The 72,089-nt window shown below is 41.3% G+C and overlaps 1 long non-coding RNA gene across 1 annotated transcript; it reads right to left on the bottom strand.

Annotated features, from left to right (window-relative positions):
* Window positions 1–19,706: 19,706 nt before the first annotated feature.
* LOC146967801 (uncharacterized) lies at window positions 19,707–56,284 on the bottom strand. Its single transcript, XR_015034440.1, has 3 exons — window positions 56,184–56,284; window positions 53,199–53,343; window positions 19,707–19,793 (listed from the first exon to the last, which is right to left on the bottom strand). It is a non-coding gene; the product is annotated as an uncharacterized LOC146967801 (long non-coding RNA).
* Between the last annotated feature and the right edge of the window lie 15,805 nt (window positions 56,285–72,089).

Below are 72,089 nucleotides of genomic sequence, written 5' to 3'. Positions count from 1 at the left end.
TTCCCTTCCATTAATCATTGGACTAATTTGTTTTCACAGTGCTGCGCTGACAGCAAGAGGTTCTAGTTACAGCACAGAGGCTCATGGAGACTACCTGTATGTATTGTGTTTGTGTGTGCCTATGCCTGTGCACGCACACACGCATGCACATGTGAGCATGTGTTTGTTTCGCATGGGGAAAAAATCTGTTATTCTCACCATCTCTGCCGTGCCTGCTTTGCCATGTATAGTGGATAGTTTGAATTTACTTACATCACAGATACAAGCCACATGACTTGATTTGACTTTTGTAAAGAAAAAAAAAAAAACAATTTGGGAAATTGAGTTAAATACCACTGACAATTAAAACCTTGTACATATATCGTATTTGAAATATAGGAACTAGAACAGACATTTAAATGTATTATGTTCCAATAACCTTACAGTTTTGTTTTTGTTTGTTTCGTTGTTGTTGTTTTTTTTGGGGGGGGACTCGAAGATGAGAGATGAAACAAGGTGTTGCAAACTTGACATAACAGAAGACTGATGCTGTGCATTACTTTATATGAGACTGAGAAAGATACCAACAGTGTCATCCATATGAGTGTATACATTGAACTTGGGTTCTGCAGAAATGTCAGTATTGCTGTTCTATGTCTTGATTATCACAAATCTGTAGAATGTCAGTTCTTTTCTGCATAATCATCTGTTTTCATCACACAACAGCAGCAATTATATGTTTAAAAGCAAAAGTGAAAACCAAAGTATTTTCTTTTCTGTCATGTAAGAAATATTATTACACTGTGTTTTCTATGTTACCACTGGCACTTGTATTTGCAGTTGTGGCTTTTATCCATATAATCAGTAACACCACAAAATGATCCATCCTTTGTGCTGTGAGCATAAAACATGTCCCTGACAAAATTACTCAAACAAACCACAAATGTTGTATTTATCCTCAGAAAATATTCCTGCTCAGGTCTAGCTTGCAAACCTCTTTTCCTTGCAGCTCAACCTGGACACACCTGTTACCTGAAGCCATCTCTTAATACATTTAAATATATATTTCATTCAAATATTGCAATATGAATTGTAAATATAAAATTTGTGCACCATTCTTTAAACCTGATTGTTTACACAACTTTAACAAGCCTTGCTGCATCAAAATACAATAACTTCCCATTAATCTACCAATGATGACATATGAAGTATAAAACCTCAGGTTGTAAATGTTCAATGGGCTACTTTTAGACAGTACTTTTTAATCTTATTTACCACTCAAAGGCCTACACTAAGCCACAATGACTAATTTATACAGTGCATTTTGATGCATAGAGCTCTTTTCTATCACATGAACAGACACACACTAGGGAAATCAAGGGTTTTGTATCTTGCCGAAGGACATTTTGACAAGCTACTGACTAGGGAAGTCAAGAATCAAACCACCGACCTTCCAATTAGTGGACAGCCCACTGTACCTCACCACAGCGGCTGAAAATGTTCACAGACATTAACTTCTGCTGACAGACCTGAATCCCATCTCTCCATCATCCACCCATTGCAGAGGATAAGAGGAACTAATGTGATTGGTCATTACTGGAAGTTGCATTTCTGGTTCTTGGTTTGCTGTTCCAGGGCTGTGGTCACCAGCATTGCACAAAAAGTTGCTTGTCATGCTCAGGGAACTAGAACCTTTAGCTCAGGGAGCGGACTCATGCACAACATCCGATTCTCCTCAGCTCCAAAACATGGACAACGCCAAGAACATATGTTCTGCATGTTTCTAAATCAAAGTGGTGGTTTAAATATATCACAAAGACATACAATTTTGCATTCAAATTAGGAGCAGGGAAGTAAATCAACTGCCTTTTACCTGCAAATCACACTAAACCGGTTGTGTCCATTCTAAAAGAACTATGTGAGTATCTTTTACGCTTACTGCATTTTAAGTCATCTCTATAAAGCCCCAGCAGCAGAGGAGACAACAAGCTTTCCCAGGAAACCTCATGCCGGACCACCCAGACGGCCTCGGCATTGGGCAAACAGCATCAGCGCTCTCCTTGAGGAGCTACAAACCACTAAGCCGATGCATTTCTGTGTCCAGTGGTGACAGTGTGTACTTACAGTGTGATAAAAATGGTTATTTTGTCATGCTCTGTAAAAACAGTACAAAAGAAATGAGTGAGGCTGTTATTTCCTGAGCTAACTATACTGACGTTAATTGGTACTGTGGTGCTTCTGGAGGAGAAAATGCACAGCAGTGACAACGGACTCTGGTCAGACAGTCGGCCTGGATGTGCAGGCTGATTCAGCCTCAGGCATACCTTTCCACCACATTCCTTGTTGTGTCAGCATTATGAATTTACTAAAACACAAATGCTCAGCAGGAGCCTCTTCCATCTGATGCACTGCCCCCTTGCCGGTGTTAGTGCTCCCATGATATTAAGTGTTGTCAGGGTGGACGATGCATTGGTGATACCCAAAAGGTATTGCTCACAAATCTGGCTACATTCCAAATTTCTATACTGTACATGTTGACTTATTTAGCTTTCCCCATTTCAGTGAATACAGTACTGCGCAACACCTTTAGGCACTGAAACTATGTTTTTCTTTGCAAGTCGTTGGAAAGGATGGTTACACCAAATGTTGATTTGAGTTGTTTTTGAGGTAAATTCATGCAAAACCGCTGATCCGCGTTCCCCTCGGGGGCAGTTTTTCAGCATGCAGTGTTTGCATTTGCCTCGAATACAACTCTGTCTCATAACATCCGTTATTATCTCATAGCGTGGTGAATGTGCAGGTCACAACTTGTCCACGAGAGCATTTTGGAGTTGCTGGATGGGAAAACCAAGAAATCCCATTAGCCTCCGTAGCGTAGCTCTGAACAGCTCGCGGCTCTGCTCCGCCGTTATAAATAGCTTGCACCAACAACTAAAGGTAACGAACCTACTCCTAAAACTATAGGGATTATGGCAATGGGCCAATTTGCCAAAATGTTGAACTATCCCCTTAAAGAGCCATCAAAAAGTGTTATCTCCATAATATGTCCCCTTTAAAACTTTACTAGTTCTCCTCTGTATGCTATAGGTTGCTTCATGTGTCACTGGTGGAACTTTTCACAGCTCCTGTGTAGATTTGGACTGCCTCTGGTTGTGTCTTAAGTCTCTTTGTGCCATCTCAGATTGCCTCCATGATGTTGAGATCAATGCTCTGTGGAGGCTAGACCATCTGCTGCAGGACTCCTTGTTCTTCTCGTCTCTGAAAATAGTTTTTCATGACTCTGTGTTTGGGCTTGTTGATTATAGCGGCCATCCTTGACGCCTACTTGATGGTGCTGTGTGATGAATACGAATCCAAGTATCGAAAGTGCCTGAAACTTTTGCACAATATGTTTTGTTTAGAAGATAAAACCACAGAGTCATCATGGAGTATTCTCCACTGATTTTCACCAACCCCTAACCTGGGGCTGTGGACATTTTAGAATACATAATGGGTCACAAGACGATGCCCAAAATTGGAAATAAGAATAAATATTTCTTCCCAACAAACTATATTTAAATAAACAACATTTCTGTGCTGAAGTAATGGATATCTTCAACAACTAAGGTCTTTAAAAACAACTGAATTAATGTACCAGTACAAAGTAAGACTTTCATGTCGTCTTGATAATAAAGCAGGTCTAGGTTTCTCTTTGAGATGCACTAAAAACGGGAAATTAGTTTAGCTTAGCTAGTTTATTTATGTAGTTTGTTAGTGTTGTTGTTTCTTCTTACTGCCACCTGGGGACGCTAAAGTGCAAAATTCCTTAATGTAGCGTCCATCTTAGCCGGATCTCCCGAATGTGTTTTTCCATTGTGCAGCATGTGCACTGAGCAGGGTCATGCAGGCGTCTTTTCCTCCAGGTTCGTTTGATTATGTCTTTGTCCGTCATCAGGGGGCTTTTAAGTGCAGGAGCAGAACCCTGATCCCATGGTGACATAATGTTAAGATCCAAACTCTGCAGGTAATGTATGAGGCTGTGCGGCTTTTAAATAAGCAAGACTTAGATGGGAGCAGAACCAAAGAAAACATCATATATCTATAGGCCAGCACTATAAATTTGTTAATGTGGTGGTGCAGAAAGAGAGAATGGGACTGCGGACAAAGTATTAATTTATAGATCACTAACAAAAAATATAAAAAAGAAAAGAAAAAAAAACCTGTATCGCTGAATTGAAATGAATGTCATTCTGTGTACTAATTTTCAAGGTACCCTTCTCCTTAATAATTACAACTCCTCCCCAGTGCTGATTATTATATGATTCAGCTGGTGTTACACTAAAGTCTTTACCAACCTGTTTGTTATTTCTGCCTGTGACGCCATTAGCAATTAACTCCAATCAATAAGAACTCTTAAGCCTTTGCTCATTTGTTTTGTTGATTTTCTTTCCTCTCTCAGAGGGAGCACAGGGCTTATCCAAAGTACACAAACAGGCCACAGCACACAGAGGCATACAACCTGAATCTGCGTCCTACTGACGTTTTTAATATCCTGCAATGAAAGCTGCCTTACTCAGATCATTTGCAAACTTCAGACCGCCTATGTATGTGTGTGATAACATTAATAACAAGTTACTTTGTCTGACCAGTGCCAGCCACCACCCTAGCAACACAACTAGCTGCAGGGTATGGAGCTGATGTGCAGTTGTGGAGCTCATCCTCAGGATCAATAGCCTAGTTTATATTCATTTATAGTAATGAGCCACTAAGGAAATATACAGCAGAACTCTGTATATTTCAGCTGGCCGTTTGGTTTTATAGCCCACGGCTATATTTTTCGGTTCACTCTCACAGCTCCAACCAACCTCATAACATACGGCAAAGCGGTTATGTTTTCAGCTACTTGATTGCTGGTTTGCAGAGATGCAGATTACACAGAAAGCACTGAAGCTGTTTGTGCCATGCTGGGTGGAGGGATGTCTTGTTCATGTTGGTAGGGAAGATGATGTTAACCCTATGAATGTACGCACAATAGTGAAATGTGACTTGCACTACAGAGCACTGATAGAATATTCACAAAATCAGGTAGCAATTATATTTATCTAAAAGATTTTTACATTTTGATGATTGGTAATAAGATTTTAACTTAATCCTGCAGGGAAAATGATCAATACCAGTTATTATAATTGAAACAAGCACCAAGTCTCAATCAGTGACTGTATTTGTCTTACAAAGCCTTGCCTACTTGATCTGTTTTCAGCTTGAATACGATTGAGTTGAGCGTGTGTCAGCTAGTTATCATGTTCCAACCATGGATCCATACTGTATGTTCAGCCAACTCACCTACAAAGTCTTGTCTATACACGTCATGAACCTGGTACCCTTCATTAGTGGATGAAATATCAAAACCTAGATGCTATAATAAGGTGTGTGACCACATGCTTGACAACTGATCAACGCACAATTGAGGCAGAGGTATGAGTAGGAGGAAATACAACGTCCATCTTTTCATAAAAATTACTGGTTTTATGTAGTTCGACAATCAGTCAAGACGGCAAGGAGACTAAATTCTCAGGAGTTACAACCATGAGTTAGACCAGAAAAAAACAGAAAAAGTTATTGATCCATACAGCAGTGTAGTTCATGTGATTTTGTGAATCTGTTCTCCTACTATACAGGATTGTAAGGGGTGCACACTGGACCTGCTCCACAAGGTGGAAGCCCTCTTTGGTTACAAACCAAAACCACCCAGCCCACAAATGCCACAATATTGAAACCAGTGAAGCAGTGGCCATTAAAGTCAATAAGAATCACCTGGAAATTGTGCACCAGGTAATAGAGGAAATTGCAATGCTCAAGTGGCTGTGGCGTCTGGATCCAGACACCTGTAATATAGTGAGGTGAAATGGCTTTTTCTTGGACCAATATCTACCTCAACTTGGAGCTCTTGGACAAAAGCCTTATGTGGAGTACAGAACACCCATGGTCTTCCCATCACAGACCTGAGGCTGATTACATATCAGCTGGTTACAGCCCTGTCTCACCTGAGGTCAGCAGATGCAGATCTCAAATCCTGTAAATGTTCAGGATGTGGACTGTGAGCCGCAGCCATTCAAAGTCAAAGGCGTTCACTTTGTCCTGACATCCACAGTTGTCACCTGTGTGTGCAGATCACCTGGTGCAGGGCACCAGAGGTGATGCTGAATATCCTCTTAATACAACACTTGTATTGTGTTTTGGTCTGGTAACTGCTGGGCTAACCACAGAGAACCCACTCTACCCTGGGCAAATTAACTAGTTTAACTGAACCTCCAACCACCTATTGGACAAAAGGATGGGTACCGACTATCATTTCAGGAGATAAAGCAACATCAGACAGAAGCCTATGCCGTGCATGGACACCTGGTGTACTAAACTAAGATACATCAAGCCTAAGTGTCTTGATGACCTGAATGAAATGAGATCTTAATAGCTGCATTTTCTTTGATAAGTCTGCTTACACCTCTGTGCTCTGTGTATGGTGAGAAAACCTCAAAGGAGGTTAAATCGAAAGCAACTGGACTTGGTTATTTGTCTGGGAAGACGTTTCACCTCTCATCCAAGAGGCTTCATCAGTTAAATACCTAGGTCTCCACACCAGATAGTTGGACCAGTCCCAGCCTGGTCAGATGCATACATGAACTGATGAAGCCTCTTGGATGAGAGGTGAAATGTCTTCCCAGACAAATAACCAAGTCCAGTTGCTTTCGATTTAACCTCCTTTGAGATACTATGACCTGGACAAATGAGAATGTGCACAGGCTTATGGTGAGAAAAAAAACTAGGCATCTGAAAACCATAAAATAAATAAAACAAACATGATTCTGTGCTTCACCACAGAACATGAACATTTTGAAATATAAAGCTCATTAATCCTTCTCAATTTTGTAAGTGGTATTAGCTCTGGTTACTCTCTTGATTAGCTACAAATATTGTTCCACACACACACATCGGCTTTTAATGACTTGTTACCAGTGTTGTGGGTAACGCGTTACAAAGTAACGCGTTAGAGTACTTTAATTACTTTTTTCGAGTAACGTGTAACGTAACGCGTTAGTTTCGTGAGTTGAGCAATCAGTAACTTAGTTATTTTTTTAAAAAAGTAATCCGTTACTTTTCGCCGGATAAGGAAATGAAAATCCCGACTGCAGCCTGCTTTCTGTCAGACAGACTACTGTGCAACCTGCGGATGTGTCAGCCGAGGCGCAGCGCTGTGATGCGTCTGTGTCCTGCCGACCTACGTTGCCTGTGTGTGTGCGTTTCAATTCGCCGGCGAAAAGGACAAGAACATAACGGTAAAAACACTCTGCGTTGGTGATAAGCTTCTATCGACCGCAAAAAAAAATCCACATCCAATTTAAGGGCCCATTTACATGAATCAGCTGTACGGACCTGCTTCTCCAGCAGCAACAAGCAGCCCGGGCCGGCTCTCAGTGCTTGCTGCTTTCAGCAGCTCCCTCTTGGCGAGCGGCAGCTCAGTTCTCCCCCGGTCCAGCCCGGATCTCTACTCCATAGCTGCCGTAGCAGCAGTGTGATAGCAGTACATTTAACCGCATTTTTAAAAAACTTTTATTACACACAAGGCAGGACGTTCACGTCTCGCCAGCCTCCCTCCTCTCCACACGTGAGACAGATCGAGCAGTGAAGCCGCTGAAAGGGATTCACGGCAACTCCTGAATTTTGATCAGTTCTGCGATCAAAAAAAAAAAAAAAAAACACGCTATGTTGCATATTTCTGACTGTCTTTCCTGTTATTGTTATCCTGTAGAGTTAATTTGGTTGGATGACTATTCGTCAGGACTCAGTGCATTTAAAAGAGGCTGTGTGTCTGTCTGTTAAGTTGCAGCATGTGCGAGGCGCTGCAAAAGGCTTTTAATTTTTGGTAACGCATGAGTACTCTAACGCGTTACTTTCATTCATAGGTAACGCAGTAACGTAACTGATTACTTTTAACTGATGGTAACGTTGTAACTTAATTAACTACTTTCAAAAGTAACTATACCCAACACTGCTTGTTACTCAGGACATCTGGCTTATGTATTACATTGCATTTATCAGTGTTAGTATCACAAGTTTTTTGTTTGCCTTTGGCTTCATGAAATTGATTTAAATATTGCCTTTTGAGAATTGAAAACTTGAATTTTCCATTCATGCTCAAATTGAATTAGTCAGATTTAGACTCTAAAATTGAAATTTAATTTTAAAAAATTAGGATTTGAATTTGTTGAATTCCAAATGAAAAGATCAAACTTAAAAGTCCTGTTCACTCAATTTTTCTTCTAGTAAAACAAGGTCTTACAGCAACATCTAATCTGACTAAGTATTCTTAGTAGCCTGCTTGTTCAAGTTAATCTTTACCAAATCATTGTTACTGCTAGTAGAAGAGGAAGATCATTAAGAAAACCAATGAGACAGAGTTATTGATTATTGATGCTTAACTCTTTGAGTGCCAGCCCTTTTATAAAATGGTCAGTGCCATGTGCCAGTGTTTCGGGGCATTTTGAGTAATATTTTAAGACCAAGAGAATATTTTGTATTATGACTCTGAAAACACAATAAAGGAAAGAGAAGACTCTCTATTTAACTAGGGAAAAAAACATTTGTTTGTACCTTGTTCCATTCTTAATTTATCTTAAGTTGAATAGAGCCTGGTTGCACCAAAAAGACCACTTTTTTTCTAGAAAGCTGAGAAAAATGCATTTTTGTGAAAGAGAGTCTCTCAAGAAAAACAGTGATTTATCCGTTTTAATTTTGGCTTCAAAAACATGTAAGACATCTGAAAATTTCATTTCACATGTTTTTTCATTGTACAAAAAAACAAAAAACTAAAATACAACAAGTAGGAGTCTTACTCTGCAGAGTGATGCCTGCTCTCCTACTCCTCCTGCAGTTGCTGCCCCCTCACCCTCTCCTAACCCCCTCCTCCCCCCTCCCCTCCTTCTCCTCCTGCTGCTTCCTCTCGTCTCTGAAGTAGGGAGGGAGACGTCATGGCGTCTTCAGCATCTTTGTTGGACGCGGCCGCGGCAGCGACGCACCGCGCTGATCTCTCGGTTCGTCGTCACGACGTCGGTTTACAGCAACTGGTGAAACTGACTCCGCGATCCGCTTTCGCTTCGGCATTTCGGTGCTGATCATCTAGATCAGTTTACCTTTCCTGCCTCCTCCGATCACTTCATGCTGGAGCTATGCTAATAGCATCCGTGGCTAAGCTTTCCTCCAGCTCCACGTTACACTTGTTCCAGGCTCTGCCCGTCGTTTTCCTCTAGAAATAGAAACTTTTCCCAACTTTTTTATCTCTGTACCGATCGCACTCGTCTTCTCCTTCCTCTTCACTTCTTGCTCTGATCTACAGTCTTCTTCGTTCTACACATCCAAGAATCCCCAAAATTACTCACAGTGGCCCTCATTTATCAAACTTGCGCAGGATCTGGTGTAGATTCTGGTGTAAATATCAGTGTACGCCAAGTGTCACGTGTGATTTACTAAAAGTGTGTACGCTGCTGATTTCGTCGTAGAACCGGCGTGGAGGTGATAAATCCGGCGACTGAAAACGAGCGTCATTTAAATGTCACGCCCCGATATATTCCTGCTTTAGAGGCGTCGCCCTGCCCCTTTTACGACATGGAGACACGGAAGACGGCCAAGAAGAGGGACTTTACCGGCATTACTGCGTTGAACAGGGAGAGGGCGGCAACATTAAATATCTAGACATTGATAGATTGATGGATGGAGGCTGCAGACGCACGTGTCACCGACCACGTCAGGAAACCCAGCGATCTCATGAAATGCTCCTGCAGTTTACTAAACACAAGTGATTGAGGAGAAATCATAAGCATATTACTGCTGCGAACGCGACTTTATGACCATCAGCACCGATGATATGGTTCGGCTGATGGAGGGATGTGAAACACCGGCCCGATCTCCCGCTGACAGGTCCCGGTGACGGGAAAAAAAAAGAAAAGAAAAACACTCCGCCGAGATCAGCTGCACCTGGACAGGTAGCGGAGCCCCCCCCCCCCGCCGGCAGAGAGAGAGACTGAGGAGCCGTCCGGTCATGCTCTGGTGCTGCAGATGTTGGAAGTTTGTGTGTGTGATCTAGGTCTGTCTGTCATTGACTGTTTCTGTTTCCAGCTGATTAACGAGCATCTGTCACATCATGGTTTTTAATTCATCTCAGTTGCCCAAAATAAAACTCGAGTTATATTTTCAACACGGACTTGGTTTTATCGTTTCTTTTTTTTTTTTTGGCTACTTTTTATATTTTTATCAATATAAACAACAACAACATGTGGTCCACATGGCTGCGTTATTAGACTATGGTTTAATAATCGTTCTGACACAGCAGCACTCCTTCCTGCATGTTCTACGCTGGTTCCAAATGTGCGTACACCTGGTCAGAGCTGGCGTGAGATTTGTGCGTACCGTACGCTCACACTCAGATTAATAAATGCCGATCCTTGCGGTGAATTTGGTGTACACCCATTTTTTTGGTGTACGCAAGTTTAATAAATGAGGGCCAGTGTGCGCAACAGCGTCCCCATTTACCAGCCGCAGAAAACTGCATTTGACGTATATGTACGTCAATGGCACTCAAGCGTTGGATTTTGATTGACGTATATATACGTCAATGGCACTCAATGAGTTAAGCATAAAATATGTTAATATTTCACTGTGATACTGCTCTCAGCTTTAAAAATTATAACGGGCATCTACCACTGCTCCATTTTGTTTGACTATGTTTAGGTCTGATGGATGTTTCTACACTAAAGACAAATGTAAACATACAGGTCGTACCTAGGAGACTCATATCTCGAGTCCAGAGGTAATACTTGAAAAATGTACATGAAATAGTCTTAATCCTATATTGGCTGGAGCAATAACCTCCATAAAAAGGGGTGGGGTGGAGAGGGTGAGAAGAAAACTTCTGGCCGTTAGATTTATAGACAGAAAACAGGCCCTGTGTGACAAGAACCTGAGGCTAAGACCAAGCAAATTCACAATCTTTAATCACCAAATTGGGAGTTATAAATTCACTGGGTTTTTAATAGGCTGTCGCCACAGTAGAGTTTACCAGTGCAGTACATGTATATAATGCCATCTCATGTGGAGCCTCACATTTGTGTATGTGAGAGAGTGTTTATGTCTGCGTCTGCATGTGTCTTTTTTATGCATGTGTGCCTTACATCCCACCCTGTACTCTTCATGCCTCCATGTGTGTCTTTATATCTCTATATATGTTGCTGTTTGGGTCTTTTTTCATGTGTCCATGTGAGCGGGTGCATGCGCTCATGCGTGTGTGGCCCTGCAGTCAATGGCCCGTTGCATTTTCCCCCGATAGCTGTGAAGGAGGGAAATGACCTTTAATATGCCCAGCCTTCTCCCCCAGTCCATATTAATGTTAATCTATCAGACTTGGAGTCTCCCTCGCCATACAACGCTGCCAATGTTCCCAGGGCCTTGGGGTGCAATCAGTGGTGTTGAACCAAGCAATGCTCACTGTAAGGGTGGGAATAAAAAAAATAAAAAAAAACATAGGTACAATCACTTGCTGAGTTTTTCAGGCCAACAAGCCGATACAAACACCAAAGCGGCCGCAGAAGTGAAGGACAACAAAAAGGACCCGTCATGAGCAGCGGGAGGTTGCAGATTGACATTTGACTGAACTTTCATGGGAAAGGTCAATCCCAAAAAGACTACATAGTATAGTAGTGAGGTTGGGACAGCAAGAAAATGTGTGGAATAACTGGACAACACCTCATTCTCCCTAAACAACTTCAAAAACTCATAGCTGCCCTAGTAGCTACACAATGGGTGCTTGACTTCAAACATCAGCCGTCTGAAATGAACACTGTTGCTAGCAGATTGTATCTATTGAGCTAATAGGCAAACATTAACTCTGTGGTTAATCTAATATACTTTCATTTTTAAACAGTATGTTTTCAGCATAAGGAGCTGATTTGTTTGACAAATGTAACACTTTTATGGGTAATACTGAGAGACTGGAGTGTAAGCTTCCACAATTCCAACTGCTAACACTGCCCTGTCATTGGTTGAATGCGCCAGTCGTGAACTGTTATTCAATGACAGGTTGATGCAGTTGCCCAGGATTACTCCTCTTTTTACACATTTAATTTTGGATCTTTCGTGTTGTAAAAAGAAAAAAATGCCCAAAGAGCAGTGCATCATTCCTACTGGACCTATGATAGTGCCAGTTGCTAAGCTATGACTGTTGAATTTCTGTCTAATGCAGGGTTTTAGTGTTCCAATGAAGCTGTGGTAGTGCACTGAGGTTGCATTGGTCAGATTCCATGGAAAATGTGTTTACCTATGCGAATATTTATCCCAGCATTGGTTCGTTGAAGAAAATATATCTAATTAGAAACATGCAGGAATCTCCAAAAGCTTCCGGCCAAAATACACATGTAAATAAACATGAATTCATCATTGATGAAGAGCGAACAAGTACAGCTCGTTCCATTTTGAAGGTCTGAGGCTTGTGGTCTCCAGTGACCATTTAATTTGATTTGAGTAATCAGTTTAGAAATGTGCGCAATCTAACTTCTCCATCTCTAACTGGACTCATTCACTATGGATTTCTGCCCCACTGTTCACCGCTAGACACAAACAGGATTTATGAGATAGAGTTGATGCAATTTAAAGGTTTGAGGTAATATTTAAGGTTGTCTTTGCACTTGTAAATGAAGCAAATGCTAAGAGAAGTGGTGATGAGTTAAATGAGTTACAAAACTATTACTGGCAGAGAAAGAAAAAGAAAATATTCCCACATATGTACAGTATGTTTGAACACATTGCCATTTGTCCAAATGTATCTAAAGTTCTAGCAGAGAAGAAAAATAAAGAGAGAGAAAAGCATTGAGAGGAATCTGAAAACGAAAGGAACAACTTATGGAGACCAAAAAATAAACTCTCAGGCCATTACAATTTGGATGAGATATGAATGAAGGGAAGAAAGGGAAGAAAAACATCACTTGGGAGGTCATTAGGTGCCATTCAGTCAGTGCTGCAAGTCCAGAGGTGGATTAACACTGGAGAGGGAAAGAGGTGGTCGAAGAGATGAAGAGAAAGGCTTCGGTCATTTGGGTAATCTCTGTGCAGATCTGGCCACTTACTTGGAAAAGTCTATGCTAAGTGCAAGCAGGGAGTAGCAGTTTCGAGGGAGGTTTGTGGAAACAAACTGCTAATGTGCTTTTTATTTGTGGCAGTGAGATCTTATCAGGATGCATGGCATAAACAGTTTGGACTGTTTAGAAATCTCACTACATTTCACCCCACGCCTGCAATACGGTCGCCCCTCCCCAGTAGTCATGATTCTTGTAACCTTCGTTTAAAATTCAAAGACTTATCTACAACCACTAATTTGTTTCTGTGTTTCCATTTTGCAGTCATATTCTTCTCTCCACTACAAGAGTTGTTGGACAACTCAAGGTGGATATATGATGGCAGAGTTGGTCACGGGTCAAAAACAACGCATGTTGATAACACAGCATTGTAGCCACTGAATTACAGTTGACATGAGGCATGTATATAGCTGTTAGACACTGTATTATTAAATTGGATGTATGAATGAACCCAATCTCATACAGGTACCAATTTTATATCAGATAAGTTAAAATGAAGTAAACTCCCCTACCCTAAATATGACACTAGACTAGATGCATTTTGCCTTGCATTTCTTTATATGAGAACTTCACAGAAACCACTGTTAATTTAATTTGTGATCTACAGAGATGCTATGTGGTCATTTTCAAACTTGGTTCCAGGTTTGCATTCAATATAATTTTCTTCCCTGTCCCCTCAAAAGCAGCTACCTCATCTCAGTGACAGCTTAAACACATTAATCCATCACATTTTCAACAGCCTTGTCAATCTCTAGGCCCATGTAACAATTCCTCTCAATGCAGCTGATGTATTTGACTTGACTCAGCCTTGAGACTATTAATACTGCACACACCTCTGCCTGCAGCCCATCATAACACTTTCCCCCCATCTTTTGTCTTTTTTTTATTACATTCCTGCTCTGTTCAATATTTGCCTTCCATGTTATTTTTCAGACCCAAACAGACGTTCCCCTTTCCGTTTTCACCGCTCCGATTCCATCTCGCACACGTCAAACCGTCTGACCAGGTGTTTCAATACATCAGCTCCCATCTGCTGTCACTCCGCACCTCACCGCATCTAATGTTGCTGTCTGGTTGCCATGAAAACCGGTACGGCAGGTCCCGTTTGGCCCCCGCTCGCTGCGGCGGGGGCCCTATGCAGTGTGTTCCTGCCATGACCAGGAGCCGGCGGTTTGTTATGGCGTGTCGCCACCCTCGGCGAACCACATAGCCTCCTATTTGTTTGAACAAGGCCCCCGATGCCCGGCTGTTCTCTCGCTGTGGCAAAGAAAAATGAAATGTAAAAAGCTGTCGAGGCTCAGCTGTCACTGAGAGCAAATGGTAGGAGAGAAAAGGTACAGGGGAAAAAAAGCTAAGAGCCGATGAGAAAGTACAGGAGGCTGGGAAGGTAGAGAGGGGGAAAAGGAAAACAATATTAAAACTGAAAAAAAAAAAAAACAGACGGATGACAGAGGGTGACAGGAGTAAACAGGGATGGAAGAGAACATGTAGCTGTAGCGCAGAGTAGTATTGTGAATGTATGTCAGGAGGACAAGTGAGGTCTGTCACTACTGCAGCAGGGTGGGCCACTCCTGTTTCCATGACTAATTGAAATCTTCCACTCGGCTGTTGAGGCCTCGCTTCTTTCCGACGCCACCCGTCTCTCTCTTTTTCTGCTTCTCTGTTATTTTCTCCCTCCCTCCCTCCCCTCAATCACAACTTGTCTCCTTAAACATGTCTGTATAGCGTACAAGATGGAAATATGTGCATTTTTAGGTCTTTCCAGTAATTTAGGGAGTGTGTATGCTGTGTCCAAATTATATGACATTTCATAGCCGATATATATTTTCAGCTTAATTTTCTATTTGATTTAAATATGTCACATTATGTGAAATCACAATCAATCATTTCAGTAGAATGAGTTTACATGAACCTGCTTGATGATTGTATGTGATCTCTGCCACAAACTAGAGACAGAGAAGGCCCATACAATTCTGCAAACATTCACGTTTATATACCATGGTGGCCTTAAATGGACTTAAGATGATAGCATTGTAGTGTCATGGAGAATTGCATATGTGAGAGTCATATCAGATGGATCAATAATGCACCATGGAAACAAGGGTGGTCCGGGGGGTGACGTCACAGATGCTGATGAATGATTTTCTTCCCCAACCAGGACCCAGTCTCCAAAACATCATCAGTCATATTGTCAGAAAAAATCACCCACAAATCCCTCCTAACTCAGAAGAATGGGCAGTTTGGCAATATCCAGAACAGAACCGTATAGATCTGTCAGAGACTTCTCAAAGTTATCTGTACTGAGGAAGTGAGTGTTTAAATGTCCACAATTATAAGGCCAGTGAGGAAAATGTTACAATACATCAAATTACACTGTTGGATTTAGATTTTTATAGTATTTGATGCACTGGATTAGTCAAAAAGCACAATTCTTGTGTGTTTACGTTAGCTATAAGTGGTTTTCAGTTAAAATTCCATTCATCATAATGTCAAAACACACATAAATATGCACATACATCGTAAACAAATTGAGTTGCAGTGGGATCCTAAATGGGGAAGTGATGGGAAAACGCTCTCAGACTTTGAATTTTTTTTCTTACATCATCCATCTCTGTTAAATGTCTGAGCAGCTTCGCTTCGTGGGAATCAAATATGTCTCCTCTGAGTAGCCATGTAAAGGAAACTACTAGCCTCTCTTTAACATTCAGTTCAGTACTTGCCCTGCTCAGCTTCAAAGAGATAGTTTGTGGAAATTCCTTACTGAGAATCAGATAATTAGATTTATGTCACTCTCATGTCTGTATGATAAATTTGAAGGTCAGTAGTCCGAGTCAGCAGCAGATTAGCTTAGTTTATCTGGAAGCATAGCTGAAGAAAATATTTTCTTTTCTTCACCCATGCTTTCCAGATTCCCTCAAAAGCGATATCATGAACATTTTCGTTATATTCATAGTATTTTAAAAAATATGAAAAATTGAATAAATCTACTGTGGAAGGTATAGACCTGGCAGAGGCAGGGGGCTCCCAATCAGCAGCAAGACAAATAAAATCCATGCTGATATCTCTTTCCATCTAAAATTAAACCATAAACTTTAACAAGATGTTCTGTGTCAGCAAGGGGCCACTCATACGTGTGTTTGCAAACTGTAGAATGTGTGCGTCTGTGTGCGCGTGTCAACCCCACAGCACCCTGGTGCTACATGCTAGCAGGCGGTGGAGCAGGGGTCCAGTAACGGGTCAGTAGCCTATACAGAGACCGAGGGCTCTATGTAACACACACCCAGCAGAACATAAGTCCACAGGGGCACAGCTTGATCCTCAGACTGCCTGCTTGACTGACTAAGCCACATATTTATCGCTCACCCCGGTGTGACCATAGCTGTTGCACACAACATGTCAACCCTTGATTCATATCAACTGTGGATGTTTTGTCCAAAAATCAGTGATTAATCACACTTTAATCAGGCTATTAAAAGCCCCGTCAAAGCTACAGGAGCAGTCCCCCCCCTTTACTAAATTGAATGTGTGTGTATTAAAGACCACTAACTGGATCGGGTCGAGTTTCTCCCCACTTTTCTCGCGTTCGGTGAAGTGCTCCGAGGTTGAAACCCAAACACTGATGATTTGAGAGAAGGCACAAGAGCATGAAACACGATTAGGTTTCAACGGGCTATGAGCAAAAGCTACTATTTTATTACATTGCCTGATCAAATTTATAAATTGAATTAGGTGTCTTTTATCAATCCAGACAGCTATTGATTTCATCTCAGAGGGGGAATGTGTGGTGGTTTATGTATGTGGGTGTGAGATGATGGAAAAATATGAAAAATAGTTAGGTTTATGGGATTTTCTGCTGTAATAGTTTACAGTGCTTCCATGTGGATTTTACAGTTGTTTTTGCTGTGCGGGTGTGATGGAGCAGATATTCTTTACAGGCTGTGTCAGATTCAGGCAACCACAACTTCTATCAAATCAGAACATCCCACACTTTTTCTGAGATCCTGTCACAGGATCATGGAAATTTACATTGTTTCCCCTCATTAAATCACACCAACTCTTTTTCCTTTTTTTTTTCTACAGTGTTTCAAGAAAAGAAAGTGACGGGACAAAGATTTGTCACAATGTGCCATGAGTTCAGCATGTTCTAATAATAGGCAGGTTGTAGCTTCATCCCACCTTAGTCATTTATTTATCTGCATGTAGTTGATACCACACACTGATTTATGTCATGTGTGTCAGTTTAGCCCATGACATCATGGTACCAGCATGTTTTCAATGATGTCATGGATTAGTTAAGTGCAGTAGCTTCTGCAATTGTTGCATTATGTTTTGTGTACACTGCATCTGTGTTAAATTAGTGTAGATGCTATTTTTATGTTTAACCTTTTTAAGGCCTAAAAACTTTTGTGTTTGTGATCGTTTCTGTAAGAATATAATTTTGGGTTCATAGCTAAATCAAATCAATCTTTATTTATAAAGCACTTTTCATGCAAGTATGCAGCAAAAGTGCTTTACATGGTTAAAAAGCAATGCACACGCACATATACATAGAAGAACCATCTGCCTGCAAACACACACACATCCAGAGACAAACAGTTGGACAAATGGTTGTTATGACGATTAATGAATAATATTCCATGTGTAGCCTGCTTTATACTCGATTTACAACTCTTTCACATAAGTAGACTTGTGCTGCAAATACAGAGAAGTGTCAGAAAGAACTGACAGACGACAGCTGCACACAAAATAGTGAGGATTTGCTTGTTGTACTAATTCAGTTCTTTTAACTTCAAAACTCAAAGCATTGAATGAGCACATCCCAGCTGGTGTGTGTTTGTGTTTTCCTATGTTGCAGTGCGTTCAGGTCTCAGGGCCACACATAATTTTGCTTGAAATAGTTACTCGACCAATTCCTGATTATGAAATTGTTGCTCATTAGTTTTCTGTCGTTTGACTAATTGATCTGTTAATCCTTTCAGCGACAGTTGTTGTTGTGCTTTGGATTAAAATCAGTTCTGAATTGCTATAAAGTGACAGAAGAACATCTTGCACACAGAAAAAGTCGATGAAGAAGAAGATGCCACTGTCACATCCTCTTTACAAACCAACACGGCAAAGTATTCACACATTGCAGACATACAGTTCTACACACCAACACACACACACACACACACACACACACACACACAGGTACGTCCCCCTTCCCTGTGTGGCACCCAGGGGCCTCTCTCCTCATGCACTCTGATTGGTCAGTAACACGTGTGTGTGCGTGAGATAGAGTGCTGCTTTAGCGTGTGGCAGTGTGTGAGTTGTCATGACGTGGTTTGCACAGCTCACTGCTCACATACTAAACTGTACCTGCCACATTATAAATCTTTGGGGAGAACGCCAGAGAAGGTAAATACGAGCGGTAAAATACGGCAGACTGGAGATGGAGTGCGGGTGTACGTGTGTTATTATGTGTTGCATTGGTTTTATGCGGAGGTGTATCATATTCTTGAATTATCTTGCAACAAGCAGGTGGAAGCCGTTTGAGCGAGGCGGTTTGTGTCGGTACCTGACCCGACCAGACATCAGACCATGAATTCCAGAAGGAGGGACTGTCAAGGCATGTTGTTTTTTTTTTTTTTCTGTTCTATTTTCCTAAGTTGCTCGCTGGAAAGAATTCCAGCGTCTACCTGCCTCGCCTGCAGTGTAATGAGGTGAAATTATTCTCCGACCTGACTGACGACGGCATCATTTAGTCCGTCAGCGTTGGGGATCTGGCATAATGCCTGGGAGACGCTCAGCCATTGCTAGTCCCATGGCTGTGCCTGTGTTTTCACTCAAAATATTAAAAAAAGGAGAAATGGGGCTCTCCAATTAATTGCCATTTACATATTCCTGGCTACGGTTTCCAGATGGGGTGTAGGGGTGGAGTTTGGCGAGGAAATGAGACGCCTTTTCAGTCGCCACGTTGATTATTTGTTTAGGTCGTTAATAATTCCTGAGGTGCTGTGCTTTAATTTTGAAATTAGCCAAATGATTGGAGCACTAGGGAGTGGAAGAGGGCGGAGGTGTGTGTGTGTGTGTGTCATCATGGCTGTGACACGCACATGCACATTTACGTTTCTGCTGTGGTGACATTTACTGGTAAACAGTCCCAAGATTAGTTGCAGTTTGTTTGCTTTCAGGTGACTAATGCTGTCATTTGGACTCTGGTGCTTTGGAGAACCTGCTTTACACTCTGTCACCTGCTCCACAGAACAGGGAGGAGGGTGGTGGTGGTGTTTGGGGAAAGTGAGACATATTAGAGAGGAGAGGGAGAGAGAAAGAGAGAGAGAGAAGGGGGGGCATGGGAGGGATAACAGGGTCAGAGACAGAGGAAAATCAAATGGACCAAGTGAGAGAAGGATGTACTGAGAGTCATTTCCTGCTAACCTGGTTTTGGAGCATCTATTTTGTCAGTTGTATTATTGCTGCGTTACATAAACAGCTGTTTACCCACCAGTCCACAAGAAACATTGTGAGTGTAACATCAAACTTCATTCCTAGACTCACCAACAGCTGTCTTCAGTGATGGAGAGCAACGCCAATGCCTTGTTGTTTCTTGTTTCTTGTCTTGATTAGGTCCTTCCTCACTTTCCAATAGCAACTCATTGTGGATTCCAACTCGCTCTGAAAATATAAAAGACAAAGACCAAACCTCTTGTCAGACAATTACAACCAGGAGACATTCAGCTGCACAGAAAGCTTGTACACATGTATAGGTCAGATGATGCATGGATTTCTCCAAGATCAGCTCAACTGTCTCACTCAACGTTTGTCATTATTTATGCTGAATTAATAGGAGCATGTGTTTTCAATTAACAATGTTGGACAAGCAGTACTCTGGGGATCGTTGTGTAGTAACCTATTGCTCCATTAAAGAGGGGGAGGTTAGAGCAGCTGGTTTTCAAGCTGTTTTGCTGTCAGGCTGTTCTATCTGTAGCTTATTTATTTACAGCAACAGGATTTGATTCGGTCCTCAGGGCATCAGCAGTGCATGTAAATAACTTCATCCATATAAGACCCCGACTGGAGTGTGGCCAAAAAGCTGGGCTTCTCTGTGCACGTAAGGCAGAGACACAAACAGAGAGAGTGACGTTGTCATAACACAAGAAGTCAATGAGAACCAGAATGAGGTGGAGGAGGAGGGAGGTGGAGGATGAGGAGGTGAGCAAAACATGAAGTCATGGCCCTCACAGTAAGATCCCAGTTCTCCGCTCCAGGTTTGATTCCTGTGGGAGCAGAAGACAGCGACTCTCCGGCTCCACGGCTGACTACCGTACGGTGACTGTGATGTTCCACATGTGGCGGCAGACCTTGTCTACCAGCCGCCTGCTGCCACTGCCGGTCAGCGACAGCCGCACTTACGAGGTAGACGTACAGGGACGCAGTCACAGCCAAGAGAAGCAACCGTGAAGGTGATGACAAGCAAAATGATAGTTTCCATTTTGGCCCCTACCATTGTGAGGTGAGATTGCATTTTATTGGCAGGGTTAGTGTTTAGGAATAAGGGTAGAGTAAGTATTTCCAAACACTTTGATGTCTTCAACCCACAGAACCTCTTTCACTATGATTCCCTACTTGACAGGAGTTTGTCCTAAGTAGCCCTGATGTAATACAGTTACATAAGCACCTTGCTGCCGGTAGAATGGCAGGACACTGACAACTATTCATTTCTAATCAATATCACCTTCATGCTCAATTTTGTACGGGTTTACAGAGAGAGAACAGAAAAAAAGGTGCCAAAGATCTGCGTCCACAACTAAAACTTGCAGTTACTGCACCAAGTTTATAGAACCAGTTACCATTAGATATGATATGTGATCCCTTTAGGAATAATGATATGTGATCCCTTTAGGAATAATGTTCCGGACAGTGGAAAAAAATAGCTTTCCATGTCTGTTTGGATTATAAGGCACATCTAGATTAATACGCCAAAATATGACAGCACTCTAGGAGTTCAGTTACGTTGTGATGTCCCAACAAAGTGTCCATTAGTCTCAGCCATGTCCCATGATTCCCTGTCCAACCCAACCCATCATCCAACCTTGGGGGATTTAGCTTTGAGTGTTTAGCCAATCAGAAGAAAGGCTCAGAGTAATTGGGACTGTAAACATCAAGTAGCATATAATTCAAATGCACAAGTGAAGTATCTCAAAATTGCTCTCAGTCCACCTCTTGCAGTACAAAGTTACCTAACTCTATTTACAGTTACCTGCAGTCTCTGATGCGAGTGCAGCAAGCACAATTTTTGGTTAAATGGAATCATCCACTGCCTGAAGTCGTCCTGCAATATTTTTAATATGGGTGGTATTGTAAGGTTTACAATCATAACTGTTTCAACCCCACAGGCTGTTGTTTTGATCACTTTTGGGGCAAACCCTCCTGTCATTCAAACCCTGATAGCACATAAGGTTTACGATGGGGTGCAGGGGCCTGTGCCAACAAACAGTGTTGGTATGAGCAGAGCACAGCATGACTGACAAGTGGTGGCAATGGCTGAGGCAGCTGATAGCCACACAGCTGGAGAATGAGCTGTTGATGGTGCAGCCTGACAGCTAACACATGCCACTCTGAGCCTGCTGTTGTTTAGGTGGGTCCACACTGGTGATGCCTTCAAGTGTCAGGAATATCTTGTCTTATTTTGCATCGTCATGCCATTGCTCCAGAATAAAGGCAGTTTCATCAGCCATTATAACGTACTTCTGTCTGTTCCACATCGCATTAGTCAAGTCACATAATGACGGCTCACTGCAGAGAATGCTGGGAAATGTAAGGAAATTGAGTTGCGCGTCCCATAATTATCACTTGTGGGCGCAGTGAGTGCTGTTCAGCAAAAGTTACACTGGCTCGCTTTAAATAAAATGAAAAATATATAAATAGTAAAGGGAAAATGGCTGCGGTGCAGAAAATCATGGTCTGTGCTATGAAAAGTGTGTTTGTTTTCAAGGCAGAAAAGAAGAAACAAGAGTCAGAGTGATGCCAGTGTGTTTGTTTGTGGCTCAATTTGGCCTTTTATTGACAGTGTAATGTGTCATATGTCTATTTTTATGTGGCAGTTATATTTCTGCAGGGATTTTGGCACATTGTATTCATCATTTGAAGACTCAACAATATTTACCGGCGTCAGCCTTAAAAACTACTGTCAGTCACTCCCTGTTGGAAGTGGTAGTAGCAGTAGTTGTGACTTGCCACTACAAAAGCACTCAGAAACGAAGTGCCTGCTCGAGTGCAGCTCTGACCGAATTGAGGTTCGAGTGTGTTTAGAGCAAAATGAATGTAGTCAGCGCACAGAAACACACACACGCACTGAGTCATCTGCTTCCCCGTGGGGCCGTGCCATTGCTCTTGGCCGACCACCAGGGAAGCTGGCGAGGCTGGAGCGGCAAGACCCTAACAACACTCCAGTGAACCCTGAAAACACGGCACTGCTATCCCTGCTTTCCTGCACTCAGGCATGAGAGCGTGAGACTCGGCCTCTCCATCGCCCCATTTAGGTGACTGATAGCTGGGCAGATTTTCTTAAAACAGCCACCAATTATCAGATGCAATTAAGGCCGCCTGCACAATTACAACACCCTTCAGATACCGTGTGTGTGACGGAGTGTGTTCCACTGCGCCCCCCAGCTAAATGACTTATAGCACTGGGGTGAGGTGGGTGGGGGGATGAAGGATGATTGTGAACCTTGGTGCTGACTATATTCACAATGAAGTACCATAGGATGGGCTCAGCTTAAGGATTAGGGCTTGAAACAGTTCTGCAACTTTGAGTTTAATGTTTAATGTTAAATTTAAGAAACTATAATTTTTGGCCGGTTTAAGGATCCAAGCAAAGCAAAGTAAAAAATCATGCCACGATTTGACCTGAGGGAAGTTTACTTTACCCTGGCCTTACATTCATTCTGAAACAGGCTTGGTTGATGGTGCTCTCAGCAATTATGGATGAATTTCACTCAGATTTCATCCATGCAGCTGCTTTATTGAAATGAAAAAATCATGTTACCGTTGTTTTTCCTTTAAAAAAAAAAAAAAAAAAGTCAAACAAGGTCTTTTGTAGAGGCTTACATAATTTGTACTATTGTATGCTGCTCTAATCAATGTGGCCACATGGAGTTTTTGTTATTAATTTGTGATTTTAAAAGCCAATGAATCAATGTAGTTTTACATCAAACCTCTCAGGCTTCACCATGGAGCAAGTGATAACAGGTTGGGGAGCCAATCAGATGACAGGAGGCTCTCTTCTGATTGGCTGAGCTTTTGAGTAATCATTCAGAGTCTGGGTGGGCTGGGTTTAAGCCAGGGCTGAGAGCAATGACTGCTTTACTGTGACATCACAAAGTTACAAAAGTCCAGATGGTTTGTTCTAAGTGCAAAACTGAAAGGCTGAGGCCAGTTGAAAACACCCATTTTGAATTTATCAGAAAGAATTAATGTTCAAGATTGTTGGAAATGAAATTGAACTTCAAAGGATTTTTAATGTGGTGAACAAGTATGGCCACTACGTCCCCATTATTGGTCAGTGCTGTAGATTCTCCACCAAGTCAAAGCACTAAACCCTAAGACATGTGTCTGTGGGTAGACCCTGTCTGCAGTAGCCTCTGATGGGAATTCTGACTAAGGCAGCAACATGTGATACACTTTACTTTTGTGCTTTGCCAAGTTTTTTTTCCCAGAAGCATCAGAATTTCCAACCCATGTTGATTTTTGAAGATGCAAGATTAAACAGACTTTTTCTATTATTTGCATTCTCTCTTTCAGTTTATCAAGACCCAAAGTCCTGTCTTCCTCTCCGATTCATCTGATTGTCCCTTTCTTGTCCCTGTCCCTGTTCACCTCTTCTCCACATTTTATCCCTGCTCCTTGTTCTTTTTAACTCACTGTTCTCCTTGCTGTGAATGAGAGGACAAGCAGAGGACAGGTCGTTAACCAAAGTGATGCCTTACAGTCACTCTGAATGTGTCACTATTGATTCACACAGTGTTTGATGAACTTTCACTCATCTCTGTCTGTACTGTATTCCTGCTATTACACATTATGCTACAGGATTCAAACTCTAGACTATGGACTGAACTCCACACTCTCTTGGACAGACTCCAACATGTTGAATGTAACAGTTTAACTAAGCTCCACAAGAGGGGGCAAAACCCCCATGGGGAGTCAGCAGCTTTAATTACACAGGTTTTATAAACCTATCCATTGCTATTGATCGAATCACAAAATCACTGCAGAAGGCATCACACACAGATGATGCATTTGCACTCTGTAGTGAGATGTATTTATTTCTCTTTCTGCCTTTCATTCTCCACTCGTTTCCACATACCCCCATACCCACCCTCACACACACACACACACACACCAGCCCCACCCCCTCTCCTCGCCTGCACTGGCTGGTGTGTGTTTCATCTAATTCTCTTTAATGAGGCTCATTTCACTGTCAGGAGTCTAATGATGCTAATTAATTAATCTGCCCACCCGTGGTAAAGAAAAGTCTGTCAACCAGATCCTGCCTTTAAGATAACATATACAGTATCTGTTATGGTTGAGAAAATAAATGGTATTGTTTAAGAGGAATGTTTTCATATACATTCAGCCTGTGTTTTACATGTGGCCGTGGACTTTGTGTGGCACGTTTACATCTACAGCCTCAACTGAAGGTAAAAACAGGGATTAGAAGTGTGGACTGAATAAATAAGTGCAGAGCTTGAGCTGATGGTCCACTGTAAATCATGTACATATAATTAGCAAACGATAAATTAATCCATAATCAGGACCTATTTGGATCCAACTACAACAAATTGGCATAAATAAAATATGAAATACAGCACTTCAAACCAAAGAGGGAGCGAGAAGTTAACACATTTCTCATGTTGTGGATTTACGTCTAAACTCTGATTAGTTTACTGCACTATTCTTCTGTTAGTCCTTTTGTGATCAATGTGGGGTATGTGAGGGATAGTTTGAGGGATAATTTTAGTTGTAATGACTGTGAAAATTGAAAATCATTAAAGGTCTAGTGTGTAAAATGGGGGTAAAACCGTGATATCTAGCGTTTAGATTCTAGATTGCAGCATTCACTCGCTTGCGCTCACCTCTCCCATTGGCAAAGTGACGGTGGCCTCAGAGGACAAAAGAACTTGTTTACCACGACTGGGAGTATTTCAGGAGCATGGAGCGATGAGGTGAAGATCTAAACCATTTTACAGTATGTCTGCCATTTCCTACTCCTCCTTTCCTTCCGCCTTCTTCTTTGTTGGTTTATTAATGAACATGAAAATCACGAAACGTGCTCTCTGGCTGGCTGGACTTTCCGTTCGGGCTGCCGCACGAACATGGCAGTGCAAGATGGCGACACTCTCTAAAGCAAGACCCTTGCTATATGTATATAAAAAAGAAGAATTATAAGGCTGCAAAAACCAAACAAATTTTATTTCATAGCGATTATACACTTATACAAATATATTCATGGGTATTCAGATTTTGCCAATAAACCCTGCCAATTATTACACACTGGACCTTTAATTTTTAAGACTGAATTGATACGAGACACTGCTGGCAGTATCAAGCCAAGCGATGCTTCAGGCTTTTTGTCTTTCAGATACACAGTGGGTATCTTTTACCAACTGGCAGTATATTTAGGGTCCGGGCAGCTAAGCTGCCGGGACACTATTGTATTCCTAGGAATTCTTCTTCTTCTTCTTTCTTCTTCTTCTTCCAAGGAAGTCATACTTCCCATGGGCGAAAACTCACCAAACTTTGCACAAAGGTTCAGTCCCATGCCAGATTCACTCAACTCCGAGGACATGTGCCCCCCCCTCCTAGGGGGGGCACAATAAGCGTTTAAATTTAAAAACTTTAAAAATTCCTACCATACCAACGGTAGATGCTACAGTGTTGAAACTTCACCACAATGTAGCCTCAATACTGCTGAAACTTTTGTCCACTTAAACTTATTACAAATTATGAAGTCCATCACTCTGTTTTTTTCAATAACTGTAAAACTTTTAAAATGTATCTCCTCCCACAATTTTTGCTCAATTGACACCAAACTTGCTACAGAGCATCTCCAGACCGTCCTCCACAAAACTTGTTTCTCGGATTTTTGATTAAGCAAAAATTGAGCCTACAGTGCATGAAAACGTTTGACTGTAAACGGTACTGTAAACATATACCATCAAATTCTTGCTAAATACATTTTCAAACTTCCTGAAAAAAAATGAGAATATTCTGGAGTCATGGTTGATGAAGTTTAGCAAATATCAGAATTTTAATTCAAAAACTGAATTTTCTAGAACATTTTGAATTCTGCTCTCATGGGAACAACTGCAGTCAATGTGAGAGTGGAATTTATAAACATCATATTTTCTCTTATGAAGCAAAACACTTATCATTAAAAACAAATCACCAACATTTCCATGCTGTCAAGATGCAATTTATGTATTATCAGATTTTTGTTTAGATGACTGAATTTCTGAAATTTTGACCATTTCATCACAACAGCTGCCCGGGCACTGGCTCACCTGAGTGGATAAATGAAGCTACACAGCAGGTCTCGATACCAGCCAATTAGCTCAGCGAGTTAGGAGCTCGTTCTTGGTGTCAGAGATTGTGAGTTCGAGACCCAGCGATGATGACGATGACAAATGGAAATGTCACATGTCCTCAAGCTGTTTTGCTGTCTAGATGCAATTTATGTATTAACAGATTTTTGTTTAGATAACAGAATTTCTGACTTTTTGACCATTTTTGAAATCTGCGTTCACAACAGCTGCCCGGGCACTGACTCACCTGAGTGGATAAATGAAGCTACACAGCAGGTCTCACTACCAGCTAATTAGCTCAGCGAGTAAGGAGCTGGTTCTTGGTGTCAGAGGTTGTGAGTTCGGGACCCAGCAAGGGTCCAATAGCTCGGACTAGACCATGTGCGAAGGCTCCTAACATCTTAAGAGTCACAGTAGATGTTTTACAAAGACATATCATTATTTTACCTCAAAAACTGATTTTTCTTTTTACTGTGGTTTCAAATCTGCCTGCGCGACAGTGAATGACTTACTCAATTTGTGAAGCCACTGTTGCACTGCTACTTGTCAATTAGCTCAGTGTGATATACAATGGTCTTTGGTTCTAGAGGTTGTGGGTTCTATCCTCAAATGATGCAAATTGGACATTATAAGGTCAACTATCCTGTCTTCCTATTCTCCTGTTTGTTGCTCAGAATTGCCTAAATATGCCCAAAAGTAGCCCGGACCCGACCCATCGCTGCGCAGCAGCTATAATTTATGGTAAGAACTTTGTGCGCATCACTGCAGTATTTTCACATAGTTCGTAACCCTTTAAAGCTGCAAGAGCCAAATACCTTTTAATTATCGATGGGCACGTTTAATAATGTAAGAGCAGAGCAAATATCCTGGTTTAAATTATTTTTAAATGCTCAATTTCGAAAGAAAAGTTAAGATGCAGGAAATCATAATAATCTAAATGTATTGAGGATGCCACAGGTTTACCTGGCTATCACTTATCGGTCGCATATTCATCTGTTACATTAAGACATTTGCGGAGTATATTTGACCTTGTATCTCTTTTACGCCAAATATGGATCCAGAGTTCAGATGCTGTGTAACGCAGAGGAAAATCCCTGACATTCTCACTTACATCCGCAGACCTCAGAACATCAAACGCCAGTCAATATATGATGCAATGATGAATGAGTCAGACTTTTACTCGCCCACTGTTTATTTTTGGTAATCAGGGTAGACCAGCACTTCTCTGCAGGTTTCAATGTGACACATCTAAATAAAGCTTGATGAAATGCTTTGCTCCGTGACTGGTCACAAGGTTTATACGTGATTTGGAAATGTCAAAATGATATGTAATGTTCCAGGTTTAGCGTTAATAAAAACCTTGTACATGATGTTGGCTGGTTTACTTTTTATGGAATAAATAAAGGTAACTCAAGAAGAGGAGGGAGGGACTGTGTGTGTGTGTGTGTGTGTCAGAGAGAGAGAGAGAGAGAGAGAAAGAGGGAGAGCGGCTGACCAAATCCTGCCACACATTGTTCTTGTTTGCACAGACCTTAGCAATTTGTTTGACTCTACTACTATTGAGGCGAGACATGCTCGCAATCTCTGCATCTGCGTGTGTGTATATGCACATATGCATGCACGCACGAGTGTGTGTGCGCGCATGTCGCCGCAAGTGTGTGTTTGGGTGGAGAGCGCTCATGTCAAACATCTCCTGCTGTAAGCGCTGGGACAATTTTATGTAGTTTGATTTGTGAGGGCCAGAGAAAGCCGGCTGCCCGAGCCCTGTGTTATTCCTCCGTTCTGATTTCCTCTGCCTTCAGACCTTATTTAGATTCATTTCTTTTCATTGCCTCTCATTTGTTCTCAGGCAAGAATGGGAGGGAAGCATGCTTAACAAAAAAAATCTACAAACCTCTTGTCGGAGTATTGATTTATTGACTAGAACAGCAATGAAAAATCTGTCCTTTTTTTGGGTGGGGGTGGGGGGGTCTTTTTTTTTTTTTTATTCCCTTGGGGTTCTTTGCCAAATGTCTGAGACCTGTCACTTGCCTGCAAGAGCAAGACATTTATTTCTTGTCTTTATTTCTCCCTTCTCTTTCTTGTTTTTCTTTTTTGCCGTGTTCCTGCCAAGCAGTGACAGCTGCAGAGAAAGGGCAGGGTGGCAAGGACTTGGTGGTTTCAGTGGCACACAACTTGCATTTGATTGGCGCCTGGCTCATGGACGGCAGCCCCGGCGTGAGTCAGCGACAACCGGGGAGAAAGCACGCACACACACGCACGCGTCCACCGGACAGTAACATCACCATGGCAACAGAGGCTAAACCAACGCTCGTGTGTATTTGTTTCCTGAACATTTGTTCCAGCTTTCTTACTCGTACCGAGGTCGAGAGTTTTGGAAATGTACACATTAACTCTTGATGATGAGGAGATGGAAGGAAAAGTGGCACTAATGTGGCTCAAATTATCACTAAAATGTCATTCTGCTCACCTGAACTTTATGTTGTGAAAGCGCTCTCATGGAAAATGTAAAGCAGAAAGGGTTTTGTGCAGCATTAGAGCAACACGGTGCGCATTAGGAATGAGCTTTGTAAACAAATGACGCCACCTTGGCAGATAATCCTCGACGCTATCCAAGCAAATATAAGAGGTGCTGCTTACATCATGAATCTGTCAATCACTCCGAAAATTACTATATTAGCAGAGGCTGACACTGAAAAAGGTAAGAGGTGTGACATCACTCCCGACTGAGTTTGTCTCCACTGGCCTTTCACGGAAAAACGACTCAGATCCTCTGGCTTTGCTTTCGAGAGTCCGTCGAACATGTTCGCCGAGCCTGAAGACGACACAGAGGAAAATAAGTGGAGCGGAGGCACGTAGACCTGTTTTTCCTGTGCGTCAGTCGCCGTGCCCTGTCAGCAAAAAACACAAACATGACGGAATGCAGGTTGTTGCGTAAATAGCAAAAATGGCGCCACAGGGAGTTTCATCCCAACATAAACACAGACGAGTTAATAGGGTACACTCTCTTACACACACACACACGACACACATACACACACACACACAAGCAAATAAGTAAATAAACCACTGGCATCACAGCCACTGTGAGTCTGTGTTTCCAGGATCCTGCTGAATCATTATGTCAAAATCTGACAGTGCAAATCTCCCCAGAAAGAAACCTCTGTCGACAGGTACGATCAATAACTTCTGTCTGACGCAAAGTGAATCGTTAACCCGCCTCTCGGTGTCACCTTCGTTTATGAACACTGATCACTCATTAAACACAAGGTCTAGCCTGATGCAGATGACCGTTATGTCACACACAGTCACTTTGTGATCCTTAACTCACTGTCACATTTCTTTTGTTACCACTTTTCCTCATTGTTACATTGACTTTCATATGATTTACTGTGATGCAGCTGATCTCCATCAACTTCTCCCTTTACAAGGATGCTGACTGAATAACAGATGCTTGGGGCTGCAGCGGGGTGAGGGTTGAGAGTTGAGTGAGCTGGCGTTTGGCTGGTGTGAACAGCTGCACTGATTAAGATGGAGGTGCTTGTGATCCATCAGACGGATGGTGAGAGAGAAGACTAAAAAACACAGCTAACACAACCTCCGTAGACAGGCTGTTAGGTGCAATCAGTGGAGTAATTAAGTCCAATTATCTTCATCCAACCTACATGTACTGTTATGAACACATTGCTTTGAACACATTGCTTTGTTTATTTGCATTTTGCTTTTATTATATTTTGACTGTATACTTCTATTCTTGCTGCAGAAATATTTGTTTAATTCTATACCTACATACTAAACAAATACCTGCCGATATGTTATGAATAGTTATACCACATCTAGATTATTTTAGTGACTACATAATGTGCTGCTATAAGTGTAATGAAAACACAAGTATTAAGGATGGAGTTTTGTTGGCAACACGTTCATTTTTTATTTTTTTTTACACTTTATTTTACTAGGCAGATTGCTGCCTTCTTGGCCAGGCGTTGCTTGGAAAAGAGATTTTTTTTTTTTTATCTCAAGCAAACAATACACACACAAAGAAGAAGGGACAGACATGAGAGAGAGAAAAAAATAAATGACGTCCAGAGCCTTATGTCCTTCGGTCCGGCTGTTTTTGACTGCATGAATTTTACTCATGAGTATAAGTGAAGTATGCGAGGATGGCACTGCCACTAACTCAATATTTCTACCTCTGAGCTCAACACAATCTGATCCTGGAGGCGAATGAGATACTATTGATGGAGCTGACACTGGGAAATGAGCAGCATCTGAACATTTTAAGCTATTCCATCGCGTGGACTTTGAGTAATTCTCTCACTGCTTGTCCACAAGTGGCCATATTTCCAAAGTGACTTTTAATGAGTGCACTTTTTTCCTCAATGTAAAACTAACAGGGACCTGAAGTGTGGTCGTGTCTTTGTCTGCCCCCTGAGCTTCACTCAGACTCAGAGTCCTCACCCTGGCAGTGTGCTGTGATGGCAGAGCCCTCACTCGATGCTGATGTCTGACATCAATCTCACTCCATCCTGCAATCCAGCCCTGGATGAGAGTCTGCAGCTTCCTGTAAGTGCTGTTGTTTCACCACTCTAGTAATCACTGCTGTCAAACGTAAGTCACTGAATACCCTCCATTAATGTCTCTATTATAGTTTCTTCCATTCTGTCCATCTCACTTTTTCCCACATTCACAGGAGTTGTAATTTCATAGCGGCACTAAATCATTCTTGTATTGGGGGATCTGTATTGTTTGGAAAGGGTCATAAATCTGGAACTGATGATGGAAAGTGTGTATAGGAATTTAATTGGGTTAGTCAGCTACAGTACTTCAGTACAGGAAAAGTTCACATGTTTAAAATCTCTGTTACTTTCATTGGACATAATTACTGGATGACACATTCATCCAGAAACACAGTTTTATAAATATTCATATATTTGTAGGCAATTTCCAGCTGTTTTAACGTGACAAGGAAAACCTGGGATTACAATGTGGTGGATAAATTGGGCCCATTTCTACCAGTGTGAAAGTCATTGGGTGCACGTGCAGGACTATTTACCCACATGTGTGAGTGTGCACACCTCTGGGCGCTCTGATCTGCAAATGGAAGCGTTTACATTTTATCGCCTGCTTACTTTGACAGCATGGTAATTTCAGTGGCCTAAGAAAATAACTGACCAATTGCCGATAATTGTTAGAGATGGCAGCCATGTTGGGTGAGGGGTTAAAGGTGGCTGGCGACGGGCTGCTAACCAGCTGTGGATGGGTCAAGAGGGATTAAGTTTGAGGGACGGTCAGCGGCAGTAATACGAGTTGGGGAGGGAGTTATTTAAACAGGTATGATAAGAGTTTGGGTGAGCATATGGTTGGGGGTCCACATATGTCAGCAAGGTGAATTGCAGTGTTTACTGTATTCCTGAGTGAAGATGATTGCAACTGAAGAACTCTCTTCCTCATCCGAGGCACAAAGGTCTGGCATGCTCTTGATCAGTTTACTGTTTGTCACCTATTTGTTTCTTGTTCTCTGGGTGGGGCGATGGTCTGAAGCAAAAAACAGTCTAACAAAAGCAAAGCTGAAAGCTAGACTATGGGCCATTCCCATTGTCCCACCATTGAAAACTCACTCTGATTGGCAAGTCCACAAGGACTGAGGAATATCTCATAATAAAGTCTTACATTGTGTGAGGGCTCTCTAATAGACATTCCTTATACTCACTTGTATGAACTTTTACCAAGGGAATTATTCACAAGAAAGAACATACAGTAAGTATGAGGAAGAATAAACACTAAGCCACAAATTCTAAAGTAAAATAATAGAAAACAAAGTCTGAGCTATAAATACAAAAGAAGCAGTCCACATGACATTTATAACCAGAACTGTGTGTAGTCATTTGTCCTATGATGGTATGGTAATGAGTTCCAAATATTCTTTTAAAATCCAAAGTTCAAAAACCCACAAATGTAAACAACATGTTTTGGCATTTTCAAAGTAATGTGATGTGTCACAAAGTGCTGTCCCAATTCTCTTTAGACCATTTTGAGGCCTCACAGCCTCTGGCACTCAAGTCATCTCATACATCACAGCAATACAAACCAGCAGACACGGTGTCCACCCTAGTCAAATCAGCATAAAGCTAATCTGACTACCATGAACAAAATCATCTGAACCCATGACACAGTGTGCCCCAGCTTCGGGAGCAGTGACTGAGTAACAACTGGAAAGGATCTTCCCTCAGCACAGGACACAGCACAGCAACAAGCAGTCACACAGTTATCCTGATCCAAGTGTGTCCACTGTCCTCCTAAGTTACAATGCAAGGAAAAGACAATGTGATGGCTGCTAGCACGAGAGCCACCTGAAACTGAGATCAGTTTGTTATAAGCTATGCTCAGTATTGATGAGATAATGAGCTAGTAGGTGACAACCCTGATCAATTACGTATACTGTAAGGTAGTTTCAAAGTTACCACTGAGATGTTCCACATGTTGAAATGGGAGTGCTACAAACGTTAGATATTTCTAACATTTGTATCTAACGTTTGTAGCACTCCCAACACTGGCTATTGTATGTATTGAATTGTGGTCAGAAAGACCAATGTCAGCAAAATGTAATTCCCACACCAACTCCCATTTCAACACAGTAACCAATGCAGTGTTAGACATTACGTTACTGGTTGAGTAAAGCAGAGCAGCCATCTCTGAGTCAGCTAAAAAACCCAGCTGTCGCTTTGCTTCGTTCCACCCTGTTATTGTTGGCCTTGGGGCTATTCTTGTATTGCTCCACTGTTTGTCACTTTCTTTTTTGGCCTGCCGACCCTTCTGTCTGTCTTACTCTTTCCTCTGACATGTAACACTTCATGCTCCGGCTGCTGGTGACTCGTCCATTTCCCCAAACATGACTCCTGTGGTCATCTTCCTTTTTGTTCTTTATACGTTTAATGAAAGCGAGCAAACTATAAAGTGACTCACAACCACAGACTATGTCTGTGCTTTAACATCAGCTCCTTTATTGCTCACATCTTGTTGCTTGGGGATACACGATAGTGTTTTTTTGTTAGTTAAACTGATCATTGGTAGAAAGTGGCACACGCAAAAGGAGAAAGACAAACCTTATGCATATCAGTATAATTGATAGGGGAGGATTATCAACCAAGTAAAGCAACTGCCACAGGACCCCAGAACTCCAAGACCTCAAAAGCTTTAGTATTTCTTCACCTATTTCATCATGATTAAAATCGATGGGAATAAGAACCATTAATGGCTCAATAATGTTACAAGCCATTTTATGTCAGGAAAGATTTTAGAATTAAAATCTTAAAAGCAAAATAGGATTTCAGTGTGCCAGTGCTGCAAATGATAAGAACTTCAGTGTTTAGTCCAACTATAAAGAACTGAAATCAACAGCTTTCTAAGCCCCACAATATGTGCCCATTCTGGAGAGCACACTTAACAATTCCTGCTTTTAAAATATCAAAATTGCCTCTTTAATTTAAGCCCATTAACCGGAACAGAAGCCATGTATGTTAGATGATTAATTGTTTCTATACTACAGTTTTCACAGAGTGTTAGAGCAGCTACATCAACAGTAACATGAAAAGCTCAGAACAACTGAAGATGAAGTAGAAAAAAAAGTTACAACAAAACCAAACTGGAAAAGAAAACGGCTGCTTCTCTCTCTGTTACTGAACATCAGCCACGTGACGTCTGACCAGCCTGTGGTTGTAGGACTAATTCCACATTGAGAAACACTGTAATCAGTGTTTCCATCAGTGCAGCGGCAGAGATGAGTGTGAAGAGGATTTTAGTATCTCTCAGGGTTTTGCATGGCTGACAATCTATCTGGAAGAAGCGTATAAACAACACAACGGGACGGTTGCGTCAACATGTCATGGGTTTCCCACAATGAAATGGAATCCGTGATTATCAGTCATGGAGGGCTGCTTTACATAAGAAAGCAGAAACTGTAAATTCTCTCCATTGCCATCTGAGTGTCAGTCATCTCTGACCACTGAGTCTGTGAGGCCGGGCCCACAGTGAGCTGCGGAGTGTAATCAGCGCTTTGATTTTCCCCTGGCTGCAGAGCATAATCACAGACTGCGGCACCGCAGTGTGGTCGCTTCTCCATCTCTTGCTGACGGCCCTGTGACAGCTAAATACCCAGGTCCATGCACTCCCATTAGGCTCTTTCTGATTGGCTGGCTTGGTGTGGTTAAGCTGCTTAATTCTACATCATGTCTGGGTGGCTGGCCTGGCTCTCCCAGCTCCCTGTTATGTGGTTTGCAGTGTAGGCATTAGAAACAACAAACAAATACACCGACATGAGCTTAAAGTAAGTGTTGTGCTTTGAAGGAAAAGTGCCCAATTTCCTGTAAAATGTTCAGCAAGTTTCAACGTAAAAAAACATTCTTACACCGCAAATTCTAACTAATCTGTAACATTAAGGGTCCCATATTGTAGAAAGCAAGATTTCCTTGTCTTTTCATGATCATAAAGCAGAACTATTTTCTATAGTACTAGTGTGAAAGTACTGAAGTGCTCAGTTCTCCGAGAAATGCACACACCATGTGTCCAGGGGCCCCATTAATAAACGTAGCGTACGCACAAAACGGGGCCTGAAAGTGGCATACCGGTACGTCACTTTCCACGCAAAGGTCGTGATCTATAAAAAATAAACTTGATGGGAGAATGTGCACAGCCCTAAGCAAACTTTGACCCATGCGTACACATAGTCTGGAGGAAAAGGGGAATTGGCGACACAGACATGTGGTGGTAAACTGAAGTCAGATTGACGAAATAGAGTGAGAAGAACGATTATGCTTTTACAGTATTATCGCCCGTCACACATTTAATTTCAACCTGTATCATGCGTTAGATCCAAGTTATCACAATTTAATTCAATGGCGTTTTTTTGCATTGGACTGAGTTGTTTCGGAAACATCTTCTTAGAATCTAACTGAAAATTCTAAATCAAAATTCCCTCAGTATTTAATCACCACTGTCTCTCCGTCATACTGTCCACTCCGGAGCGCAGGAGGAGAGGACGGCGCGGCTGCATGGAATAAAGCATCCTGTCCTAACATGCTGTGAATAACTAGATATTTTCCTATGATACTGTGAACAAATGACTGAGAGTCAATTAAATCTCAAAGCCTGGAAAAAAAGCCAGTAATCGTTCACACAATCGTTACATTCTGTTTTCTTGTTATCGGTCCTACAGTACTTAATGCTGTTCATCACAAAAACTGGCGTTTCTATCCTTCAAATGAGCAGTCAGGACTCCTGCGTTTTTGTGAAGTCACAAGAAGGCAGTCACCATTCACTCCTGCACAATTTGGTTTCTCTCTGTGTTAACCGTAAATCTGTTCTACTCGGCCAATTAGAAGAGAGGCTGTTGTTACTAGAGCTTCAAAAGAGAAACCTGAGAACTACTTTGACTTTTTTTTAGCCCTTAAAAAAAAACAGGAATATATATTTTTATATGGATAACATTTCAAATAAAACACAAGAAAAGGGTGAATTTATCACATTTTCTTTTAAGTTGCATTTCACTTTGTTGTAGTCCCTTTACTCTCAACTGATCTTGTGTGATCTTTATGTTCTCAGAATACCTTTTCATCACCCTCAGAAATGAGTGATTCACATCAAGGCCACACACAAAACACACATAGTGACATGACTCATAAGAGCATGAAACAGTCTGGTGTATGTGGCTAGCCCCAAGGATACCTGTTTAAAACTATCCTCTTTGAATTGTGCCCCATGCAGATTGTTACTCACACTTTCATCGTAGTCACACTGAAGCAAAAGTCGAGCTGTTGTCTCATCATGAAAAGAGGACGAAGGCTCATCAGCCGACTCTTCAGTTTGACTGACGACAGGCGGCTGTTAACACCATGAGAAGCTTTTTCCAAATTTATACATGCGGTTTTGTCAAATTTGAAGCCAGTGGATCAATATCAACAATGTTTTTTGATGATTTTGGCAGCAACAGTGAGTACATCACATCTGTCTACACATGGCAACATTTAGGCCACAATTTACATGAAATTACAGTATAGGCTCCTGCTGTCCATGTTTATCCCCATCCGCCCTTCATCTCGGAGCTTGCGAGTCCAAGCCCCAGGGAGACACCAGGCCCAGACGAGGCCGCCTCTTGGCACATAGGTCTCAGTCTGGGTGCCTTGAGGACTGGGTAGCTCCCAGACATTCGGCCCCTGTGGCTCCAAGTCTTCCAGGTTCGTGTCAGGATCCAGCATAGAACTAAACTACCCCACCCTCCTCCCAGTCAGAAGAGTGTCTTATGTTTCTGGTAGAGCAGAGAATGGAGAGGAATAGATAGAATTACTCCTGTGCTACACATCATGCCTGTTGGCCCTCGTGCCATAGATGTAGACTTCGATAGTGGTTTAGTCTCGCTGGTTAGTCACGGCCTGACTCACCTTGCTGACAGGGAAATCATGAAGCAGCTTGACCACTGCGGTTGTCAGGTTGGCTGACTGCACTGCTGCCCATGGAGGTTTGCAAAGTCATGGCTTCTGACATGTAATCCTAAATCTAAATTGGTCTCCATGCTCAACTATGAGACTACAAGTCTGGGAAAACATTAATTCAACGTATCTCCTCCATTATGCCATGACAAGTCATTAGCGATTAGCCCTCTGGATGGGTTATGAGTCATATCTCCTATTGACTAGCCAAAGGTATGACAGTATCCATGGCTTTGTTATGAAAATGCTTGTTACTTAGCCTAACATTTACCAGAGTCAGCTTTTAATGTTGTAATATCTGGAGACACTGGAAAGAACAATAATCTTTGAGGTAGCAGTCCAATGACATGTTGTTGTTAGCAGTGCCAGCATGGCTTCAAGTGCATGGCAAAAGCTTTGGAGGAAAGATTCTCATGTTTTACTGATCCACTTTCCCCACAGTGGTGCACCTCTATTACTCACCACTCCTCAAAATCCATTTCCCCCTGTAAGGAAAATTGGATGTGTCCAATTACCAACTCTCCAATCAGTGTACCCTGTTTGGCAGGTCAACAGTCTGATTCGCTCCCAGTGCTGCGCTTCTTCTCTGTTCTCCAGCCACATTCATTCCATTATTTTATCCTCTCCATGTTGCGTGTCATTAAGAAATACTATCTGTGACCACATTTTCATTTCTAATTTTAAGCGTCAAGTGGCCATGCTCTCCGATACATTTTTGTTTACACTTAAGGACATGAAACCTTCTCTGTTTGCCAGATTGCAAGTCTGAAATGATTTTTTCCCCCCCCCATGCCGAATGTGGACCCTACTCCATTCCAGGGGATGGGAGCTTGAAGTTGTGTGTTAACTGCCAGAAACAACCAAACAAGAGTAATGTGTCCAGGAGTTCAGACACTGACTCACCAGCGAGACAAAACCTCCCAGGGTGGTTTGTCCATCAATTCAGACACTTCAGTCAATATTAACACTTTTTGGATTCTACCTCCAATTTGTTCAATGCAGTTATTCTTGTTCTGGGATTTACCTCATCCAGAACATTACAACCTTTTGGGCAACTATACTGATTTTGCTACCTGTTTTAGACTGGTTCATTAAAACTAAGACGCTTTGGTTCAGTTGTCCATTATTCCTTTTCCTAGCTCTTTTCCAGTCTTGTTGAGTCATAAAAGACATGGTATATTCTTACATTGGTAGTCAAGCTAGTCAAGGCCTGTTGCTTCTAATATTAGTGTTGATGGAGTTTTGGCTTATTCTCCTGCTCTGAGTTATTCTGAGGAGAGCAGCTAGATGTCAGAAAGGCTCAACACTGTTTAAGCAGATTAGATTTTTCTTCAAGGCCCACATTCAGACCAAACAGTGGGTTTTAGTACACTAACTGATGATTTTCTATTGAAGAACAACTTTTTATATTTTTCTTTTTTCCCTCTCTTGAGGTAAGACTTACTGGTAGTTATGTTTTTGCAGCTTTGTTTGGTTAAGCTTAGTATTTCCCCTATTATCCCAGACGCTTTTATATTCATTGTTCTTTTCAAAAAGGACAACCTTGACCCTCCATCCATTCTTGGCTTCTTGTAATGTGGGAGTATACATTTGTAAAATCAATATGTGTCTTAATCATTGGTGGGTACAGCAGTATTTCCACAGTAACACTAACATGCTTATAGTTTCCATTTTTTAAATTCTATTTTACTTTTTGTCCTCATCAGTTCAAATGCTTTTTGATAGTGTTATGTAAAGGCTTGGCGTTTTTGTTTTAACTTGAAGATTATGAATATGAAGATGCACACTGGGCTGCTGCCAACTGTGATTGTAAAGTGCATTTGGAGTGTGTCTTATTGCCATCTAAAGATTCACAAACAGAGGTTATGGACCCTCCACAACATGCCAAGATAAATATTGGGAGCTTGTGGTAATACATAAATCCCACTGAGGTAAGCAACAGGTAGCACCATTGTTTCAGACAGGACGATACAACATCGGACGTCAAGATAACCAAGTGTGTAGGCACAAATATGAGAGAGGATTGTAAAACAGTTCAGTATTTCCAATATTACTCAAGCTGAAACAATCTAAAAAAAAAAGGACATTATAAATTACTAATTAACCACAGAGTTTGCAATAGTCCTGATTTGAGACTTTGCACTTATTTCAATTCATCCTCAAACATACACCAATGACTCAACTATTGAACACAGTCAATGCATTTGTCTACAACAGGGGTCCCCAAACTTTTTGCAAAGAGGGCCGGATTTGGTGAGGTAAAAATGTGTGGGGGCCGAGACGGCCGACCATTCAGCCTGACATCCTTTGAACCATTAACATTAAATGCAAATGAACTATTTAATACTTTTTTTTTTTCATTGCAAATGGAATTCTTTTCATTTCTTCACATAGATAAATAAATCTAAACAAGTTTTTACCAAAATCAGTCTGCTTTTCAAGACCACATAAAATGACATAAATGTCAAAAAAATATGTAGGTTAATTTGAAACATTATTATATTTTATATTATATTTTCAAAAATCAAAAATTGCACTTGAATAAAAATCACAACCAAAAACAAGAATAGACCCTGTCTCTGTTAAGAAAAGATGCACTCAAATATAAAACCACACACAACCAAAACAATAAATAAAATGGCTTATCAAGTCTCAACAAAACTGCACTTGAATAGATATTGACCGTGTCATCACAGTAGATGAGATGAGTAGTGACTGAGGCTGTGTATGTCGCTCTAAGACGGGTGTGGTGGGGGTGTCAGCGGCGTGGAGCGGGTCTCTGTAGCGGGGACAGCTCCGTGACACCGCCGGTGGGGGCTGTAGGGACAGGGGCGGGGGGCTCACGGCAGCACCGCTGCTCGTTGGAAACAGCAGTGATGACGTGCTTTCACGTCCGAGTCTCCAAACCAGAAGCGTTTGTAACAGTAACAGCACAGGAAAAGTCGCTAGATTTGTCGCTAGTGGCTTTTGTCAAAAGAAAGTCGATGAGAGGGTTTGGAAAGTCGCCAGATTTAGGGAGAAAGTCGCCAAGTTGGCAACTGACGTTACCTTGCGTTGCTCCTCACAGGCTCATGCTGCACTGTGTGTGTGTGTGGTAGCGGCCCCGCCTCCCCCCACAGAGACAAAGATCCTAGATGACTGACAAGAGGCTTCACTCCCTTCATTTCATTCCGCTATGGAACAAACGCGCCCAGGTGCTGAGACCGAGTCACAGTGTGAAGCCTCTTGTCATTCAGCGTGTTTGGAGACCAGAGACGAGGAAAACAAACAGGCATGCACATGGCAATATATCGAGGCTGGAAAAAAAAAAAAAATTGTACGTGCTGGCGGGCCGCATATTATTGATTTATTTGATGACAGAGGCTGCGGGCCGGTTGGAATTTGAACGCGGGCTGCATTTGGCCCGCGGGCCGTAGTTTGGGGACCACTGGTCTACAACATGCCATGTTGTAGTGAAGAACTGGTAAAAGATTGCTGGTGAACTTTACTGGTTGGCAGAGATATTTCAAAAAGAAAAACGATTCTCTGATCACACACACTTGTGTTACAACGACAAAGCTGAAATGGTTGGGAACCAGTGGTTTAAATGAAAATGGACATACGTAGTATATTCCAGGGAAAACTTAAATCTAAACTTAGATTTAAAGAGTTATACACAGGTATTGGTATTAATCAACCCATGCCAGTCAAGTTGAATGGCACATATTGCACCTGCTTCAAAAGAGACAGGACTGGGCTGACTCAGCAGGTGTGCATTATGGAGACTAGACAAATTGCCAAGGAATATCACAGCTCCCTTCTTCACGGCACAAGAAAAATACCCATAGTTCCTCACATGAGTCACAATGAGTACATCATCCCTTGCTCTCATAATGTGACAAGTGGTCCTCCGTTAACACTTTCCTTTAATAAGCCTCACGGTCAACATTAACAGCAGTCTTGGATGACAAAGTGAGTGCTGGAGACAGATGTTGGAAAATTAGGAGAGGAGTGAAAAAAAAAAGTAAAAATCAACTTCTCAAAGTGACCCCAAAGGGCCAATGTGTTCCTGATCTACGGCACACTGCTTTGATATGTTTTACCCATGATGAGAGAGAGCGAGAGAGAAAGCCAGAGACAGCCAGAGAGAGAGAAAGAGAGACCCCACAATTGGAGGGAAAATGTGTTTCCCAGAAGTGAGACATGCAGAGTGCTCCATGGGAACAGCTGCTGGAAGCATCAGGAGTTGTGGATGCTTGTAGGGCTACTTTGCGATGTGATCCCTCAGGTGCTCTCAAATACACCCCCCAGTACGCTGCCCTGCATTAGTTTACATGCAATCCAACATGTCTGCTTCACCCCTCCCTCCTCTCCTAATCTTTTTTTTCTCTCACTCTATAACTATCCATCTTCCTCCTCATCTTTTGCCTGTTTTCTTCTACAGCTCCTTTCCAGCGTCTGCCCCCTCCTTCGGTGAACTTTGTCCTCCTTCGTTCTCTCAACCTTTTACTCCCATTCATCCTCATCTCCCTATCCACCATCTCATACCTCCTCCTGTTTACTCTCCCCTTCTCCCTCCTACTCCCTCCCCGCAGGGGTGGAGGAGGAGGCTTAATGCATCTACCATGACAGGAGCTGGATCAGGATGTCTGGCTGTTAGCTATGACTTTTTGATGGCTGGTGTTTACTGTAGTCTGGGGACAACAGGACACATTTAGCTACAAGTTCCATTTGTCACACTGACAAATGGAACTGGGGAAAGGGATGGAGGGGGGGGGGTGTGGGAGAAAGAGATGGACAAAGATGGAGAGTTGCTGCAGACACTCAGCAAGCACTGCTGCAACGTCAAGTTTAACAAGTCGACATTCAAGGTTCTCATCATAAAGTAATGAAATTAACTGCATTTTTTTAAAATTTAAATTTAAACTGAGTTTATCAGAGTCCACAGTCTAATAATTACCTGTGACATAATTGTTTTTCCTAAGTCAGATACAAACATGAGGACATCAAATTGCAGTCCAAAGCTTACCACAACAGAATTGCTGTGTTCTGTATACATGCAACAACGCCCTTTAAATAGAAGAGATAACGAAGTGATGACATTTTGTGAAGGATGATGATTTGGTTATATTCTCCATTCTATTTTGCTTGAACAACAAGTTAGTTTCATGGTGGGTTGGACTATTTCTTGGCAGGGTCTTCCGGAGACATTTGTGGCTTTTCAAGAACATGGTCATGGGAATAAAAGGAAGGCTCTGCATTTGTCCAGGAAATACATCAGCACATATCTCCACATAAAAATGTATTTTGTCTGTAAAGCGGTGTTAGAGCCAGGCTAAGTCTTTATGCTATGCTAAGATAATGGCTTCTTGGGTCTAGTTATTTAGCACAAGGCATTATTATTATTATTATTATTATTATTATTATTATTATTATTATTATTATTATTATTATTATTATTATTATTATTATTATTATTATTATATAAATTATCTAAAGTCACAAATTGTGTTAAACAATTAAAAAGCCCTTTCCTCATTGTATTTTTTTTAATGTGTTCTGACTTATCGTTTACCACTGTCTAGCTTTAAGTGCATATTGAAAGATCATATCCTTTATTACAACAACTAAAATTTATGGCCTAAAACACTCTTCTGTCCCAAATGTCCTTGTAAAGTTATAAAGGTTCTCTTACTCATACTTTCCAACTGCAATGGCAAGTGAATTTGCAGTGTATAATATGATGGTTGGGGACTGAAAGATATTTTGGCTGCAAAATACAACAGAAATGCTCTCATGAGACTCTGACAAATCGCTCAGCCAAACTCACGGATCTATGAGTTCATTTCTGAAACATCAGAGAGCTTTAAAAATCCTTGATTGAAATAGTCAAGTCCAGGCTTCTTCAATAACAATATTTATATTATCCCCTCACTTTAAAGAGATACTTTCGAATCAGCCTTCACGGCCCATTGATGGGACCGTTCTGTCCCTGTCAGTCTGTCTTTTGGAGAAGATTTGTGAGATTCTCTTTCCTGGAGATGAAATTTACCTCAGAGAGGCAGATTTGGGTCATAGACAGAGAAAATCGTTGCTTCCCCTCTCCTTGCTTTATTTCTTTCCCTAGAATCTGCTGTATACACACACAACAAAACTGATGTATGTTTTTCTATGGCAAAATGTCAGCAAATAGATTGGCTTTATCCTCTAAAACCTTCCTAATGTTCAATTTGACATCAAAGAATTTCACCAACAGCAGCAGCAGGTGAATGCTGTAGAATCCTTCATGCCATCACTTCACATAGCACTGTTAGGTGTGGGTAAGTATGCCTAGCTGTCGGAATGCAGACTGTAATACTTTAATTTTGTAATAATACTGTACTCTACATTGTTCATGTTTCTTGATACTTGTGTGTTAATTAGATTCAGCTATTATACTTAATGTGTTATACTACATTCCATTTTTTTCTCCCAGGAAACTTCCAATGGAAAAGTAACTTGGTTTTCCAAATAAGAAATGATGATCTCTTTTTCCCAAGGTATTTAATAAAGTTAGGAGATCGTTTGAAAACCCAAATTTCAATCATGTAGCAAGCTTTGCATGTCCAAAACTAGTCATTTGAAGAAGAAAAAAAAATTCAGAGAGGCCAAATGAAAAGCTATAAAATCTCAAAACTAAAAACAAATTTAGTCATGTTAGAATGTCTTCAAGTTGACAGCATCACTTTAGATTCTTCAAATTCAATTAATACCCTTTTTTATTTGACGTTTGACATCAGGGTTAATGTTGATGTAATCTCTCAGTTTAAAGTTTTTGGCGTGAGACTTTGTGACAGGAGGCTGAAGGCATCAGGTTAGAAGGAGGTTGGTCTGTTCTTGGCTTTTATGGGATCTCAATGAATCAAACAGGGCTGTGACACAAACTACATCAGCTCCCAAGACAGTTTGGATATAGAATTACATCACGCCTAATAAACCTGCCAGTCAGTTACCACCCAAAGAACTCTCATCCACTACCTTCACCCAATAATATGCAGCCTGTTTGCCAAAAGCTTTTCTGGAACTGTGTATTTCTGATATCAAATGATCAGATTACACTATTGTGTGGAAGCCCTGAGGATATTGTGAAGCACCGTTTGTCAAAACAAACTCCTTTTATGGATTTCGTTGAGTTATATTGTCAAAGGAAGCCAAAATAATTCAAAGCACAGAAAGGAAATTTGATATGTACTGGCGTTAAAGTCTTTCGGTCAAACCTATGAAGATGTCACTGCAGGTATAAGCTGACATAAAAGCTGTTCTACTGTCTTGGGTATGCCACAGGTCTGTTTTAGGAGGGTGATATCACTTTTGTGCTCAGTTGGGACCCTGGAGGAGTATGATATGACACATATTACAATGAAATTCATGTACACAAACAAATTTGGATAGGTGTGCGTCTGTTGGGTTTTGTATGTTTAATAGGCTATAAAAACAGCTGACCTCTACAATGAAATTAGTTGAGGTATAAATGGATAGATGCTAATGCATGAAAGCATGCTAAAGTGTGCCAACTTTTATCTGAACTCCAACCACTGAACTAGGTTTGCTTAGCTTAAAGCTCTGAAAGTAACTGGAGTGTAGTTGAGAGCTACAGGAGTTGATAGGTCAGTTGCAAAAAAGAGTAAAAAAAAAAAAGGACACATAGGAGCAATTGTGCTTATTTTCTTGCAAGATTTACTAGATATGCATCAAATATCGTCTAGCAAAGCAGTCAACATGCAACAGCAGTGAATTCAGTCTAAAGCGAGGAAATAAGTAAAAATGTAATAAAATGAGTTGAGGTCTAAGTTGGTATTAAACACTGAAACATGTAAATAAACTCATCATACTGTACATTCTGAGCTACTGCTGTGTCTTATCTTGCAAATAAGATATTATATTTAACTTTTAATCAGAATGATGTGGTAAAGAGGTGGAAACATTAATAATAATCTTCAGTCAGACTTGAATTCTGTAAACTACACATGTACATCATTGACTGTTAGCATTTAAACAAATAAACACCAAAATGTTCCTCTCAGCATTACTACAGTACAATACTATCTGTTGAACATGCTCACAGAACATCAATATGACAGTTTTATCAAACTGAAGATGGACATTATAGACAAAAGACAAAGATAGAAGTTTTCCACTACGACTCAAGAGCCCGTCTACCAGCCTTGTTACATAGCTCTGGAGGCTAATCCTTTTCTTTCCATCTACTCGAGCATGTTTCAGTAACGTCTTGTCTAGGCCTTGGGCATGTGCACCAAAAATGATCTGAGCTGCACAAGTCTGTAAGTGCCAAATCAGCATACACAAGAAGACATGAATACAACATTTTTACTGGCATACAAGCAACTGAAATGTAATAGTGTGACTGACTCCATAAGTCTGTCGGTGTGCACGAAGAACTGTGCAAATATACTGACGTGCCAAGACCCCAGTATAGCAGTGAAGGCATGTGTAGTCTTTGGACAATCCTTGATAACAATCTGAAACGTATCCCTCCTTCCATGTGCAAAATAACGTACCCACAGCAGACTCAGCTTACTGGTGCATTTTATGAGCAAGGGCGAGCTTTTATTTCAAGTCGCGTGAAATGAAATCTATGGAAATACGAGCACATCTGTCTCTGAATTATTGAGCAAATATTTTGAACTAAAACAGCTCTTTTGCGCTGTCAAACATGGTACGTCAAATGAGGCTCTGGTTCTGAGATGGGTGTTAAAAGTGTGAAACTGAATGGGAGAGCGAGCAGTGAGGCCGGCAGTGCTGAGCAGGCACCAGTCATTCAATCGGTCTGAGTTAAGCAGATTGCATGCTGTTTGAATTGGCCTCAGCGTTGATCTGCCTCACAGGAAGCTGTGTCATGCTAAATTGTAACATTGCTTTTATGATGCTGAACAATCTTATACAATAAAATCCAATGTGTGTATGTTAACAGCTCCCTCCTGCATGTATATATGTGGGATTAAATGTGTGTCTGTCCTTTCCTTAGAGATTAAAAGTAGATCCAGTAGATAGTGACCTCATAAACCTGTTGCTGTGCCAAGTTTTGTTCTGCTTCCTCCTCTCCACGAAAAAACTCAGTAAATCTATAGGCCCAGTGAGAAAAAGGTAGCGTTACTGGGCTCAGATGTAAATCTATAGACTTCCACTGTCACAGTAGTTTTAGAAGGAGTTGATAATGCAACTGAGAAACCATCTGTAAAAGTACAGCCTGATGAAAGGGTGCACTCTGGAAATTTTGTCACAAATCATTGATGGGGAAAAAAGATAAATCAGCTTTAATTAAAGTATGGCAAGGTTTAGACTTGATTAGGAAATTTATATTTATGGGTTAAAACTTGTACTTCATTAAGATTTGGAGGCTATTCAGTTACATGGTTACAATAATAATTGTTTGATTTAGTTAACAAGTGTGCCAACGTAAAAAGGAACCTGTACTAACCCCAATGTTGGAAACTGAAAGCTAAAGGTGGTCTGCTGAGTTTGTTGACCCAGTTTTTCACCATGACCCCCCTCCCTCCTCTGTGGCTTATACTGTAAGTAATGTTACCCATTCTATGCCAAGTTCGCCAATGCTACACAGCAAAACAAGGGGCCCTGTCACTTGCTACAGTTAGTGTTGGGATAGTAAGCAGCGTTTCAAGTTTGTAAATCAAATATTACACATTTTATGACTAAAACCAAACAGTTCATATGCCAAATGGAGATTGTGCATGATACAAGATCAGCTTGCCAACTCCTAATTAGATGAATCTTCAAGCAGCATGTTTTTCTTTAAGATAGGAAAAGCTTTATAGATGAGGGCTAACTGGTTTGGTATATATTTTAAGATAATCCCACCTATACCTATATACAGTGGGAAATATCTGGGACCGTCTGGACCGGCGTCCAGGGTTAGACAAAGGTTAGGGCTAAGTAATGATTGTCATAAAGGAAGTACCTCACAAGAAATATAATACACGCCACTGTAAGTGTGTTCTTCAACATGTCCTTCTGCATTCATTAATGTATATTAGCACAAGGGAGGCGAGTCTCAAGAGAATCTTTGCACCAACATTACCCCGAATTTTAATGTTCATATCCATCTTCAGATATGGTAGCATTATTAGGATGACACATCTCCCTTATAAGAGGCCACAAGACTTCCTGCTGAGAAAGATAATACTTGGGTTTCACATTTACATTTAAAGGCATTTGGCCTTTCTTTGTATTTTTTAAGAGCGACTTAAAATGAAGGAAATCATTCTAAAATCAATGAAAAAAAGAGCAACAGTGAGGTCTATTTTTGTTACTGATGAGCAGTAAACCGTATAAAACGTTTTAGTCCATCCCAGGATACTCAGTTGAAGCTCACACAATTAGCAAAACTGATGTTCCACAAATACAGGTACAATTTATTATCTTTACTAAACACATTCTGGCCCTGTATGTAAACTAATTTGTGCCTGTTGGTTACATTCTGACCTTTTACCTTAATCATACAACAAACAAAAGACACTTTCAGAAAGGAGGGAGGGGGGGCTGCGTTCATTCCAAACTCCTCACATTTCCAGCAGCTTTTTCATCCCTGTTTGTAATAGATACGTTACCAACACGCACTCACCACAAGTTCTCAAGAAGGTCAAATTGGCCATGCAACCAACACATTTAAGTTGTTCCGTGGACACTGGGCACACGTCTGCTGGAGATTCGAGTAAACACCTTCCACCACAAGTGTTTATGTGGCACCAGAGCTCAGTGAAGGACACCTACACAGGTCTGCTGTTCTCCCTAATGATTAAACACTGGAGAAAATGTTTACTTGGACACACCAAATATTTGTTCATTGGGCTTTACCTACCACTAAGCTCTTAAAATATGCAGTAATTGATACTATAGCACAGGAGGTCTTAAAACCATTTTTGATATAAAGGAGCCTCAAATAGATGTGCATTAAATCACGATTGTTAGCTGTCTGGTTTGGTACAGATTTAATCATGACTGCATACAATAAATCAGGTGAGAAAGAGATTACATCTGACACGTTTGGTTCTAAGTGTGTGAGGGTCAAGAGGTTCATTATAGCTGTAGTATGCCTGAAGTACAGCCTCTCAAGTTTTAAACGTACTTTGCATGGGAGGTCTCTGCGGGTATAACTGAAGATTAAGTGAAAACCAGACATCTGTTGCAAAAACAGCACCAAAGGCTGTTTCTTTGCTAAAGTAAATGCAAGAGTGTACCTTTTGCTGAATAGCAGCCGCAGAGGCCAAAAGTAACAATTATGTGACACCAGTTTGTGCTTAAACATAGTGTACCTGTGGTACAAGAGCAGAAAGGTTATCAAGTCTGGTGAAATGACTCAGTGATGTCCATTACACAGCAAAGTCTTTAAAAAGTTTGTTCTTTGTGAGTGTTCCTGCTTATGTGACAAAAAAAGAAAGGAAAAAAAAGTGTAAATAGTGACTCTAAACTGAGTTGTGCATCTAATTGCTTCAAGTCGTGACATTTGATTAACTGGAGGTTGGGACTGAAGTCTCCCATAAATAGATAAAAACAAATAATCTGCAAAGTGGAGTTGGAAAAACATACTAGATTCATCTCTGCCTGTGGCTAGAGATACTTCCAGGCTGCTACATTAGCTGCAGAATTGTCCATAGTTCAGCTGCATTGTGGGTAATGCAGGGTCCTATTCAGAGGACTATATACACTGTAGTGAGCTAGAAAAATACTTTATAGAACACTTTTGAATATTTTCTCTGTAGGTTTGCTTTCTTTCAGCACAAGAGCAAGGCATGATGGTATTTATCACTTGGTCAGTGGCCATTGGCTCAACACTACAGGATGCATTGTGGGATACTATTGCTATTGGGTGTAATAATTCTCACTATCCATTCAGACAACAAAAGAATTGAAAAGCTGACTTTAGTGAACTATGACGAGTGGTGAGTGATTTCAGACAGTCAATATTTTTGGTTCTGCTAGATTGATTTACAGATTTTTTTTTTAATATAGAGTTAATATGAAAGTATGTCATAAAATTACTATTTTCGCAAATGTTTCATTTGTATGGTATTTTATAACCAATGAATTGAACTTCTCATCTGTAAGAGTAAGAGCGGGTTTCTTCCTTCATCCAATGCACATCATCCCACTTTTAAATGCAATTCATTTCATGACAAAGCACATCGAATTTCATCCAACAGTGCAAGGCTAGAGTCAAAGAGTTAAGTAGTTAAAGTTAAATATATTTCTTGCCCACTTTAAGATCTTCTGTCCAGCATTTCATGATTAGTTCCTAACCTTTGTACCAAGTAATCTTCCACATGAAAGTTTTGTTGAAATTAATCAGACTAATTAATATCCCTTTAGAATACAACCACAATGTATCCTGTGTTTTACAGGCTTGGCTAATCATGCGGATGGAGCGTTCAGCTCTAATCAAGGGGCTAAAATGTTTAATGTTTGGCTGTTGTGCAAAGAAAAGAGCTTAGCAGAGAAGGTACAATGAGAAAGCTGGATTGTGAAAATTAAGATTCCCATGACTGTTGAAAGGAAATATTCCGGCTCTTCTTGTTCATGACGCGTGCAGCGCCGCGGTCTGGGAACCATGACGCAAACTTATACAGTCCGCAACTTAAACCTTGACAACTCTCTGCACCATCGCAAAGCATTTTCCTCCACTTCATCTCTGAAAATTAGATGGAATTATTTGGAACGCGCTGCGAGTGCTGATGAGTTTACATGAAAGCGGGCATGTTTACTTCAACATAATTTCCCTCGTTGTCTAAATCCTTGTGTTGTTGGCAAACTTCTCAGACAAATTACCTTTGACGGATCTAGGAACTCTGCCTTCCTGCTTTACTGTGCGTTTCTTCCAAACAGAGACAGTGTGTGTGAAAGAGAGAGACAGAGAGAACGAAAAGAGAGAGGGAGAGGACCAACACTGAGAGGTACTGAGACTACTGGGTAGGAACCCAGACTGTCCATCATGGTTGGACTGAATATAGAAGTGGTCACTCCTGACAGCTCTACAATCTTAGATTTTCCAGTCTATTTGAGATGAAGAGGGATCACAGGGGGTGTAAGCCTGCGTGGTAGCTAATGGTGGCAAAAACCAGAGTTATCGGCACCAAAAGACTCATCCATCTTCTCGCCGCTGCAGTGACGAAAAGCAAACACACGGAACAAGACGGCCATACAGCATCCAGCTCTCACACTGCTGGCAAAACACACCGAACAGAGATAACAAGATGCTTAAGAGGCTGGGGAGGGCTGGGACTTAGCCACAGGACTGAAGAGTAAATAAATCCTGCTTGTTGAATTAAAATAGTTAAAAGCAGAGCTTTTTGGAGCCATGTTTGTTAAAATTGGGTGTCATTTTTTTAAAGTAACAAAGGTATGGTAAGAAATTTCTAGTCAGTGATTTTCCAAAACAATGTTTTTAACCCGTTCTAACTGCCAAAACTATTCAGTAAAAGATATAAATGTAAAGCTTTCAAATCAACTCTTAGGTCATTGTAAACATTTGCTAGTTGAAGATCTCCACAACATTGAAAATAATCAGATGCATAGACAGAATAAACACTTCATTGGGACTATTCTGCTAGTTTTGCTAATTCTTCTGTCCTTGCAAGACTTATTCATAACCCCCCCACCAATTGATGTATTGTAACTTTAATTTTAGTAAAAGGTCTCACTGCTCCCTCGATCAGAGTCGATTTCCATCAGCTCTTATATTAACTAGACTGTTTTGCTGGAATATTTTTTAAATTTAATGTTGCTGTAAACGCATTAGGTTATAAAGCATGATTGCCAGCCCCTGCCCCCCCCGAGGCATCAATCATTATTAATATGAAGTGATAATATTTATTTTTCCTTCTCAGCCTATTATGCTGCACTGCTAGTTTAAAAACAAGTTAAAATCCATTTTCTTCTGTTCAATAAATCATTTCACAGCCCCAAGGGTGACTGATGGCCTCAGAAGAAAAAGGAGGCCATTCAAATAGCTGCAGTTCTCTGCCTGAGGTTACATAGTACCACCGTGCCTTCCAGCCACAGACAGATCCTCTCATTGAGGAGCGTGCCATTTTCTCCACGGTGGAGAAATCAGGACCTGCAGCAACGAATCCGATTGACAGGGATAATTTAATCACCGGCTTTCAGCTGAGCGGACCACTGGGGAGGCGCACTGATGTCCACACCGACATGCAGGGGTTTGAGCAACAAACTTTAAGAGCTATAAATATGATATACTCCACTTGGGATTGTTGTAATGGTACGACCCCGCCACCCCCGTCCCCACGATTGAAGGGTTAAACCCTTGTGTTGTGCCAAGCCATAGTTAGCGCTTTTGGCACTAGGCCTGATAAAGCAAAACATCTTTCATATTATTCGGAGACAGTTTCAAATTTGGTTAAAGAATGAGTCAATCAGGCACAGAAAAAAAAAAAATTAACTGTTTCAACTGTGACAAAACAACTTAAGCCATCATTTGCATTATTTTTAAAAACACATTATTTTCCTGTAAATAAATGAGCCTCTCCTTTTTGTCATGAACAAACCTCAGTTCAGAAGATCATTCTACACTTGCAGATCTAAACTGATGCAAATTACACTTGAAGGGAAGAAACAACAGCTCCAGCAAACAACCCTCCTCAGTGTTCAGCCTCTTCGCAATCAATGGCAAATTAAATTTGTCTAAGCTTTATTCATACGCTGTAAACCGATATCATCTGAGGTCAGGTTTTTTGAACCAGGCATTTCCCGGTGCCATTGTTGTTGTTGCTATATTTAGCAGCACGGCGAGAGAGGACACACGTGCCACTCATGGAGGGGCATACAGGGGCTCTGTTATACTGGCCCACAGTCACAACAGCCCAGTGTGCTGCTGCTGCACAGAGGCCTCTGTGTCCCACTGACACCATTACCATACAGGACAGCAGGTCACCGACAAGTACGGTGGAACCACCAGGGAAGTCCTGCGTGTAACTGCTGCCAAAGATTGTGTATCCAACATAGTTATGCTACAACTGCATAAAATCACCCTAACAGAGCTGCATTTGGTTGAAACTATAGGATTGTTCATGAGGACCAGCCATTTTTAGCCATATAATGAGACTTGTGGCATTTAATACTTTCTGAACCCATTGTTGTGCCAGTGCCAATGCCAAGGTGGTTAACTGCTCTGGGCCCAAAAGGCTTAAGGTTGTCTGTCTGTTGTCTAGATTTTTAGTGAGGTGACAATTTGAGTCTGGAGTAATACAAACTAGACTAAAGACTAAATAGGATATTATATTTAATATGGGCCTCTGTCTGGATACAGAAAATCATTCTAATAGCCACATTATTAATAAGGTATATTTTCTGTATGGGGAGTGTTTCCATGAAAAGCCACGAGGCCTTAAAATGTTACAACCCAGTTTTTAGTAGCTTACACCGTTTTTCCAGCCGTATCTGCAGTCTAAAAACGGTCCTCTGACTCTCATACACACCTTGAAAACAGTGATTGTGCCATAAAAATGTCCCCTTATCTTTCCTGTGTGTGTAAATCCTAGCTTGTCTGATCCAAGCGCTGTAACCCAAACAGTGAACGGCTGCGGTGAGACAGGAAGGATGGGAAGTATGGAGAAAATTGAGAGCAGGAAAATAAGAGCGAGGTAAAACCTCATCGTAAAGGAGAAAATTAAGGAAAACCAAAAAAAAAAAAAAGAAAGTCTTTATAGTCTACTTTATAGAAATATCAAGAACCATGTGCAGGAACCTGTTCCAAAAGTTGCCACTCTGCAGAAAAAGGGCTGTTTCTGTTCTGATTTGCAGATGGCCAGTGGAGCAATATACTGTAAGTTAAAAATAACCTGAAGCGAAATAACACTTAAAAGATGCAATATTGTGTAGGTGTGGGACATGGAAAGTTGATCAAATCAAAACAGTGGTTGTTGATACAGGTAAGAAGAGGCAGGTTCTAAATCACTCATCCAAAGTGGGTAAAAATGGATGGGTGAAAGATATATGGACTTTACCTTTCGCAGGTGATGACGATGTTGGTGTTGATGATGGTGACGGCGGCGGACGGCTGCTCTGACGCTGACGTCTCGCTCCCATGGGTGCCCTTCAGATGCCCGGACAGGAAAAGGTGGACTGACTTCTCACCAGCTGGTGTAACCCCTGCCCATGACATCAGGAGTGAGAACATTCATTTTTACTCATCGCCTCAGATACATTTTCTCCGACCACTAACTCCCCCTTCGCTGTCCACACTTTATTGTTGCCATTGCACATTTTCCACTTGGGTTGCTCCATGCTCAGTTATACATTTGTACAGCAGACAATGCTCTTTTGACTCATGCACGGCTGATGACGAAGAGAGGGGAAACAAGGCCTTCGAATTAAAACAGTCCACCTCCAGAAACAGCTTATCTGTTGGCCATTTGCTACATATGTCTGCCTATACCTTAGCCACCTTTGATGGAAACATGACATCTCCAGATTCGTGCAAGGCCCCAGAAATATTTGTTTGCAGTAATTCAGAGTGGCCTATTGCAATATCAGGGAACTAATCTAAAAATTTTGAATTTTCATTGTTGGAAAATGTAGACAAATGGTTTCTTCCTTTACAAAACTGTGAGGAAAAGTATTAGGTATGTAAAGCATCAGGACAGTTGAGGTTACAGGTTGCCAAAGAGAGTTGAATCTCTGTTAACTGTCTGTTCATCCAGAACATCCACTGGCCAGAGTCACGTATTAAATGTCTGTGACTATACAATTGTGAACATTTTCTAAAAATGTCAGTGGCTGTTATCTTCACAATTATAGAGGCAAACAGCGATTCTGCTGCACAGTTCCATTTCCATTACCCAACACCTAGTAAGTGTTGGTGTCCCCAAGCCTGTGGCAACACACACACACTGTCTCAGTCTTAATGCAGTGCCATACTGGGGACATGAAGCAGAGCCTTTTGTGTGAGTGACTGGGGGGGGACTGCAGTGATGACAGGATCCTGCTCCTGACCCTCACAGTGAAAAGGCAGACACCCAGTTTCCACTGCGGGCTGGAAGGTTGTAAGAGTTATAAATCCAAAGTATTCCACAAAGTAACAAGGGAGGCAGAGTATGATATATTAAAATTTATATGCCACAAATTCACCTACATGAAGGTCTTGACTGTGTTTTGGCTGACGCCTACTCTGCTGTCAGTTGCACTCGAGGGGCCACAGTAATTGTGTCAGCCATCGTGAGCTTTAGAGATGGTATTTAAATGCAGTCCTAGTGGAAATATTTACTCATTTTGTCCAAATAAAGCCAACATCTATTTGAACAGCAGCTGGGTGCACCTCAGTTTACGCAGTGTTGCGGCCATGCCTAATTAGCTGGATCCACCATAGATAATAGCTCAGTTCTAATAGTCTACTTATACCTTGCGCCCATGTTCTTTGTCTTTCCAAAAAAACACTGTTTCCAGTTACTTCCCTTTGTCTCTAAATGTTTCCTTTACTTTGACTGTTTTTCCATCCGTTAATACCCTTGTTGCATATTTTCCAAAGCCAAGTGGAGGGCAGGGAAGCCCTTGGCAGTGAATTCTGCATGTGGATGGTAATAGTCTTTGACAGGCCACATGATAGCAATCGTTTCTCAAGAGAGAGATGAGAGTGTTTTCATGATGGCTGAAATGTTTCACTCATCACTTCACCTTCTACTGTATGTTACAGCTGGAGATTTTTTTCTTAGGCTTTTTCTTAGGCTACATTTGTGTACATCACCCACCCCTGGTCTGTAGTCAAGCATTTTAATAATGTGATTGCTTCCTCTTAAGGACAGGAGATTAATATTATTAGGGAGATTAATATACAAACTTGCATTGTTTATCTGGCTAGCTGGTATCAAAGCCAACTCCAAAGTTGCTAAATATAACAGACTGCTGCCACCTATTTTTTTCCTTGACCTGAAAAGTGTCCTTAAACCGAGTGCTTACACCCTACTCCTTTGTGTTACTGTCACAGCTCTGTCTCTTCCTTTGCCACTGTTTTTCATTGAATATGTCAGTTGTGTGGCCCATTTCCATCAGCTTCGGTTTGGTTAGCCCATTTACTGAAATCTAGCTTACCACAACTGTTCTCTGTAATTTATGTGTGAGCAACCTTGTTGTGGTTAGAATAAAAAGCATTGGAATGTGGAGCTTCTAATAATACTGGCTACACATATTGTGACATTTTATTTTCCCCAAATCTTTTTGGAAAAATGATATTTGCCATTGCACATTTTAGCATTTGCTATAACATAGGAACTTTGATGGTAGCTTTGCAACTTCTCAGGCCCATGTAGAGTCTGCAGGATTTGCGTAAAAAACAAAATATAGGCTAGTATTCTTATACAAAAGAAATCTTGGTTGATCATCACCTATGGGCTTCCACTTACGTGTGGTGGTGTTTTCAGTTTTAAATGATCTGTCATCAGCCGCTAGCACCCGCTTCCCTGCTCACCGCAACGGCCCTCCTACTCGTCGCTTCACTTGGACTGTATTACCTTTTCTTTGCAGTCCTGACAACTGCTGCTGCTGCTGCTGCCATCAGGGGCAGAGGGCTGCACAGTTGAGCCCAAGAGGAGGGGCCCAGGTTGAATGTTGTGTTTACAAACTGCAACTAACAAACCCAGAGACTCCACCTTTAAGCACATGATTCTTCAAAAGCCCAAACTTTTGGAAATGTAGATACAATTAATTTGTCTTAAAATAGCATGTTCTGTGATTTAAAAAAAAAAAAAAAAAAAAAACGTAAATCAGAACAGCTTTATAGAGAATTTGAGCAAGCACAGAGAGGAGAGAAGCCCACAGGCCTCAGTCCACACACTCATGACCAGATTATGTTAAAATACATATGGACCCAAATGACGTTAATGACCCTTATTGTTAACCCAAGAGGAAGTAACTATAGCCAACACAGTGACAAGTGTAGCAAAACAACAGAGATGGCAGTCACAGGAAGCCATAGGTAGGCTGGAGCTGAAACTTACCCCGCAGAGCCACTGACGAAGGACACCAAACAGCCCAGGGAAAAGGCAGACAGAAGCCAGGAACACTGAAGCAGTACTTCTCTTCAGGGATAGAAGGCTGAGACAATTTGCGGGGCAGTGACGAAGCAGGGAAGTCGAAGAACGACCTGGCAGAAACCGAGTGAGCAGGAGAGGTTTCAGTTCCTGATTGAAGATGAGAAGCAGCTGTTCAGCACAGGTGTACAGAGTTAACTAATGAGGTGGGCATGGCCAGCAGGCTGAGTGAAGCAGAGGTGGGGTCAATGGAAAAGGGAACTGAACTTTACAAGCAGCCTCTCCATTTGAAACTAGCTTGCAACTCCACACTTAAAACCGAGTGGCACTTAAAAAGTGGAGGTGGTTTATTTGGAGCAAAAATCAATCCAAAGCAGCCTACATTTTTTCAATACATGCTGTTCCTCCCACGGAACGGGCCGGAAGTGGGGAGGTAGCACCAATTTCTTCCGAATGTTTTAAACACCAACCCTTAAACATATTTATGTCGTATAGCCTATAAGAAAGCTTAGATCGCTCCGATAAATTCAACACCACGCACAAAATGTTTGGTTGCTCACATCCATATCAGCAGTTAGGCTAAGCTAAGCTAAGCTAACGTATGATGCATACATACCTTTGAAGTCTTCCCTTTATCCACAATGACCATCTTATGACACAAGGCCTTTTGTACAGCTCGCATCTATGCTTGTGAAATGTGAAATCCGTTTCCTTCTAAGCGAAGTACTTTCCTCGATATGTCCATGTATTTAGTCCAACACAGAAACGGCCGGTTACCGCATTTTACGACTTGCACGTCAATCTGGCCTGTGACTGATTGTTTACATCCGTGAAACGACACCACTCAGGAGCCAATCGGTGCCGAGGATGGGCCGGTACATGTCTCGAAAGCCAATGAGGACACGTGACGATGACAACGTGGCTTTGATTGACAGCTGTTTGAGCCAATGGACATTTTCAATGAAATGATGTTGTTACCATTTTAGCCAATAGTCTGAGGTTTTCAAGGTGTATGACTTTTATTTATATTTATTTCATTCTTTTTACAGTCTATGTATGACACTAGCCTACGCCATCACGTTGTTGATAAACAAACCCCATGTGTATCCGGGGAGCTTCACTGCATAGATAATGTAGATATTCTACTCCACTGTCTTTGGGCGTGCACCTACAGTTTAGCGATTGTTTTGTTTTTTTGTTTTGTTTCTTTTGGTCTTTTGACTTGAAATTTTGACTGCATGAAGCCAAGACCTGTGGCTGTGGCCTAATTAGGTCCCTGAATGTCTGTAACCTACTCATGTCATTCTATAGGCAAACCAATGGGCGGGGAAACAACCTCATCATTCTAACCTTTGCCACTTTTTGTCAGTAGATCACACAGACACTTTAACAATAGCCTAATCCCGAGAGTGTTACCTTTCCAATCAGGCACATATCTGAATCTCAAACTATGTGGGATCTGTGCTGCTCACAACTTGGGCATGTCGTTTGGGCAAAAAAAAACATAAAAATAGGGGAATGTTTTTAAGCATTTCTAATTTGTAAGCCAGTTAGCAAGCTACTTTAATCAATTGCTTGGAATTTTTCCGTTGATTAAAATCTGGATCACTATTTTTGTGAATACTTGCATCTCTTATTAATAAAACCAGCTGTTAAGGAGCTGAAAAAAAAATCATACGAACCTGTTCATTTGCAGGTTTTTCTGCAGTCAGTTCTGGACTGAAGTCAATTGCAAACTGCTGATGAGTGACAGCTGACAGAGTAGGCTAGGCTACTGTAAGTCACCTGGCACCTGGGATACACTGCAGCACTGGCTGTGCTATAAAACTGGGAGTATTTCACACTGTCTGCATCCATTATTTTTCATAGCCTGCTTCAAGTTGCAGTAAAAGTAAAACAACATAAAAACAAGATAATGATGCACCAACACATTTGTTGTCCAAAGGCAACCTCTGCGCTCAGGTTTGAGTGCTAACAAGGCGAGACAGGCTAAGCTTCATTTTCATCAACTGCCTATTTTCTCTTTGAGTCATCAGGTTTTGACATTATTCTTGGAGCTCTGCTATGATGCAAGTATCTCATTTGCTCCAGATAAAACAAAGACTTTGGCCCGTTCCCTCTCCTTCTTCCCTGCTCTCCCTGCCTGCAACTGGACTCCCTCCGTTCAGGACTGTATTGTGTTCAACCCTCTCCTTTCTTTGGTTTCTTGGCATATACTTCACCACATGAGGTCCTGGCCTGTGAGGCCTCAGGTTGTTGTAATGACACTGTTTGCACTAAACTGCCCTCTCAATGCAGACGCAGCCTATATCAGGTTTCATACCATGGTCCATTAGGCTGGTGACTCATCAGAGCTACCCTGACTGTTAAGTTTTTCCCTCTGTTCATTGCTACAACATCTGGTGAACCTGTGGCCAAAGGACTAGTACACTGAATCCTACCCCTTGAGTGTGCATGGTGCTAAACTGAGTTTATGATTAGAGAAGATCACCACCAGAGACCCACCACCAGAAATCTTGGCTAATCTATTCATAAGTTGTTTTGGTTGCTCTTGATTAAGTCCTCATACTCTCATCCTGGTTGCAGATGTCTTACCGTCTCTACCAAATGGTTTAAATATGTGGCTTAGCAAGAGGAAAGATCACATCCTTAAAGGCTGATGAACACCAGATGGATTTATTTTGAATTCATTCCTCTCACCTACAGTATCTACACGTTTGCCTGCATCAGAGCGAACACTGACTGAGACCCACTTTTCAAATGGTTTCAATCTGCACCGGGGTTTGAATGACAGATTTCTTACCAGTCCAAACTGTGCCAATGGACTTTAGTTCATTTCAACAAAAAGCTCCACTGTTACTGTACGACAAAGAGAAGGGGGATATATGGGAAAGAAAAAAGACTAACATTGTTTTGTGTAGTGCAAAATAGAGCTACAGTAGTTACCTCCCATATATAAATGGCTTCAAATTGGATTTACTTGTCCAGTCTGATCAGATTAGAGTGTTGTGTCAGCACCTACTCATCTTGAACTGAAATGTGACCTTTAACCATAGACTGTAAAAAGAATGGACGTAGCGTCCGTGACGTTACCCATTGGTTTTGGTGAGTCTGTTTTGTGCCACTACTACGGGGGTTTGAACCGCACCATGTTGGATTTGACTTTCCATATTTGAAGCGGTGCGGCCGAGAACCCGCCCACTGGCCTCGAAGCAGCAGTCTCCGGACCTGTCACTCAACGTTTCCGCGCCCTAATTGGCCAGAATTTTAAACCTAATAACAGTAAAACGGTAGAGTTTAAAAAAAATTCACCCCCCTCAGAGTGTGTGCGGGGGTAGAAACTATCGGTTGAGACCAAAAAACGTAATGGTACCAGGCTTTTAACATGTTTATTGAGGACGTAAAGTCGGCTATTTTAACATGGGGGTCTATGGAGAATGCTCCCTTCCGGTACCAGCCCCCAGAGGAAGCCGGGGGGATTGCAGTTTTTTGAACGCAGAAGTGAGCTTCACTTCTCAGACCGACAACTGCCCCCTTGCCTTTAACCCCTAATATACTAATATATATATATATATATATATATACACACACACACACACACACATATAAACGCACTTCATTTGGGGAAAATAATTTTATTTTGGTTTTGGTTTTGGAAAGACACTTTCAAACTCTTTGAGTACAACATTTCAGCAGGTGGCGAAAGGTTGACGTGCCTGCTGTTCGGAGTTATGGTTGCTACAATAAAATTAGACAGTGAGTTTATTAAATGAATTAACCATTTGATAATTACAGCACTAACTGATACAAATCTGTATCAAAACAAAATGACTCCCTCTATGCCCTTTTTGTCAGCCTAATTGTGGCTGCACGCCACAAATAAAAGTGGCCATTAATTCTTTTTATCTGAAAAATCAGTGTAATCCTATTCAGCAATCTCCAAGAGACAACATAAAAATATCTTCACATTATCTCACCCTCACATCTCTGCTCAGTGTGTCAGAAGGCAAGGTCGACACAAAGCTCTCAGCAATAAATTGTGATCAAAAGACAACGGGAGGCAGTGGGAGCATAACTCACGCTCGGTGGGATCCCACATGTAGTGATCTTCTATAACTCAAGCAGGGCTGCTGCTGTATGTTGCCAGCAACTGTCACAGTGGCTTAAACTTTTTGGCTGAGTGGTCCAACAAGCAGCTCCGAGCAGGAACATCCTGGAGAGAACAAAGAGTTTCAACATGAGCTGTGGCCTAATGGGCAGAGAGTCAAGACTGTGGCTGGAGAGTTGCTAGTTTGAATCCATGCTGGGAAAATGTGTGTGTAGAAAGTCAGTGTGACGTACTCTGACCTCGGTCATCACCTCACCGGATAAATGAAAGTTGACAATATGGACAAAAGGAACATCTGTAATTTATCACCACAGGCCGTTTTCTACTGAAAGACAAAATCAAATCTTAGGGATTGAGTGACCTATGTTATATTCATGAGGCTGTTTTCACATGTTAGGGATGCTAATGATTACATAGCTTCTCCTGTCAGTCATTACATGGTTGTCAATTCATGCATCTTTGAACTGAGATGTAAGTGCATTGAACTGTATTTTATGTTCATGCAGTGGCTAAATGGCACAGTTTCATCAGATGTACAACATTTCACGCTTCCACGCCAGCAAAAGTCACAGCCAAAGAAGTTATGTTTTTCTATTGTTTGTAAGGTCAAGGAGTAAATAAACAGAATAATGAAGTAATCAAACACTCAACTAACATAAGAAACAAGCGGTTACATGAGACTAATAAAAGAAAATAGTGACAAATAAATGTTCTTTTGTTTCTGCTGCTAGACATGAATCATGTCACATGATATATCTGTGACCAGATGGGAGCAGTTTCACTGTGCAGGGAGTGACTGTGGTCAGCAGATAACTCATCAGATAAATGGAAGTATTAAAACAGACTCAATAAAACAAAATTAAATATTTTCACAAGGTGTTGACAGTAAACTCATGGTGAAAGCCAGAAACTGCAACAGTATTTGGGTCAAATGTTAGATTGTTTGTCTCCACGAAGTCTGTGGACAGATTTTTCATATTTCAGAGTAGACATCATCTGAATTGGAATGAACCTGCTAACTAATTTACAACAAACCTGTTCTTGGAGGAAGAATTGTTCTTGGAAATTTTTTTTTGTCATGTTGGTGTTATTCCGACAAATGGATGGACACATCCATTTTTTGGAATAACACCAAACAACTGACAAATGGATGCGTTCATCCATTTGTCCCCACTGATTCCTAACAAGTCTTAAATATATAGTATGTACAGTAATATTATTTCAGAAAGAACCCTTACAAACATTTAATCCACCAGCATTATGAGCTAAATTTTGTTGGCAGCTATATTCTTCCTTGGATTAATACACATGTGGTGCTAAAATGAATATTTACAGTAGTCAGACAGTGACTGTGGGATTTACTCAAAACATGTGGCTGAGTGATGCAAAGAAAATGAGATCAGTTCTTGTGTGGAGGACCACTTCTTTGTTGTTTTTGTTCTTATCATGAAACTTGTCGACAACAAGAAAAATATTAAATACCGCAAGAAATATCCTCTAACCATTGAACTTGTCCCCAGAGTAGTTCTGGCTCTGAGAGATGTTTGTATAAATTCATCTTTCAATCTGCAACTTTATTCCCCCAAATAATTCTTCTTGAGTGCTGAGCCAAAGTACAGTGGTGGCCCAGTTAGCATGGAATAAAAAGTGATGGTTACCGCTAAATTGTATGTCTCTCAAGGCCTACTGTGCACCTATCCAAACAGTATCAGTGGATCCAGTTCAAGTTCACAGGATGACCTCAGCTATTCCCCTCCCAAATCAAGCTTATTGATATCAGAGCCAGAACCAAATCAAAGAGGATGGAGGAGTCGGATGATGATCGCAGCAGGGGTGAAGATTCAGCCCTAATGTTTCCATGATCCCAGAAAGTGACACAAAAAATATAATTTCAGCACTAAAAGAAGAGAGTTGTGCTGATATATTAGGATGATATCAGCTTTTTATTAAAACATAAGTCAACGGGTCAGTCAGCGTTGTCCACCCTAGCCACACAATGACATAAAGAAGAGTTAAATCTTGCAATTTTATTTTCTTTGGTGCTTTTTTATTCTTTGTAATTTATTTGCTCATAGCTTACCATGGTAATGGGTTTCGATCCTGCTGTGGCCACCGGTGCTAATCTAAACTCTGAAAGATGACTTGGATAAAATCTCCCCAAACAGCATGCAATGTGATTTTCTGACTTCATACCTTACACTAGCAACTCCTAAATCAGGATACGGTGCGTTGAAGCATTCTCTAGAGAAAAGAAATGAAGCAACAGCCTAATAAAGAAGGTAACAATGGCTCACTTCCAGCCAGCAGCAGATATTGTGCATGTACATCGAGGTCCTTTCCACAATATATGGGCCTGAGCTGTGGAAGGACAATCAACAGAAGCTCGCAGGTATGGAGACACACTCGCAGACATAGCGGAGTGAGTTATGGCAGCAATGCTAGCAAAGAAGTCAACGCTCACAGAATGAATAGAGCTCATCATCATCAACTTGCCCCTCCGATTCAGGCCATGTTTCCTGGGCCAGCGTGCCAAATCGGCAGCCGATAAAAAAAAAAGGACGAGAGGAAAGGAGGACTTCTCATTAAAGTGTGTTTAACCTTGGAGACAATATCAATCAAACGACGGTCCAGCGTTCTCGTGCAAAACCTCAGTGTGTGTGTGTTCTTGTTTTTCAGCTGCAGACAGCAAGATATATATATGATGCATAGCAGTTTTATATGTTGGATTTTTTTATTTATTTGGAGGGGTACTGGCGATTCAGTCTGCAGACCTCTGCATCGGGAAGAGGACAGGTCGTAAAAAGTCTCAGTCACTTCATTTCAGATTTCCTCTGTTTCTGTTTATTGCCAGCACCGTATCCCAGAATGCACAGGAACTGCCGATATATCTCGGCTACTTGCGGTTAACAGGGGCATGAACCAGACATTCTGCCGATGAAACCCGTCTCTTTCACTCTCTCTCTCTCTTTCTCTCTGCTGGTTTGTGTCTGGTATTCACTAACACACACACACACACACACACACACACACACACTTACATACACACACAAACATGGCTGAAACAGATATAGTCGGAGAATATGTAACTATGGCAATTAGTCTTTGGCAGTGTAATATGTGAGTTTAAAGGAGGAAAAGGAGCCAGTAGAACAACGCACGGAAGAACGTTATGACCCTGTGTAATAAAACTAAGTGGGGGAGCTGCTGCGGTCGGCACACGTGCACCTCCAGACACCCCAGAGAGGTGTTACGGTGAAAAATGTTTCTCAGCATTTCTCCTTCACCCATCAGGATCAAGTTAGTTTAACTCTGCAGAGTGCAGAATTTACCAGTGATTGTCTAACACTAATCTTTTCTTATCTGTGTTTATGTGTCATTTGTCCTTTACTTTATTATGAATGTTTTCCATTAAATCATATGATATCAAAAATTTCACAAAGTCACTAAAGTCCCAATAAAAAAAGGCCCACATGAAAAGCACCACATTACTGTAGACAACTGAGACACTTTCCTAATGGTTAGTCACCAGAGTGACCTTATAAACCATCTGTTGGCACCCTGGCACAATTTTTGAAATAGGAGTTTTTCTGTTTTACGATGTTTTGAAAGCAATAAGTGGACCTATGGGATGTCTGACGTGAGTGATTTGGGGGTAGTGTCGGCCTGGAGAACTGACGGTGAGGAGCTACTGACAGTTATCATGGCAACATGTAAACAAGCAGAATTAATGGATAATAGGCATGCAGTTCATGTCACTGTTTATGTGGCAGCTTAAAGGCCTAATGTTGTATAAAGTGAGATTTTGATTCCTATTTTTGATTGCAAATCATATACTTTAACAATATTAATATTGTTAAAGTATAAAATAGCTCAATCCAGAGAAATGCACTCGGTCGGTGTTCAGAAACAGAGACTTGAAATTACCTGTCATGACCTCTGTGACATTGTGATGTCATAACAAAGCTCTACTACGTCCAGGCCACCCAGACCCACCCTCCATCTCAAATTGTTTTTGCGTTTTTATTTTATTTTGATTGGATTGTTTGGTAAATCATTTTTGGTACTTACAACAAAAGATGTGCTATCGTTGACGTTCCATAATATGAATATCAACACTTTACTTCAAATAAAACACAGAACAAGTATGAAGTATAAACATTAAGGCTTTGTATCAGTGTAAATCAAGTAAGTGATATGTCCATATGGAAGATCCATCCTATAACATGTTGGTAGTTCAAGCAAATAAAGTATTTTATTTTGTGTTGCACATTGTTTACTATGACCGATAGAAACAGCTGGTTTCAAAATAGCTCTGACCTAAAGGTGCCTCTTTTAAAACCCAACCACTGCCCCTCAGGATGTCTTCACTAAACCTCACAAGGTGGAAAAATCTGTGCATCTGCCAGACATAGTAAGAAAATAAATAAAAGCAGGCAATAAAACTAAATCCAGCGTCTCTAAAACATTTGTGTGGGCTGACGGAGAGGGGCACAAACCGGAAAGCGAACACATGTCTGCATTTCCACGTGCATCTGTTGTTTGGACACCACCACCCACGCTACACAGCTTTCTGTTTTCACCAGTCTTGTCCTGCCTCACATGGAAAAATATCTTCCTCTTGTAGAAACACATGGTGATGGTTTCATTTGAGGTTCTTAAGACATCACTATTTTAGATAATAAAAAAGTTTCCTAGTCCTCCATACTGTTCTTGTCTGATCCAGTCCAAACCCACTTTACAGAAACTTCAACAGTGTTATATATTTTATCTCTCAACTTTGTTCTGAATCAAAAGTTAACAGCTGTCACGTCACCTACATCACCTCCTATGTGCAGTGTAAGCAACAAGTGGTGCTCATTCTGATTTGCCAACTGTGACACTCAGAAGTCACAAGCAAATCACAGGGCACAGTCAAACTTCGAGCAGCAAAATCAAAAATGCATCACAAGGAGATGATGTAATGCTAAGAAAGAACCCAAACCGTGATCTTTTGGAAAAAACAGTATTTTTTCATGTAAATGTAGGCCTAATGCTGCGTCCAGCAGATGGCAAACCGGTTGTCATGTTAGTGAACAAGAGAACAACAGTAAAACTTGGGGGAGGCCGGCAAATTGCCGTTTTCCCGTCCGACTCGGACCGTTTGTTTTTGCCGTTCCGTCCAGCGGCATTTGCTTGTTGCCGTCGGCCGGACTCCATGTGAATGCAGCATAACTGGTGCTGGTCAGAACACTGCACATGTTTATTGTTGCAACCCCGGCAACCAAGGTCTGGTACACCTGTCACCGTAGGGGCACTCTTACAGGAGAGTTTGTATTGCGTAATGAAGCTCTTCATCGTTCAACAGTACAGTGGTAACCTCAGCAAGTAATTCCCCAGTCTGCAGTTTGCATAGTCATTCCATTCAAATGATCTATTCCACATTTGATTTCATGACACACAACATTACAACGTGTTAACACTCCCATCAGGTGGCATTTATGTTCCAAAGAACAAAATCTACCTCTTCAACTTTTTTTCCCCTCCATACCAGACTTTGTCTTGATCTCTATTAAAATGCAAAAGAACATTTAAAGTTGTGTACATACACAGATCTTTCACCTCTGGGAAGAACTTCAAAAAACTGAGTTTTGATTAAATCATAAATTCCACATTCTGGCTCATTCCAATCTCATGAGTCTCGTTTTTTTTATTTTGTTCAATTCAGTCTTAAAACAATACAGGCATAGCCGCATGTACATGAAGAGAGTTATTGGTCACTGTGTAGTAATCAGGGATTTATTGTGATGGGACATTGCGACTTTCACTTGTGCAACTCTGGGTACAATACAGCCCCATCTTAACTTCAGTTGAACTGTATGCACTCTTGCAGATTAACTCTCAAACTATTAAAAATCCTTCTCTTTCACTGCCAAACATTTCACCAGAGAATGCATTTGGATCACAGTTCTCCACGTGGGGACAGCTCAGTATTTTTTGGCCATTAAATTGTACATGTAGCAACAATCTCAGTCTAATATGAGTCGTTGTCTGCGCACTGTTATTCTACATGAGCTCCATGTTGGGATCTGGAGCGGTGTGAGTCGGGCCTTCCCTCGGCTTCATCAATCACGCCGCGACAGTGAATGGCAGGATAATATTGTTACTGGTGGTTGATTGGGAAGTCTCCCCTGTGACTGTGTGTGTATGTGAGACAGCAGTGTGTGTGTGTGTATGCGTGTGTGCATGTAAATGCGCGTGTACCAGCTGCGTGACTGTGCAGCAGTGAGTGTCAGTGATTTTTTTTTTCCTTTTTTGAGTCACGTCCATATCATGAAAACAAAAAGAAGGGGTCTGCAACACCATATGGTTCCAGTGCAAAAAAATTGTATTAAATCATGACGTTTCGAGCTGCAAGCTCTTCTTCAGATGTTAAAGGGATAGTTCACCCAAAATTCAAATTTCTCATTATCTACTCACCCTCATGTCGAATAAGGGCTGGGAGAAGTTTCAGAGTCCTCCGTGCCTTCTCTGAGTTACAGCGGGGCTCCGTGCAGCACTGCATGTCCATATGACGGTTGCAAACGGAGCCCACTTTTCTTCGTCGAAAAAGACACACCAAAAGACATCCAAATACCTCCATAGTGCTCGTCTGTAATGTCCCTCTTGTATTAAAGCCCCAACATGAGAAATTGTTCCGAAAAAAATTTAATAAATCTCGCACGATTTGCACTGACGGCATGAGGGTGAGTAGATGATGAGTGGAATTTGAATTTTGGGTGAACTATCCCTTTAAGAGTACTATAGAGACAGACGCCATATTTAAAAATCACATCATACGCACACACCTGCTATGCATCAGTAAACAATCATCCATTAACACTGATTGTGCAACAGTTACTCGTACGCATATTAAAAACAGTACACAGAGTGATATATACAAAAATATAATTAATACAAATATACAGTATATACATCTAATATGAGTTTATGTAGGAGTTCAGGCTGTGTAGGCCGTCATAGCACATAGAACAACAAATTAGAGGCGCTTGTCTTTAAATATAGAAATGTAAAAAGGCAATAATGCTATATCTTCAAGTGGAGGGAACAGTATTGATACACATAACATGATCATCAGCAATGGAACAAAAAACACCAATATGCTGAGGTCACGAGACACATCTCAATAAACACATCAAAAGAGAACCGGTCCGAGGAGAACATAGCAACCAAGCAGCCACTCAGTAGACATCCCCGAAAACATCTCATTCTCATCTCAAAAAATCATCTCCATCAGGTATTAGCGCATATGTGCAGCTGATCTCACATGCGTGTCACACACTGTACGCACGCACACACACACACACACACACACACACACACACACACATACAGACATTCACACACACAGTAGGTGTACTTTAACTCCTTGGCGCCTGGGTCTTCCTGTACTGCTGGAGGTGGGCTGTGCACTGCTGGACAGGCTCTTCCCGTTAAGGGTCCTGTGGTTACAGAGGGACCATGTGCCCATTCACCACTGTTTGTTTTCTATGTCATTATGAGTCCAGCACTCCTTCACTGACCGGCCCCATCGAAATAGTCTTCTTTGTTAGACACACTCTCTCCCCTGTCATGGAACCATATAAAAACATTTGGCTAGATACACTTAGGTGTGCTTAGAGGTGTATGTCCAAATCACACATACACACTTTCTCGACTCCGTCTCCTCTAATCCACATGCATGCACATCCACACACACACACACACACAGCTTTCCATTCAGGCCTCCTCTCATAATGTTTCTTTACTTAACATTTAAAGTTCCTGAAATAGGAATGTTCCTGAATCAAAATTGTTTCTCCAAGGGAGCGCTAGCTGAAACGCCGATACCATTCTGGTCCTGCAGTGCATTCTGGGTTATTTTGTTTGGGCAGCCACGCGCCGTCTCCTGCGCACAGCGAGTCAGGAGTAGAAAAGTAGAAAAATGATTTGATTTGATTATGATGTGGTGGCACGCGGGACGCACAGGACAGGAGATATTTTGTCTATATTGCGCCCTGGCAGCATCATCCCGCCACTTCTTTTTTTTTCCCCGGAGTGAAACCGGAGTGCTGTTTTTGAGCAAAAACCATTTCAAAGCCAGTAGGTAAATTTGGGCAAATGTTGTGCTCAGGATATGAGATGGAGAGTGAGGGATAGACACTGGTAATTACACAGATCCTGACAAATAGCAGGTAGGCGGAGGAACACTTGGGTTTGGTTTTGCAGGTGGAAACAGGCCATAATATCCTCTAAATTTGCAAGTGGAAAAAGAATATACCCCGCGTAACCTGTCCTCTGTGGTCTAGACAGACCAACACATGCATACTCTAGGGTGAAACTGAAGAGCGCAAACAAAGAGCAGTCGAGCAGAGCGTGTAAGAAAGCATTTTATAGAGCGTTTAGAGACTCAGCAGTGGGTAGAATATTTAAAGAAATAACAGGGGTGCTAAAATTCTTTCTGTTTCATATTTTTGTGAGATTTCGTGAAATGTTGTTCTTTCATTCCCTAATGCTTTGGTAAATTCGCATACCATTCTGACCATTCATGTTACCATTCTGCTTTTATGAAAAACACTTTCTCACTCTCAAATTTGAATTATTATAGTTTATTTAATACGCAGAAGTGTTCTTGGTCATCAAATGTTTTCTGTAAAAATAAATTCTACTTACCTAAGTCTCTATTATGAACTCTTAAGAATATGGTGAAATGTAGGGGATTCAGTCCAAAGCTGCTGGATTGCTTGATGGAACAAGACTTTTAACAACCACTGTACCTGTAACTGTGCACTTGTTATAAAATCAAATAAAAATGAGAGAGAATAGAATATAAGAGAAAAATAAGCAACCTTTATCCTCAGATGTTATGTGTCATGTGGTAGAATACTTGACATGTTTTGTACAGATAGCTGAAGGATTGACGTGGCAGGTCCAATTAATTGCCTAATGGCTGCTGTTGAGTTTCTCATAGGTGATGTTGCTAGGGTATTCCAGGTGTTGGTTGGTTGGTAGGTGGTCACTTTGCAGTCTCTGTTTAATACAGGGGCAACAAATAACAGGTATTTGCAAATGTGTTTGACGTGGCTGCTGTATTTCTAAGTCGGGGGCAAAACTGGGACATTACAACCAGTGGCTAAGATGTGACTAAGTTCATGAAATTGTACAACAACTTAAGTATTTAAACCAAATTGTTTTCTTTTATACTCTTGACATATTTAAAAACTACATATCCCATAGGTCAAGTGACAAAGATATGGTAAGATAAGATACAAATTGCTTTATTAATCCCCAAAGGGAAATTCATTTGTCTGGCAACTCATCACCATTTGCAGAAGAATTAAAAAAGCCTGATGGCTGAAGGTACAAAGGATCTTCTGGAGCCTTCTCCTTTGCACAAGAACAGCAACCCTAACCACTCCGTTTTCAATGAAAGAAGATATGAACAAACTCATCTCCCCACAGTATCCAATAGTGAAGAAAATACAACAAAAACATAACAAAAATGAAGCAAAGGGTGATTACAAACTCAGAACTACCAGACTTTGCTGCTACCAGTTGAGGCGCATGTTTGAGAAAAATTCAGACTTTGTTGCAAAGAGCTGAGTGTATGTGACCCAATAAAAGCAATTTGTTCATCATTTATTCTGGGGCTTTTGACTCATATTTTAAAGACATACTGTATGAAGACAAGAAGGAAAGAGTCATCTGGAAGAAAATAGACAGAACTGGAGCTTCTGGTAAGTGTTGTCTGAACTGTTGCATGAACACAGCACAGGTACACGTCACACATGCATCTGCCCATTGTGCTGATGGTGCAGTGGGCTGCATGGAGAAACATGAAATAATATAGGATGTTAAAACTGAATATATTATAAAATCCTACCCATTTCAAGATCAATATGAAAATAGGGCAAATGTGTTGCCAAATGTACAGACACACGTTTTTGGGAGTAGCCTTTTCCAGCAACAACCACAGGCGCCCTGACCTGTCTGCCTTGTCACCGTTTGATGATGTCATCCGGAAGGTTCCAGCTCAGTAGCCGCCACACAGCAGCAGCAGCAGCAGCAGCAGCAGCAAGACTGGGCGGAGAGGGCAGGTGCTCCACATCACAGTCACTCCATAAACACACACGCACACATGTACACACACACACAAACACACACTTGAATAAACATAAACACGCATTACACTTGCAAGCAGACAGCCGGGCAGCGACGGCGCTGTGGTCGGCACGCACACTGTGGACGTACAGATTGCAGAAATATGAATAAACATGCTTGTACTACTGTATACAACACACACACACACACACACACATTGGTTCAACCACAAGTGTGCCCATGTATCAAACCCCACCCGGGACGGCCTCATTGTCCCTGGCAGCTTTCACTGTTTCAAAGTAAAGTTTTCCCCCCAAAAAAACATCAACTCGATATCCACCAATTACAAAAGCCACATAATTGTAATAATCACAGACTCGGGGGATAAATCAAGAGATCTGCAAATTAAAACCCCAAAAGACTCCGTCTCAATGACAAGAATGAACCGCACTTCTATGAGAAATCAATTAAAACTCAATCAGCAGCGAAGACACACTAAGGAGTTGCTGGCTTTTATACGTCACAACAAGCCATAAACTCACCACAGCCTTAGGGACTCCAGCTTGTGGTTCCTGTAGTGTATATTGGTCGGCATGAGTGTGTGTCACTAGTGTCACTTTGATTTGCCTCCCTCCAATAATCTCTTCATGTTTTCCATAAAGATCAGCACATCAACTTGACATAAACAGTAAATATACAAGACAGTGGGAGGTTTACTCTCACTTAGTTTTCAAGAGAATGCTGCACTTGGGTTTTTTTTTAGGATGATGTTGTTTTGGAAATTGATTATTTTTGTTTCATGCTCAGAAGGAAGTTGTTTGGAAATATGGTGTTATTTTTGTGCCACATTCCTTGGCATGCAGGGCTCATAAAGTATCACTGCATGCTCAAGAATGAGGCACAAAAATAATGTCTTATGAAAAGATAATGTTATGTTCTATCTTTTGACTGCATATTCAAGTAACATTTAGAGTAATTTGATCTTCTTTGGAAACTAAAATAAAGGTAAAGTAATTATATATACTGTAAGAAACATTTTGGGCAATACATTTGTTCACTTTCTCGCCAACGTTTTTCGTAAGAAAAGCAATACCACAGGTATAAGGTATAACCTTAAAGTCTCTATGTAATGTATAAAGTGATTGTATCATAATAAAGCAAGTCTGGGTTTCATATTAATATTGTGAAAGTTTCAAAGCTTCAGTCCACATTGACATACTCCCAGCCAACTGGGCCTCAAAATGAGCTCTCAGTAATTCTGTAACTTTGTGATGTCACAACAAAGAAGTCACTGCTCTTAGCTAAAACCCAAACCAACCACTTGGATCTGCTGTTCAGCCTTATCAGACGCCTACTTGATATGTTTATTATCACTCAGAATAGAGTCAGCCAATTAGAACAAAGGGTCAGAATCTCCTCTCTGCAGTAATTGGCTCACTGACCTGTTGCTATAGCTCCAGAGATGCATGGCTACACTGAGATGTTTTTGTTTCCATTGTTAACCCAGCGAAGTCATAATAACAGCAAAACTTCCTCTGGCCAGCACAAACCCTCTGTAAAACCAGTGATTCTAATTTTACTTGTCAAGTTTGGGTTAAAAACACAGCCGGCATCTCCAAGGTACACCAATCAGCACATTGCATTGTATC

The sequence above is a fragment of the Trachurus japonicus genome, chromosome 19 (genome assembly GCF_045865225.1).
Source record: "Trachurus japonicus isolate A0001 chromosome 19, Traja_1.0".
Taxonomy (NCBI): Eukaryota; Metazoa; Chordata; class Actinopteri; order Carangiformes; family Carangidae; genus Trachurus; species Trachurus japonicus.
This window is presented reverse-complemented; position numbering and strand designations above follow the sequence as displayed.